Below are 72,089 nucleotides of genomic sequence, written 5' to 3'. Positions count from 1 at the left end.
AACAGTTAACTTGCTGCCCCATCCACCTCCTGCCTATTCTCTGTTGTCTGAATCCATGGACTAGCCTCCTCCCTCCTGCCATGCATGGTCTGATGTGCTGCCACTGCCCTCCATTTAGCATGATGTACCAGTCCACTCCTACTGCCCTCCATTGCCCAATACTATGGCCCATCATTGACCTCCTGCTTAGCCTCTGTGCTTAGCTTGCTGCCCCTATTCTCCTTTCCCCTGCCCTCCGATGTCTTTGTGCATGCCCCTGCTCCATCCTTTTTGCTCACCATGTTCCATGGACCTACCACTCCTATCTACTCTGAGTGTTCTGTTGACCTGCCACTCCCCTCCCACCTGCATAGCATTGTCAGATGACTGTAACCTGTCCCTGCCACCTCCACCCTGCATGTCCACATGCCATGCTCCTATCCCCTTCCTCCTGTCCTCCATGGTCCATTTTACTGCCACACCCTTCTGCCCTCCCTGGTCTGTTGTACTGCAACTGCTCCTCTTGCCTGCCCCGCACGGTCTGTTGTGAGGCCCCTTCCCCTGAACTCTCTTGTCTGTGCCCAGGTTCTGACCCTCCCTTCTATCCTCCATGGTACTTTGTGCATGCCCCTGCACCCTCCTTCTTGCCCATCATAGCCATTGTGCTGCCACTAACCCTCCTGCTTGCCATGCATGGTCTTCTGTGCTGCCATGGCCCCTCCCACCTTCCCTGCGTGGTCAGCTAGCTGCCCCTGACCCCCTCCCACCTTCCTTCCATGGTATGCCATCATAGTCTCACTGTTGCTCTCCATGGTGTGTCTTGTTTCAAGAGCCCATCCTGCCTGACCTCCATGGTCATCTAGCTGCTTCTGCCCTGCCCCCTTGCCCCTGCCCTCTGTTTCCATGTGCAGACCCCTATTCCCTCCCTCCTGGCTTTTCTGTTCCATTGTAATGCCCATGATCCGTCCCTCCTGCCCTTTATAGTCTGTTATGCTGCAGCTTTCTCTCCTGTTTGTCCAATATGGTCAGCTAGCTACCATTGCCTCTTTCCCCTCTGTTCTCTGTTGTCCATGTGCATGGTCCTGTCCCCTCCCTATTGCTTCTATGGATTGTTGTGCTGCACTCCCGTCCTGCATGCCCTGTGTGGTGTATTGTGCTGCTGCAAACCCTGATGCCTGCCCTCTAGGGTCAGTTTGGTGCACCTCTCCATGTCCCTCCTTTCCTCTGTTATCCGAGTCCATGTCCCTACCCCAATTCCTCCTGCCTACCATAATCCAATGTACCATACTTGCGAACATTTTGAACTTGGTAAGAGGGAGATTTTGAAAAAAAACTGGGGTATTGATTTTCCCCTTTGAGTTACATTGAAAAAAAGGAGATTTTAGACAGGAGACAGATCAAATAAAGCCCATTTGAGCTTAAAAACATTGGACGTTTCCTGGCTGAAACAGGTCCGTTGGCATGTATGGTTGTACTACCACTGCCTCTTCCTTCTGCCCACAATGGTCTATTATATTGCCACAGCCTCTTTTGCCAGTCCTGTATTGTTTGTTTGTTGCCCCTGCCCCCCTTTCCACTGCCCTCCATAGTCTGTTGTACTGCCACTGCCCTTCCTGCTTGCCAGTGTGCTCAAATTGTTGCCTCTGCACTCTCCTACCTGCCTTCAATTTTCAGAGTAGGTGACCTTGGCCTCTGCCTCACAACAGTATCCTAATGAACAACTAGATTGCTAACATTCTATATTTATTACAAAAAGTGGAACGCCTGACGTCATCTTGATGTAATCAAAACTGTAATACCTAGAGCATTTCCTTTAAAAATTACATATATGAGGGGGTCCTATTTGCATCAAAATTATGGTTAGTGCTCTAAAAAACTAAAATGATGACATATTTTCTGAGATTTCAAATAGTGACAAAGAACTTTTAAATTATTTGTAATCTTTATGTTTTTTTATTCAGTTGACCACTTGATTAAATGTTGCACCTAGGGGAGAGGATGTGGTGTTACTTCCAGAGAGGCAGACTTTGCAACTGGGGAACCAGGTTGGACTTTCTGCTTCAGCTCAACATTCTGTTATTCTGGTCAAATCACTTACTCTCCCCATGTGTACAACCAAAATGAATTTGATCTTGTGTGATGTAATCAATGCTCGTGTAAAGCACTCCAATACCTGACAAGTCTGCACTATATAAAACTGCAAATACACAAAAAATAAGGGGCAGATTTATGAGCTCCTTGCGCCACTTTTGCGTCACTTTTCCCATGTTAAAAGTGACGCAAAAGTGGCGCAAGGGGCTCATAAATCTGCCCCTAAGTGTTTTGCACACTTCTGTCATTGGGCTACATGTGGGCTACATCTGGGTGATATTTGTGCTGCATTTGGGCTCTTTTGTTTCTGGTGGCCATCTTGGGAGATTTATTTGTTATGAAGTTTCCTAAATTCCTCATTTACTGCAGTCTCCTCAGTAGGAAATGCTTTCAGTTTTTTACTTTGATTCCATCAAGAAGGTATTCAGATATGTCACACATTTGCCATAAATTTTGAATGTTAGCACTCTAGTTGTTCATTAGATCACTGTAGTAAAGCTACTGCTTACCACGGAAGTCTGCTGCTGGTATTAAAAGTGCATGTTTCAGTCTGCATATCAGAATTTTTTAATGAAATAGAAGAGGATTTGAGAAGTAAAAATGTGCCCTAATTTTTCTTTCTGCAGCACTAAGCATAATTTCTATGGCAAAATGAACCCCCTCATTTTGTTCCTTTGTAAATTAAATGTTTTAAGTGTTACCACTTTATTCCAATTAAAATGGCTTCAGGTGCGCCATACTTTTGTCATAAGTAAGACTGTTAGCGCTCTAGTTGTTCGTTAGAACACTCTGGGACATTCTGTCATTGGGCTATACTTGGGCTACATCTGGGTGATATTTGGACTTCATTTGTGCTCTTTTTTCTCTGGTGGCCATCTTGGGAGATTTATTTGTTATGAAGTTTCCTAATTTCCTCATTTACTGCAGTCTCCTCAGTAGAAAATACTTTCTGTTTTTTACTTTGGTTCCATCAAGAAGGCATTCAGATGTGTCACACATTTGCCATAAATTCTGAACGTTAGCACTCTAGTTGCTCATTAGATCACTGTAGTAAAGCTACTTCTTACCAGGGAAGTCTGCTGCTGGTATTCAAAGTGCATGTTTCAGTCTGCATGTCAGAATTTTTTAATGAAATAGAAGAGGATTTGAGAAGTCACTGAAAATGTGCCCTAATTTTTCTTTCTGCAGCACCAATCATACTTTCTATGGCAAAATGAACCCCCTCATTTTGTTCCTTTGTAAATTAAACGTTTAAAGTGTTACCACTTTATTCCAATTAAGATGGCTTCAGATGTGCAATACGTTTGTCATAAGTAGGACTGTTAGCGCTCTAGTTGTTCTTTAGATCACTCTGGGAAGCTAGAGTAGAACACAAAGGAATCAACTGACAGTCTCTGCCCTTGTTGGATGTACATGTTTTACTGAGAATGTCAGACTTCATTCTCACATGACTCAGAAAGATAATGTGAATTTACAGAAAATATGCTTTCCGTTTAGCTTATAAATCACCTTCCAAACCTCTGTGGGAAAAGCATGAGAAAAAAGTTTTCTCTCAAACATGATTCATGATATCACAGCAGAAGGCTTTTACACATGGTAAAATCACCTTAGAACACACCACAATTCCTAAAATGAGTAGAGTACCATCAACAAATGATTTATAATGTAACTAAAGTCTTAAAACCTTCTATTAACTGCAATGCTTTTTAATGAGGTGCTATCATGTATATTGGTCCCAAGATGGCTGCCAACACTTCTTGGATGAAGTACTGACAGCCAATCAGATCTCACGATGAGATGTGTGGTTAGGCTCCGCCCAGATATATCTATCTTTTTAACTCTAATTTTCTCAGGAACTACTGAACGGATTTACACCATTTAAGCAAAAGGCACGAGTCTGAACTGAGGACTACCTCTTTGCCAAATTTGGTGTAATTCCGTTCAGCAGTTCGGGCTGTAGTTGCGCCAACAGGTCCTATGGGAAAATGCATGGGGAAAATGCGTTTTGGGGCCACTGCTTTTTTCTCGGCCCCCGCATGACGAATCATCATGAAACTTTCAGGATAGGAGTGGACCGGAGATGGCCAAAAGTTTGGAAAATTTTGCCAAGATTCGTCAATCGGCGCCAACGTTATTCCAAATGGAATGCTGCGGATTTCCTATGGCTAATAGGTACTAACTATAACTACCTACTGGCGACTGCCAGTAGGTAATATATATATATATATATATATATATATATATATTCACTGCAAAAACCATAGGTTTCAGGCACGTTATAGTTAGGAATTGGCATTTAAAAAACCTTAGAAATTCACTGAAAAAACCATAGGTTTCAGGGGCGTTATAGTTAGCTGGACATTTCCCTCATGCAAAACCCTAGAAATTCCCCTGTTATAGTTAGTTCAGCTAACTATAACTCGCGCCTCCGCAATGCACTGCTGATGACGTCACATATTACATCACTCATGACATGGTCAGTGACATCACTCATGACATCACTGATGACATCTCAAATGACATCACTGATGACATCATCCATTGAGTATGTGTTTCTGAACAGTTTTAATATGTTTAATATATATAGGGAAAGGCCTATTGAAGAATAAGTGGGTGTACAAGTGTGTGAATGGATGATTTTCTAGGTGCGTAACTGACTCTATAAGTGAATCATTAAATGTATCTTACTGCAGACTAGTGACTAAACTGTGTGAATGTCTGTATGTGTCTGTGTGTTGGTGTATAAGTGGCTGCATGGTTTTGTGAATAGCTATATGAGTGTCTATATGGGTTATTGATTGGTTGTCTGAGTATCTGTATGGGTGCCTGAGTGTTTGTGTGGGTAGTGTGTGTGTGACTCTGTGACTAGATGTATGAGTGGGTGATTCAGTGGGTGCATGGTTTTAAGAGTGCATCTGTGATGGACTGAATGGTTGGGTGACTGTATGTAAGGGTGTGTTAGAGATTGAATGTATATCTCAGTTGTAAATGTGTCAGTAACTACATATGTGAAACGCAGTGTATATGTGTGTAAGAGTATATAACTATCTATATGTGAGAGTGTGTGATTTTGGGAGTGGCTGTATGCGCCATAGTGCAAGGATATCTGTGTCATGTGCTGTTTGTTTTTCTGCAGGAAGACACAGAATTTGTTAGTATTTTTATGAGTAAGTGAACTTGAGTGTGTTCAACTGTATAGGTGAGTAAATTGGAATGTGATTAATTATTTGCATGACTGACTAGATGTGTCAGTACCTCAATAGATGATTGGCGGTGTGTGAGTGTCTATATAGGTGTATAAATGCACAGAGTGACTGTAAGTATGAGTGACTGTACAGGTGAGTGAGTGGACATGTATGTAGACCTAAAAGTCAATGAGTGGGTGTGTAGTTATTGGTATTGGAGTATCTATGGTTGTCAAAATGGCCGTTTGAAATTATGAGTCGGTGTATCAAAGGTTATATTAGGGTGTGAGAAGGTGCACTAATTTGTCACATGGATGACGTGATCAGTGATGTCATCAGTGATGTCATTTGAGATGTCATCAGTGATGTCATCAGTGATGTCACTTACCATGTCATGAGTGATGTAATATGTGACGTCATCAGCAGTGCATTGCGGGGGCGCGAGTTATAGTTAGCTGAACTAACTATAACAGGGGAATTTCTAGGGTTTTGTACGAGGGAAATGTCCAGCTAACTATAACGCCCCTGAAACCTATGGTTTTTTCAGTGAATTACTAAGGTTTTTTAAATGCCAATTCCTATCTATAACGTGCCTGAAACCTTTGGTTTTTTCAGTGAATTTCAAAGGTTTTTTAAATGCCAATTCCTAACTATAACGTGCATGAAACCTATGGTTTTTTTCAGTGAATTTCAAAGGTTTTTTAAATGTTAATTCCTATCTATAACTTATCTCTGAAGATATCATGTTTAATGATTTTGATTGGATTTCTATATTTTTCAAATTCAGTGTGTCATTTCATTAATTAAATTTGTTTTAAATACTATTTTATCACCATTTTTAAATGTATTTTTTCAGTTAATTCTTTTAAAAATTAAAAAATACTATTTGAACTTAATGGGTTTTTAAAACATATTTTTTTATATTTTTTAAAATATTTTTTTAACTATATGTGCAAAACTTTATTTTATATATTTATTTTCCATGTTTTTTGATCTGCGCACCCTACGCGCACCGTTCTCGATCCCTACGCGATAGCAACGCACATAGTATGCTTCGGGTACGTGGTTAGTGCGCGATTCAATGCGACTGGTACGCGACTCCCAGCCTATACACGACACGTACGATGTACGTAACTCAACGTTTACGCGCTTCCGCGATGCGTCATCTGCGTCTATGACGCGGTGGGTGTGAGGATCCCGCGAAGTATTTAACATTTAAAAAAACATATTTATGTATGTCATGTGAATATTAATTGAAGACAAACTCTAAAGTAGTCTTAAAAGTAATATATTTTGACATCTAATCCTATATTTCTTTTTAATTCAATTTCGCGGATGCGCGCTGTGTGCGTGCTGCGTAAGCGCAGGGTGCGCGGATCCCATGTGACCTTCAAAAAAAGAGATTTGATTGGTTTATTACACTTCCTGTCCTAACTACTGAAAGACCTCACCCATTTCAATCATTCTTCTTTGAGCTTCTTTGGAGAACCACCTCTTTGGAGAGAAGAAGATTTTTTAGACTAAGTTTACACTTAGCTCTAAATTTTTTCAACCAAAAATGTTTTTTGTTTTTCAGAAAAACCAAAAAAATCACAAAATTGTTAGAAAAACCAAAAAAAAAATATAAAAGAAGAAAGAAAAAAAAAAGTTCTTGTAAGAACTAACTTTCCTGGTTTAAAAAAAGAGCTGAATTTCTTTGTTAGTGTGTGAAAGTTTAGATGAATGTATGTGTAATACGTAATTGACTGAATTAATGCATTAGTAGCGTATGGTGAATGTATAAGTGCAGAACTATAAGGAAGTGCTGCAGCATCACACAGTAACCTCTTTAACTGCATTGTGCTGTAGTAATTCCGAAGCACAGGGATGCAACATATGTACATAAATATGTTGCAAATCTATACTTCTGTCTGCACGGCTGCTTAAACTCTAAAGTAGTCTTAAAAGTAATATATTTTGACATCTAATCCTATATTTCTTTTTAATTGAATTTCGCGGATGCGCGCTGTGTGCGTGCTGCGTAAGCGCAGGGTGCGCGGATCCCATGTGACCTGCAAAAAAAGAGATTTGATTGGTTTATTACACTTCCTGTTCTAACTACTGAAAGACCTCACCCATTTCAATCATTCTTCTTTGAGCTTCTTTGGAGAACCACCTCTTTGGAGAGAAGAAGATTTTTTAGACTAAGTTTACACTTAGCTCTAAATTTTTTCAACCAAAAATGGCTTCAGGGCAGCAGGCATCACCTGCATCACCTCATACTTCTGAGGATGAATTTTTGCCGGAGTTACCACGCAAAGAACATTTCTCTTCAGTGGTGTGGAAATTTTTTACTTTTCCCGAGGGGCAGAATAAGACCAATGCCACCTTGGTCATATGCAAGATTTGCAAAAGAGTCCTATCGATAGGGGATCCTAACAAGAAATACTCTTGCGGCATGGCAAGTATGATGAAGCACATGAGGACCCTTCATCCAAACAATCTTGCACGAGAAGAGTGCCGACAGATGAGAAACACTCCTGCTCCTGCGCCATCCACCTCATCGCAGCCGAGCACATCAAGAGTGCATCCATCAGACCAAACGTTGAACATCCGTCCTCAATTTCAATTTTTAAAAGTGCTCTGCACTAAGTGCAATAAGACTTTGTGCTATCGCGAGCAGTCGATCGATGTAATCTGCCGCCGCCAAAGAAAGTCACATTTGCTAGTTTTTTTTTTTTGTTTTTTTTATTTTTCTCTGAAGTTCATTGTTTGGTTTCTCCTGTTTTGTTTTTTGTTTTTTGTTTTTCAGAAAAACCAAAAAAATCACAAAATTGTTAGAAAAACCAAAAAAAAAATATAAAAGAAGAAAGAAAAAAAAAAGTTCTTGTAAGAACTAACTTTCCTGGTTTAAAAAAAGAGCTGAATTTCTTTGTTAGTGTGTGAAAATTTAGATGAATGTATGTGTAATACGTAATTGACTGAATTAATGCATTAGTAGCGTATGGTGAATGTATAAGTGCAGAACTATAAGGAAGTGCTGCAGCATCACACAGTAACCTCTTTAACTGCATTGTGCTGTAGTAATTCCGAAGCACAGGGATGCAACATATGTACATAAATATGTTGCAAATCTATACTTCTGTCTGCACGGCTGCTTAAACTGCAGCCATGTGGTGACACAGGCACCCTTGCACCATAGTGCAAGGATATCTGTGTCATGTGCTGTTAGTTTTTCTACAGGAAGACACACCTTTTCTGCACAAAACAATGAGAAAATGCATTTTTCTCCTTCAATGTATGCTGAACATTTCAGCATGCATTGAAGATATAAAAATGTGGAGAAATTAAAACAATTCTCTTTGTTGTGCTTTCCTACACCAATTGTAGAATGGTGCACCATTCACACACATATCGAGATTTATGATTTCTGATAAATCTAGATATGTGTCTTGTTCTATGAGTATTACGTGCAATCATGCACAACAACACTTATAGAACACCCTTTCAACACAAAGTGGTCTAAATGATGAGGTTGTATTTACATGTAGTATAAAAAGTGCACAGAGTGCCTTTTCCTCTCTTTGTAAATATAAAAGCGTATCTTGCACAATAACTATGTTACAAAAAGTGAAATATTTCCGTTTTTAAGTGTTTCAACTTTGTAGCTTCTTGCAGGCCTCTTCATTCTGCATATTGAGACTTAGTTAAACTTACCTTCACAGTAATAGGAATAAAAAATGGTATTCATTTTTTGCTGTTTTTCATTCAAATATAAATTCTTAAAAATAGCTTATTTTAAAATTTGGATCTGTGAAATAAAAGAAAAAAAAATTATAACAACACAACATAATTTCCACAAAGTAATTTGTTTGCCTTTTTTGCTGTTCTCAGAATATATTGAATTTCACTCGAAATAGTGATTTCAATGGTACTCATCACTTAACAGCAGACAAAAAAAAAACCAATCAGAAACATTGTTAAAAAAAAACCAACATACTATTGTCAGCAAAATACCAGAAAATACACATCATACATATATGAAATGCTTACAGATTACAACATTTTATAACTTTAACTTACAAAAACTGTAAATGATGCCGCATTAAAATAATCACCGAATAAATGACCACCAAAAAGTCCATAATTCAAAAATATACCTTTCCTTGAGGCCAAATGGTATTTTTCTTCCTAAAACTGTGGCTTTAAAAATATTATGTAGGAATTTTGTAATTCCCTAGGCAAACGTTGTTTGAAAACCAACTGGGCATCATTACAAAGTGTCCAGCCTTTGTCACATTTTAGATAGGCAGTGTAATGTCCAGATGTGGTGGAAGGACCATCATGGAAAATTATTGCAATTGCTACAAAAGTCCTCACTGATATTGATAGTTGAGCTGCTACAAATTGTTTTATTAAAGTATCCAATTTTCTTCCGTCAGCTGTACAATGTTGCATCATTAAAATTATGTATTTTCCATATTTTGTTAAGAATAATGTGGATAACATTTCTGATTTACATTGGCTACACTCCATGTTTTGAATTGCACCTTTCACTAATTTATTGAAAGACACTGATTTACAGTCTGGTAATGTTAAATACAGAAATCTCTCAGTGTCTACATTGGTGCTACATGTATACATGCAATTTTCACAATAATGTTCCCATTTGTAAGAAAGGCCAAAAATATTTTCTATTTCTACACCTTCATTTTCAAAAATTGTAATCATATACATTAAAAATTCCTGAGCATCTTGTTGGATATTTTGTGTAAATTGTGTAGAACCAGAACACACATCCAAAAGATTACGAACATCTGAAACAGATTGTATTTTACTTCTATCTGTTGTCAATTTTTCATAAACAGAATGCAACAGAGAACAAAATATTTTTTCCCGATTCTGCATAATTTGTGTTTGCAAACCTTCCAGATATAAAACAACATTGACCACTACATTAGCATAGCAGTTGACACCAGAATTATTTTCAAACTGATGACCAACAATCTCTTCAACAGTGTCCAATTTCTTTTTACCTGCAATCGCAACATTATCTTGTTCTTTTCCCTTCTTGACATCTTCAGTACAGATATTCTCTAACCTTCTTTTTCGACCAACCACACTCTTTTCAAATACAGGATATTGACCTAAATTTGGAGCATCCACCCTTCTTAACCTATTATACTCTTTTACATGGTTTGCATCTGCAGTAACCTTTGTCTCATCAAAATCAATCAAAAACAAACCAGATAATGTTCTGACTCGCGACAAAGCAACATATGCCATACCCTCTTTAAATACAGTAGATCCAATGTTCATCAATGCACTATCTACACTTAATCCTTGAGATTTATGAATAGTCACTGCATATGCCAGAGAAAATGGAAATTGTTTCCTACGGACATATAAATCTTTAACAAGCAAATAACGAACTGAACAACGACCAATTTCTTTAACTTCAGCAATCTGATCAAATTTTATTTTTAGAAATTCAATTCCTTCTTTTTTCTGATAATTAGCAAATTCCACCACTTTACCCATTGCACCATTAACTAAACCTTTCTCTACGTCCAAATTACGCCTTAAAATTACCCGACAGTTTACACACACATACAGTGTCTTTTCCAAACCAGCATTTTTAGATATTTTTTTTTCTAAACAATCTAGTTTTGATCTCAACTTACCCATCAAAATAATAGCGATTCCTTCATGTAGTATTTTATCGATGGCTTCCATTTTAACAATTTCTTCATTTTCCAATTTTAATAATTGTCCGTTGAATATTGAACACTCACGCAGTGTCGGCATTAACCCCTTCCCTGCTCATGACGGAACCACTCCGTCATGAGCCACGGTCGCGCTGTGCTCATGACGGAGTGGTTCCGTCATGCTGCGGCCGTTGGCGGCCGCTCCGCCCACGCGGTGCCTTTTCCCCGCCTGTGCGGGCGTTTAACGTAAGTGGGCGGCGCCGTGACGGAACCACTCCGTCATGAGCACAGCTCGCCCGTGACTCATGACGGCGTGATTCCGTCATGAGCACAGCGGCGCCGCGCTCACCGAAAACCCCCCCCCCAGCGCCGTGGCGGAATTCACGTACACTTTTGCAGCAACTGCATTTTCATTTGGAAAGACATTGCAAAGTAATCGACTCTCCAAAGCTTCTTTCCCTTTTTTTTGAAAGAATTCCAATTCTTATATCTTGAAGAATACTTCCATATTCAGCATCATTTGCCTGTCGCATATTTGTTGTCAGTTCTTTGTATCAAAATTACTCCAAATGTTCACATTACCAACACTGCCAAGACACTTTCTGGTATCTTCTTGGGCAAGTGTTTTAAATACCGGTTGTCCTTTTACCGGTGTCAGTTGCAGTAGATCTCCAAAAACTATGACGTGTTTTCTTCCAAATAACACGTCATACTCTGTTTTAATAATTTGCTGCATTCTTAAATGCATAAAGGCAAGCATCAAGTTTGAAACCATGCTCACCTCATCAAAAATGAGAAGTTTCATTTTCTTCAGCACTCTTGAAACTTCACAACAAGCTTCTTCAGATAGCTTGTGGTATTCCAATTTGTTCTCATGCTCTACTGGCAGCATTAGTAAACGATGTAAAGTAATTCCTTTAATTTTATGTGCTGCCAACCCAGTTGGAGCAGTGACAACACAAGACAAATGCAACTTAGTTGTTTTTTGCAGATAACTTGTAATTACTTTAATTAAGAAACTCTTTCCTGTTCCAGCTTGACCACTCACATACATTCGGATAGGTTGAAATGATGTACATGAGCACACTCTCTTTTCATGAAGTAATCCATGGTCAATCTGCTCTTTCACTTGCTGATATATTTGTTTCTGTTCAACATTTAGTTGCTCTTCCAAGTTTCCTAACTGTATTGTATCTTCTTGTGCTTGATACATTGCTGTTTCCACCTCATTCATTGCAATCGCTGCTTCATTTTCAACAATTGGTTGTCCTAGTGGATCTTGACTCAGTGCAGCAGAACTTTGACTGTCTTGAGAACTGTCTCTAGCAATCTCAGCTGCAATTGTAGCTTCTTGATCAATTTAATCATTCAACATTTTCACATAATTTGCGAAAGCACTGCATTATATGCTATCTTTACAAGCATTAAATGAATCTTCATAGCTGGGAAAATCTCCAAGTAATTCCAGTTCAGAACGCCATGGTTTGAACATTTGCAAAAGGGCTAAATAGTAAAATTCCCTTTTGTCAGCAGTGTCGCAACTCAGTTTTCTGGGATTAATTAAATTTCCTTTCCTTTGTTTCACCAGACATCCTTCAGAACCAATCACTCCATATTTTCCATCGATGATGTTCTCTGTAATATTCCGTTTAAAAGTGTAGTTTTGCAGCACTTCATAGAGACATATGTTCTCAAGATGATGACTTCTCTTTGGATAGTATGTGTCCAACATATTGGTTTTCAAAATATCTGTACTTTCAGGGTCATTTTCTGCTAAATATTCAATTTCGTGAACAGATTTCAGTACCCGATTTCGCATTCCTGCAAGACCTAGATTCACCCAAATGATTCTTCAAACTGAAACTGTATAATTTCTTACTTAGAGTCTTCTTGTGAGAAATCTCTTCCCACATTTCTTTCAATTCAGTCTTTTCTGATTTAGTAATGTAAGATGTTACATATCGAGCAACAGCAATGGAATTGTCCGCAACATACTGAATATCCATGTTAGCGTTCCACATGGATAAAATAACTGGATTGTAGTCATTTATGTATTTTGATTCTTAGCTTCTTCTTAAGTTGTAGGTGTTTTTCGGAGACTTTCTTGTGATGGTATGTCGTACAGCTGACATAAAACTGTTCACTCTTCCTTTGGCTAATACAGGACGTGGAAATCCAAAACGACATTTGGTATAGAACTTATCCTTTGACTTGTACTTTCGTCGACAGTATTTTCCACACCTATGGGTTTGAAATCGTAAGACTTGTTGTTTTAAGTTTTTCTCTTCTCTGCTATTGGGAAGAGCACATGTAGCATAATCTTCAATGAAAGACAAAACAGTTTCATCTGAATCTGTTCCAAATTTGGGGGCGTCCTTGACCCATAACAACATATGTATGTGAGGAGCACCTCTTGCTTGATACTCCTTTCTCCAAAAGAAATCCACAACTTCTCCAAGAGGAGGATTCTTTTTATTGCAGATGAAAGCCATCATAGCTTCAAATCTATGATTGAAATATCTGCATACATTGACAGGATCCAAAGAGCACAATTCTCCAGGTGTCTTGTATTCAATATTTTTTATATTGGAATTTGCCTCTCGAAGAAATTCAAGTAAATCATCCCAAGCATACACAGCACAGCTTAGTGTAACAAACCATGTAGGAGTTCCCAAGTTCCGTAGCATGCATTTCAGTTCTCCATGTCGACGGTACCAATATTCATTAGTCCCACGCTGACATGCCATCAGATTAATCAACTGAGATTCAAAATGATCATCTCTCTGATTCACTTTATCCATAAAATCCTTTGCAGTTACATTTTGAAGATGCATTCCAGTTTTTAAAATGTGATTTACTGCATATGAAAGTCCAGACAAGTCACTTTCAAACAGAAGATGAAACATATAAGGGATACATTGTCAAAATCTTGGATCTTCTGCATATAATCTTGTTGTCCGATATTCAGATGCAGGAATCTGCAAGGGACGTTCATCATATCGTCCACCTTTTCCTGTTGGAAACAACTGCGGGAAACAACGAGCTTCCAAGCTCTCTTCCCATACACTCATGGGACTTCCTGTTGCTTTTTTCATTTGAAACAACTCAATTGTATTCCCCATCACCTCTTTGGAATGAAGTGGATGAACACTGTAATGTTCATAGATCTCTTCACATCTGGACATGTCCACTTTTTCAATTTGTCCACTTAAGGTTTCACTATCTTCTGCTAAATCTATTTCTTCTTCTCCAACAAACACATTTCTATAGTACTCATTATTTTTTAACAGATACAATGATGCCTTTTGCACTTTTCTAACATCCACTAACTCTTGCCAGATTTTCTTATTCTTACTAGGAACACCATTAACTAGAATGACTAGTGGCTCATTTTCTGCATGATCTACACCAATAGTTTCAACATTTTTCCTTAAATCTAATGGTAAATACACAACTCTTCCTTTCAATCCTCTTTGCAACTCTGATGGAGGTAATTTACTTGTTTTGGGCTCCATACGAACAATAGCCTGAAACGGGTGAGAATAGACTTATACTTATTTAAATCAATCAGCTCTGGAGGAATAGCAACCAACTCTAGATTATTATGAACAGCTCTAGCAGGCATTTTATTCTCATCTAATTTATTATAACAATATTTGCAAATACGCTGCTCGCATGCCAAATCAAAACAATCCTCTACCAACAAATAAGTTGCAAATTCCATCCACTTATCATTATCTTCTATTTCACTTGTTAAATACAGATTGACACCCCTAGTCTTATTTTTAGAGTGACTTCGCCGACAACAAATACAAGAAACATTTGGTCTTTCACCTGAAATTACCTTAAACTTTGTGATTTCATCCTCAGATTTCTGTAATTACAGGTTCTACATTGTCTTCAACATTTTGTTCTACTAATGTGTCAGTTTCTTCACTCTCTTGCTGAGGCCCAAAGTAACAAAACTCAATATCCCCACAGACCTGCTTCACATCTGAAACTGACCCACGTAAAAGAGCACTGTTCAACTCACTTAACTTTAGTGCTGGACTTTTTGCATAATACAACCTTCTCACTAACTTCCGCCTTTGAGTATGATGTACTGCCAGCATTCTGAAATGGTGAAAAACACTTTCACAAACTTTCCTAGAAAGACAAGCCAGAGAATGACCTTGCAAACCAGTATGTTTTCTCACTCTGCAAGGGTCTAGTCCTTGCAACAGCTTAATCTTTTATTTTACTTTTTTTTTAGTATAGACTCGTAAAAAACTACATAATTTTTCAATAGATTCCTGTCGTACACTACAAACACTACTGCAATCCCAAGTGTACACAGTTTTTTAGCACGTCTCTCTAAAACTTCATCAGTTATCACTTCTTCTGCATTTCTTTCAACCATTTTCTCTTTCTCCATTGGACAACCATCACTAACCTCATAACCTCTACCACTGGTGTCAACTGCATACAATAATTTTTCACTTAGTGAATAACTCTCTTCATTAAAAAAAGGCTCTGAACTAGAACTGTGTTTCCATTCTCCCAAAAAAAATCACAAATTCTTTTTTTATTAATAACTTTTTTCCTCCTACATTTTGCCTTCATTACATATATTGGTTTATCTAGTGATCGAATTCTGTTTAACAGTAATATAAACAGTTTCCTTTTTACTTCAAAAGCCTTTTCCACAATGCTTTCAATATGCTTGTTATTTTTATAAAATAAAGCTCTCTTTTTATATTTCTTCACATCTTTCAGCAAATTATGCACTACTCTCTTGTAAAATATTTTTTTGCGTAATTCCTTATACTGATTTTGTCTTCTTTTACCATACTTTATCTCCTTTGACTGAACATTTGCTTTTTTACTTTTCCTCTTATTTTGATTTTTTTTCTTATTTAAAAAAATTTCTGAAGTTGCAGCATTCTCTACATTCTGTTTGCTCCTACAAACATTTTTAATAAATTGCTTTGTGATCTTACCAGAATTTCTTTTCCTTTTAGCCACATTATCTTGTTCATTCAATACTTGTGGTTGATGTTTCTTCAAATAATCCTCCTGTCTCTCTTCTTTTCTTTTTCTGGCATAATTTCTCGATTTTAACGTTGAAATACAGTATCTGCAAAAAAGAATCACAAATAAATGTATATTAATAACTTTCAAATTTACAGTATTCCATTACTGTACAAACATATTTTATATAAAAACAGTCTAAGAAACTATAGCCCTGAACCACAAATGTGACGATGATTAAAACACTACATACATAGTGCATACTACTTTGAAGCAGTTCATGCCCTAAAGCCTACCTCACTAAAAGACTACATGCTAAGTGACTGAATGATTACAGTACTAAAAGGAGACACACTGGGTGAGTAACAGGGTGTTTGCTAGAAGTATATGAATACTAACTGGGGAATTGAAGGTGCGAAAGACAACTGTGTAGCTGATTAGAGAACTGAATGCATACTGGATAGGCATTTAAAGCAGTCCATGTGCTAAGGCCCGGCTCACTGCATGAGTACTTGGGTACTGACTGAATGATTAGACTACAGCAAGGAGACTGCCTGGACGAATTTATAAGTGGTAGGCTTTTCGCACAGGGAATGAATTAGTACTTGGTACTGAATGGGTCACTAGAAGAGTGCAAAGGGAGTGACAGGATGTTTGCTGGACTATATGGATACTGACTAGGGAATTGAAAGTGTAAAAGACAAGTCTATAGGTGATTAGAAGACTGCATGCATAGTGCATAGGGGTTTGAAGCAGTCCATGTGCTAAGGCCTGGCTCAGTGCATGCATACTTAGACAGTGACTGAATCATTAGAGTACTGTAAAGAGAGTGTCTTAGTGAATTTATAAGTGTTTGGGTTTTGGCACAGTGAATGGATTACTACATGGTGCTGAATGGGTCACTAGAAGACTGCAAAGGGACTGACAGGGTGTTTCCTAGAAGTGTATGGATACTGACTAGGGAATTAAAGGTGTGAAAAAAACTTGGTAGGTGGTAAGAGAACTACATGCATACTGCATAGACATTTGAAGCAGTCTATTTGGTAATGAATGGTTCACAACATAAGTACTTAGAAACTGACTAAATCATCAGACTACTTCTAGGACAGTGCCTGGGTAAAAAATTTAAATTTTCAGCTCTGGTGCAGTGAAGACAATACTACATGGTACTGCACTTTAATGTCAAATAATGACTCATTTTATCAATGCATAAGCAAACACTGGCTTCTAATGCTACTAAAACTTGACAACATGACAGGTTTTATAACAGTTATCTGTCAGCAAATACACGATGTTACCAAACGCTTCTCTCACAGTGGTTCCCAATGCACACAGACTCACAGTGTGATTCTAGACAAGCAGCACTATCCCTAGGAGTTTACCAAAACTCATTCACTACACTGGAAGTGGTAAGGGAACTGCACACAATCTACATATTTCACGACTACACTTTACTGTCAATACCTAACTCATTTAATGGAAGCATAAGCCATAACTGTCTTCTAATGCTACTAAAACTTCACAACATGACATGTTTTAAAACAGTTGTCTGTCAGATAATACACGATGATACCAAACGCTTCTCTCACAGTGGTTCCCAAATGTACACAGACTCACAGTGTGATTCTAGACAAGCACCACTATCCCTAGGAGTTTACCAAAACTCAATCACTACAGTGGAAGAGGTAAGGGAACTGCACACAATCTACATATTTCACGACTGCACTTTAGTGTCAATGCCTGACTCATTTAATCAACACATAAGCAAAGACTGGCTTCTAATGCTACTAAAAGTTGACAACATTACTGGTATGAAAAGAGTTATCTGTCAGCAAATACACTATGTTACCAAACGCTTCTCTCACAGTGGTTCCCAAATGCACACAGACGCACAGTGTGATTCTAGACAAGCACCACTATCCCTAGGAGTTTACCAAAACTCATTTACTACACTGGAAGTGGTAAGGGAACTGCACACAATCTACATATTTCACAACTACACTTTACTGTCAATACCTAACTCATTTAATGGAAGCATAAGCCATAACTGTCTTCTAATGCTGCTAAATCTGAGAACATGACATGTTTTAAAACAGTTATCTGTCAGCAAATACACGATGTTACCAAACGCTTCTCTCACAGTGGTTCCCAAATGTACACAGACTCACAGTGTGATTCTAGACAAGCACCACTATCCCTACGAGTTTACCAAAACTCATTCACTACAGTGGAAGAGGTAAGGCAACTGCACACAATCTACACATTTCACAACTGCACTTTAGTGTCAATGCCTGACTCTTTTAATCAACGCATAAGCAAAGACTGGCTTCTAATGCCACTAAAACTTGACAACATGACAGGTTTTAAAACAGTTATCTGCCAGCAAATACACAATGTTACCAAACGCTTCTCTCACAGTGGTTCCCAAATGCACACAGACTCACAGTGTGATTCTACACAAGCACCGCTATCCCTAGGAGTTTACCAAAACTCATTCACTACAGTGCAACTGGTAAGGGAACTACACACAATCTACATATTTCACGACTGCACTTTAGTGTCAATGCCTGACTCATTTAATCAACACATAAGCAATGACTGGCTTCTAATGCTACTAAAACTTGACAACATGACAGGATTTAAAATAGTTATCTGTCAGCAAATAAACAATTTTACCAAATGCTTCTCTCACATTGGTTCCCAAATGCACACAGACTCACAGTGTGATTCTATACAACAACCACTATCCCCAGGAGTTCACCAAACCTTATTTACTACTATGGCAGTGGTAAGAGAACTGCACACAATGTGCATATTTCAAAAGTGCACTTTTGTATCATCGCCTGACTCATTTAATCAACGCATAATCAAAGACTGCCTTCTAATGCTACTAAAACTTGACAACATGACAGCTTTTAAAATAGTTATCTGTCAGCAAATACAAGATATTACTAAATGCTTCTCTCACAGTGGTTCCCAAATGCACACAGGCTCTCTGTGTGATTCTAGACAAACAACACTATCCCTTGCACTATACCAAAACACTTTTCTTCATCTACAAGGAGTACTACATCTTACTGCAGAAACATAACTGATTTCACAAATTCATAAACAATGACTGGTTTCTAATTCTACCAAAATATAAACACTGCACAGTTAACTGTCTACAAACACATGAAAAAAACAAATGCTTATCACAAAATGGTTTCTACATGCACACACACTGTCAATAAGATTGTAGAAAAAAAAGTACTCCCTACACTTTAGCAGAAGAAATACATTAGTCTGATTAAAATAAAAATAGTCTACATACATCCCCTCACAATTAAATAACTCACCTTTCAAGATGTTTTGTAGATTAAGAAGTATATCAGTCACACACCAGATTTTCTTATACAGAATCTCTGCACTGTGCACCTGTCAGCAGAACCAAAGAATGGCAAAGTTTCCCTCTCATTTTCCACACATATACATGTAAACATCAAATCACATTCCTTCCCAAATAAATTCAAAAGCAAACACACATTTCTATTGGTTAAACATTTCAACCCTTTCCAAATGACATAAACTTCAAATCTTCACCCAATCTGCCTTCGGCCCGTTACCATAGAAACAGGTCATGGAACACTGTACTGAGCACACAGGTCACAAGTTCAGCACACACAATGTTGCTAATCAAAACAGCAAGTGTGCTTGACTTCTCAACATATCAGCTAATCATATATAATGTTCCTTACAATCAGTTTTTGTTAACCAATAAGAATCATGCATTTAAAAAACAGAAATATGCACCCTACCTTTCAGTGTAGAAGGTTGTTAAACAACCAATGATTTCTTGTCTTTTTTCAAAATTGCATCTTAGCCACCATTTTAGAAACATCTTATTTTCCAAACTGCCATTTCATTTACAGAGACCATCTGAGACCATCCAGACCTCCTTGCAAGATGCTTACAGTGTGGATTGTGGGACACAGCTACATTTTCTGGAGCCAAAGGTATGCAGAAAACAAAGGCATTCGCAAAGACCTAGGTTTGCCAAATATAGACAATAAATGGATTGGACAGAGATGGTTAAAGTGGCACCAATTGATGCCATTGGTGAAATCATTCATGCAAATCCAACACCCTGACCTCATAATAGTGCACTGTGGTGGCAATGACCTAGGCACTTTGACAGGGGTGGGTCTGGAAATGCTTATGAAGGACACCTTTGCAAAACTGATTTCCCTTTTCCCTAAAACTGCCATTGTGTATTCTAACATATGCCAAAGGCAGAAATGGAACTGGTCCGATCATTTTTGTCCACAGATTGAGAAAGCTAGGAAACATGTGAATAAATCTATTTCTACTTTTCTCCGAGACTACAGAATGGGGTCCATTTACAATAACAATCTGCGCTTTCATATGCAAGAGATGTATAGGAGAGATGGAGTACACTTTACTGATGAAGGAAACAGAGTCTTCCTCAACAACTTTAGACTCTGTATAGGTACTTACTTATAAGTACCAAAAACTCTCAATGAACACAACGGCTCTTTTTAGAGCCACTCAAGAACAAAACACTTAAGCTTAATCTTTATCTCCCAACAATTTAATTTTTTTTCCCTTGGATCCGCGAACCCACCGCGAGAGGATCCGTGCATCCAATGCGATAGGATGCGCGCACCATGCGCGCATTTCGCCGTTTTTTTTTTTTAAAAAAGGGGGGTCCTTCTAGGACCCCCTAAGCACATCTAGAGGGTCAGAGTATTTCCACTCTGCCCCCTTTATATGTTTTACACACTTATTCCCCTTGCTTCTTCAGCCTCGCTTCTACCGAGACAGAAAATGGCCGCCAACAGTTCCTGGTTTCGAATGTAGAGAAACACTCGACAGGCAATTAGCATTCAGCGTGCGATCAGGAGGGTGCGCGCTCGGTTCGAGGAGGGTGCGCGTATGGTGCGTGTACAGTCCGTGGATCCTCCGCGGCCATAGATATCACTAACTTTTTTACCCTAATTTTCTCAGGAACTACTGAACAGATTCACACCATTTATGCAAAAGGCACGAGTCCGAACTGAGGACTACCTCTTTGCCAAATTTGGTGTCATTCCGTTCAGCGGTTCGGGCTGTAGCTGAGACAACAGATCTTATGGGAAATTGCATGGGGAAAACGCGTTTTGGGACCCCCCCTTTTTTCTCGGCCCCCGCTTGACGAATCACCACAAAACTTTCAGGGTAGGAGCGGAGCGGAGCTGGCCCAAAGTTTGGAAAATTTTGCGAGGATTCATCAACCGGCGCCAATGTTTTTTCCAAATAGAATGTTGCGGATTTCCTATGGAAAATAGGTCCTAACAGAGAGAGGCAAGAGGGATGTAGACATTTGGGACAGAGGTGCAGAAAGAAGCAAGAGCAGTGCAGAAAGAACCAACAGAGGTGCAGAAAGAGGCAAGAGGGGCACAGAAAGAGGCAAGTGAAGTGCAGAACGAAGTAAAAGAGGTGCAGAAAGAGGCAAGAGAACTGCAGAAAAAGGCAAGAGAGGTGCAGAATGAGGCAGGAGAGGTGCACAAACAGGCAAAAGGGGTACAGAAAGAGGCAAGAGGGGTGCAGAAAGAAGCAGGAGAAGTGCGGAAAGAAGCAACAGAGGTGCTGAAAGAGGCAAGAGGGGTGTGGAAAGAGGCAAGAGAGTACAGAAAGAAGCAACAGGGGTGCAGAAAGAGTCAAGACAAGTGCAGAAGCAGGCAAGAAAGGAACAGAAAGGGTGAACAGGGGTACAGGGGTGCAGAAAGAGGCAAGAGGGATACAGAATTGTACAAGAGAGGTACAGAAAGAAGCAATAACAGTGCATAAAGAAGCATAAGAAGTGCAGAAAGAAGCAAGAGAAGTGGACAAAAAAGGAAGAGGGGCAGAAATAGGCAAAAGGGATGCAGAAATTTGCAAAAGAGGTGCAGTGCAGAAAGAACCAACAGAGGTTCAAAAAGAGGCTTATGACATATTGATCCATGCAGTACCATTTGCTTCTCTAGAATCTTAGGGTTCACCACTGGCGTGCTTACTGCAATGAGTGGAGAGGTACGTTGTGTGGGCACATATGCGCTGTGAAATGCCGGTCTGTCTTCAGGTCCCTCTGACTCATGACGTGAGCCTTGTAAACCATTGCAGGAGCCTGTCCTGGGGCACTGTCACATGCTAAGCATCTACATGCATTGTACCAAATAGCTCTGGAACAAGATGACATGACTTCACAAATGTTTAGAGTCAGGTACAAAACAAGCGGGAGAATTAGAAAAAAATATATATATATATAATGAGAATAAAACAGGAACATATAGAAAAGGTAAGGGGGTGTGAGGAGGCTGACAGTTGTAGTGTTTGAAAAAAGGCAAGTAAAGTAGAAAATAGAGAAGATGCACACATAGAAAATAGGAAAAGATGGACAGGAGGGGAAAAGAGACAGAGTGGTCAACTGTCACAAAAGGCAGGCAGGAAAGATTAAGATAGATAGAAAATGAGAAAAGACAGACAGAAACAAAGGTAACAACGGAAACACGCAGATAAAAAATGTAAATTACAACAAAGAGACAGTTACAGTGAGCTATGGCTAAAGCGGAGGCAGGCAGATAGAAAATAAGGCAAAAGGATAAATGAATATTCAGACGGACAGGTGCCATGCAGCAAAGAGATACAGGAAGGCAGATAAAAGGCAGAGAAAAGCTAGCTATGGAAAAAGTAAAAGCAAACAGAGAATGACAACAAGGGAGGCAGACAGTTAAAGAAGGGATACACAAAAGTAAATGAAGAGGGGAAAATTAAGAAAGGCAGGATAAGGGACAGATACAATTTTATTAAAAAAACAGGCAGTTAAAAAAGCCCAAAAAATTGGTTTAACCATGCAGACAGACGAATAAAAAAATTACGAAAGACAGACTGAAAAGCAAAACAACCATTAAGCAGTAGGACAGAGAATGGGCAAACGGCAAACAGAAGGAAAATGATAAAAAACAAATTTGGCAAAAGACAAATGGAATGACAAGCAGATGGGAACTCAGATAGAAAATGTCAAACACACATTTGGGCAGCCATGCACAGCTTGAACATAGGAGAGTCGGGCAGACCGAGAGACACTCATGTACCTATTCACCAACCTGTGCAGCCACTTACACATCAACTGACAGACTAATACAGAAATTCACACAGATTAGTCACTCTCCCATACATTCACCCAGACATGTATAATCACTTACTTATACAGTCAGTCACACACTGACTGAATCATTATATGTATATCACATTCTTAAACTTTTTAGAAACACTCACGGTCACCGGATGATGTCATCAGTGATATAATAAGTGATGTCATTTGAGATGTCATCAGTGATGTCATCAGAGATGTCACTGACCATGTCATGAGTGATGTAATATGTGACGTCATCAGCAGTGCATTGCGGGGCGTGAGTTATAGTTAGCTCAGCTAACTATGACGGCTGAATTTCTCTGGTTTTGTATGAGTGAAATGTCAGACTAACTATAACGTTCCTGAAACCTGTGGTGTTTCCAGTGAATATCTAAGGTTTTTCAATGCTAATTTCTAACTATAATGTCCCTGAGACTTGTGTTTTTTTCAGTAAATTGCATATATATGTATCTAATCTCTTCTCACTCTTACAAGGAAGGAATCAGCACTAACGTTGTAGTTTGAAAGTATTTAATCTGCAAAGGACGCGATCCACGTGTTTTGGCTCATCCGAACCTTGATAACGATACAAGACGTCATTGTAGCTTCCTTATTTAAATGTACAAATGCCTCCAGTTGCCAACATTGACAAAGGACTACATATTACTTTAATCCAAAAAGCTGGAAGCCATATTGGCCTGGTCACAATGTGAAAATTCAGGTATTGATACAATAAAGAAAAGAAAACAAGTGTTAATATGCACACAATGTCATATCACCATATCTTGCCCCGTGACCGCCATACCTGTATGTTCGTCAACGTGACTTATTCATAATAAACATACTTAGGATTGCAAACATCAACATAAACAATGGACTACACATTACTTTACAGTGAAAGGCTATTGGCCATATTGATCTGGGCATGTTGCATATTATAATGGTTCTTACATGAAAGAAAAAAAAAAGGGGTGTTAATATACAATCACTATCCCTGAAATAAAGTTCTAGCGATTATAGTTCCATTCCATTCACAGTCATTTGAGATGTCATGAGTGATGTCATGAGTGATGTAACTGACTATGTCATGAATGATGTAATGTCTGAGGTCATTAGCAGTACATTGCAGGGGCGTAAGTTATAGTTAGCTCAGTTAACTATAACTGCTGAATTTCGCTGGTTCTGTATGAGTGAAATCTGGGTCTAACTATAACGTCTTTGTAATCTTCGTTTTTTCAGCAAATTTCTAGTTTTTTTAACGTTAAGTAAGATGCCTATCACAATGGATGGTGGGGGTTAGAAGCAGGGCCTGGCCTGGCATTGTGCTGCCCCCACCTAAGCTTGCTGATCCTGCCTCCCCCCTCCTAGCCATCCATTGTCCAAGTCCATGTCCCTGCTCACTTTTTACAGCCCTGTGTGGCCATTGTTCTGCCACTGGTCTTCCTGCCTTTTCTGAACAGTTAACTTGCTGCCCCATCCAACTCCTCCCTATCCTCTGTTGTCTGAATCTATGCATTAGCCTCCTCCCTCCTGCCATTCAGGGTCTGACATGCTGCCACTGCCCTCCACTTAGTATGATGTCCCAGTCCACTCCTCATGCCCTCCATTGCCCAATTATATGCCCCATCATTGACCTCCTGCTTAGCCTCTGTGCTTAGCTTGCTGCCCTACTCTCCTTCTCCCTGCCCTCCAATGTCTGTGTGCATGCCCCTGCTCCATCCTTTTTGCCCACCATATTCCATGGACCTAGTCCGTCCTATCTACTCTGAGTTTTCTGTTGAGCTGCCACTCCCCTCCGACCTGCCTAGCATTGTCAGATGACTGTAACCTGTCCCTGCCACCTCCACCCTGCCTGTCCATGTTCCATGCCCCTATCCCCTTCCTCCTGTCCTCCAGTGTCCATTTTACTGTCACATCCTTCTGCCCTCCCTGGTCTGTTGTTCTGTTACTGCTCCTCCTGCCTGCCCTGCGTCGTCTGTTGTGAGGCCCCTTCCCCTGAACTCTCTTGTCTGTGCCCAGCTCCTATCCCTCCCTTCTATCCTCCATGGTCCTTTGTGCATGCCCCTGCCCCCTCCTTCTTGCCCATCATGGCCATTGTGCTGCCACTAACCCTCCTGCTTGCTATCTATGGTCTTCTGTGCTGCCACAACCTCGCTGCTCCTGCCCTGCACCCTTGCCCCCTACCCTCTGTTTTCCATGTGCAGACCCCTATTCCCTCCCTCCTGGCTTGTCTGTTCCATTGTAATGCCTCTGATACCTCCCTCCTGCCCTGTATGGTCCGTTATGCTGCAGCTTTCTCTCCTGTCTGTCCATTATGGTCAGATAGCTGCCATTGCCTCTTTACCTTCTGTTCTCTGTTGTCCAGGCACATGGTCCTGTCCCCTTCTTATTGCTTTCTATGGATTGTTGTGCTGCACTCCCATCCCGCATGCCATGTGTGGTGTATTGTGCTGCTGCAAACCCGGATGCCTGCCCTGTAAGGTCAGTTTGGTGCAACTCTCCTGTCCTCAGTTATCCGATTCCATGTCCCTATCCCAATTCCTCCTGCCTTCCATGATCCAATGAACCATACTTGCTAACATTTTGAACTTAGTAAGAGGGAGATTTTGAAAAAAAAACTGGGATACTGATTTTCCCCATTGACTTACATTGAAAAGAGGAGATTGTAGACAGGAGACATATCAAATAAAGCTCATTTGGGCTTAAAAACATAGGGTGTTTCCTGGCTGAATCGGGTCTGTTAGCTTGTAAGGTTGTACTACCACTGCCTCTTCCTTCTGCCCACAATGGTCTATTATATTGCCACAGCCTCTCTAGCCTGTCCTGTATTGTTGGCTTGTTGGCTTGTTGCCCCTGCCCCTGTTTCCACTGCCCTCCATAGTCCATTGTGCTGCCACTGCCCTTCCTGCCCGCCCAGTGTGGTCAAATTGTTGCCTCTGCACACTCCTACCTGCCTTCAATTTTATGAGTCCGTGCCCCTGGCCTATGCCCCTGGCCTATGCCTCTCAACAGTGATCAACTAGATTGCTAACATTCTATATTTATTTCAAAAGTGTGGCACGCCTGACGTAATCTTGATGTCATCAAAACTGTAATACCTAGAGCATTCCCTTTAGAAATTAGATAGATGAGAGGGTCTTATTTGCATCGAAATTATGGTTAATACTCTAAAAAACTCAAATGAGGACATATTTTCTGAGTTTTCAAATAGCAAGAAAGCACTTTTAAATTATTTGTTATCTTTATGTTTTTTTTTATCAAGTTAACCACTTGATTAAATTTTGCACTTAGGGGAGAGGATGTGGTGTTACCAGGGCCGGCTCTAGGGCGGTGCGATCGGTTCCACCGCACCGGACGCTGACTTGGGCTGGGGGCGCTATGTTTATTGTTTAAGAAGCACCAGATGCCACGTTCCTTGCCGCAGCAATTTTGAAGCATCAATAAAAATGGCACGATAACTGCAGTGAATAATGTTTTTCCTGTAGACTGGTAGATATCGTTTTGACTCATCATAGCTCAGAGGGTTAATATGCCTGCTGCAAAGAACATGTCCCTTTCATATTACAAACTAAATACACTATAAATAGGCAACGGGTTATAGCTTTTTCAGATAAATCCTTTTGTTACCTGTAGTTTAAAAGTTAAAATCTGAATATTAGAACAGTGAGCTATTAACTGTCCTCAAAGAGCTGCATGCAAACTGCAAGGAATATATTACAGCTACATGTTTTTTTGCCCAGTCTTTCCTTATCCTAATATTGCGAAAAGGGTTCATTTGGGTAGAAATCAATTCTAATTATTAAAGAAAACTATACTGCCTACCAGAATGGATGATATGTGACTCCTACACCTTGTAGGCCTCTCTCTTATGTAACATTTCCTATACACTGATTTACACATGTATGATTGTCTCTGTGCAATGTATGTGTAATGTAAAGGGCTCTGACACCCTGCAGTGGTATGAGTGGCACTATGAAATGAAATTAATTAAGAGACAGTGGCTATGGAGACTTGGGGGGCATTATCAAATGGTGGTAGTGAGGGAATTCGTGGCAAGGTGGTCATTGGGGGGGCGCCAACAAACATTGTCACACAGGGCACCACCAGTACTAAAGCCGGCCCTGGGTGTTTCTTCCAGAGCTGCAGACTGGGGAACCAGGTTGGAGTTTCTGCTTCAGCTCGACATTCTGTGATTCTGGTCAAATCACTTAATCTCCCCATGTCTACAACCAAAATGAATTTGTCCTTGTGTGATGTAACCAATGCTCATGTAAAGCACTCCAATACCTGACCAGTCTGCAATATATAAAACTGCAAAAACACAAGAAATAAAAAGTGTTTTGCACACTTCTGTCATTGGGCTACATGTGGGCTACATCTGGGTGATATGTGTGCTGCATTTGGGCTGTTTTGTCTCTGGTTGCCATCTTGGGATACCTATTTGTTATGAAGTTTCCTAATTTCCTCATTTACTGCATTCTCCCCAGTAGGAAATACTTTCTGTTTTTTACTTTCATTCCATCAAGAAGACATTCAGATGTGTCACACATTTGCCATAAAGTCAGAATGTTACCACTCTAGTTGCTCATTAGATCACTGTAGTAAAGCTACCGCTCACCAGGGAAGTCTGCTGCTGGTATTGAAAGAGCATGTTTCAGTGTGCATGTCAGAATTTTTTTATGAAATAGAAGAGGATTTGAGAAGTCACTCAAAATGTGCCCTAACTTTTCTTTATGCAGCACTAATCATCATTTCTATGTCAAAATGAACCCCCTCATTTTGTTCCTTTTTAAATTAAATGTTTTAAGAGTTACCACTTTGTTCCAATCAAGATGGCTTCAGGTGTGCAATACTTTTGTCATAAGTAAGACTGTTAGCGCTCTAGTTGTTCTTTAGAACAATCGAGAAGCTGCAGTAGAACACAAAGGAATCAATTCTATGTCAGGACCTGAGGCTCCGATTATGCTTCTTATTTCTATGCATTATTACATACAGCAGCCAATAAAAAAAAATATTTTTTATTCAGTAAAACACAGCACACTGTGTCACACAACCATAGAGACTGTCCCTATATAAGGTCCAACAGAGGCAAACACTTCCTCTTTCTTTGCTGCTTAGCAGCCAGTTAAGTGCCTCTCCTTTACTACCCGTTTTATTCCAGAAGTGTACGGGTTTTGTGGCATTGTTCATTACAAGTTATATTTGCCTTAACATTGATGCATCATCGCTTGCTGTTGCATGGATATTTGTATTTATCTTAAGTGCCGTAAATTGCTGATATTGAGATTCGCGCGCTACTCGCGCTGTAAGCCGACGTTTAGTTTTGTGCTTAATCCGGTTTTACCGCTTAAGGTCGTTCAGGGAGCGCTGTTAGCCTCCCAGGCTGGGCGTGCTGCACCCACGTCTCTCCTCAGGTGGAGTGGGAGCTCAGGGGCAAGGACTGCGTGACTGCGCGAGTCCTCTTTCTGCTACTACGGGCGGCCAGTACGTGCATGCGCAGCAGCCATTTTGAATGATTCTGATTCCGATCAATCAGAGAAATTGACGCGAACAGAGTGGGAAAACGCTCGTAATTTGAGAAGTATTAGCCTGTTGCAGCCCCCGCTGACGCCCGACGCGTGATTTTGCTGAGGGCAGTAGAATTTGGCATAGGCTCTGCCTAGAGAGGCATTGGCAAGCCCTCCCTCCACCACTTAATACACCTATTGTTAGCTTGGCTGCCTGGCTTGCCTGGGGTTGTTCCTCCCCTTTAAATTCCTCCTGTGTGTTTATAGATTTGGAGTGGCTTACAATGCTGTCACAATGGCGAATACTACTTGGAGGAGGACTACTTTGATTCCGAACCATCGGGTTCTATGGAACAGGACCTTGTGGAGGCCTTGGATGCTGGAGTACAGCAGTCCATGAACATAGCGCTCATAAGGGCCATTGTGCCTCTTAAACGGCATCTCAATAATTATGCACTGCAGCAGGGGTGGCTCCCAACCGCAAAAGCTCGCCCAAAAACCAAGGAACAGAAGGTTTCTAACCCCCATTCATACGACTTTGCTCGGCTTTCAAGACCCTTAGCGAATGATCACGCCTACTTAGCGCAGACAGAACAGGCGGAGTCTTCCCAGACAAAGAAAGGAGACTCCTCGCCTGACAGTGAGTCCGACCAGGAAGAAATCGCTAAACCAGCGAAAAAGACCAGGAAGGAACACCATGTGGAGCCTCCTCCACAACCTAAGCATCTCACCTTTGAGCCAACGGACATCGTCCACCCTAACTCTACGGCTTGGCTCCCCTCACAGGAGGTGGCAGACTACCTACAAACGCACCTCCGACGTTCCTTCGACAAGGACGTCAGGGCCTGACTTAGGTCAGAGTGCCAAAGACCAGATCTAGCTGCGTGCATGGCAGAGACACCCGAGGTGGTTCCTACCATGTTGACATACCTCATAAAGTACTCAAAAGACCCCAAGAAAGGCACAGACCATGCCTGGTAGTCATGCCAGGATAAGCTGCTCGATCTTTCGGGGCCTTTGGCCAAAATACTCGAGATGGGCCTCCAGGCCAAGGAATCTGCATCCCCGATAGACCCAGATGATCTCATAGGATGAGCGCAGCGAGCTGTATGCCAGTTGGGCAACGCCAACTGCGCCATGTCTAGTGAGAGGAGGAGGTCTATCCTCCTCAAGCTAGACCCAAAACTGGCAGAAATTTCTTCTTCAAAGCGGGACCGTGGCCCAGGGTCTCCTCTTCGGCCAACCATTCTTGAAAGAACTTACCAAGTTCGTGGCCACTTTCAGTGTCCTGGATAAGGCACAGGAATCTCTTCGGCACGCCTTCCGGCTGGTTTTCACCAGGGCTGGATGAAATCGAGGGCGGTCGTTCAGCCGAGGTCACCATCAAGGCACCCCACGTGGCCAGCAACATCACAGAGGAGGTTACCAGGACAACTCCTCCGGCAACCGTAATTTCTATCTCTCCAGAAGAGCGCGGAATCGGTTCCACAGAGGCAGGTTCAGTGGCAACCAGGGAAACCACCAAGATTCCGGTACAACAGGTGAGACTTATCCTCTGTTAGAAGTGATGTTGGGGGGCCGCATACAGTTTTTTCTTCGGGCTTGGCACGCGCTCTCATAAGATCCTTGGATCCTAAAGATGGTGCAGGGTTATAAGTTAGAAATGTACGAAACCCCTTTCTAGAATGACCCCCTTCTCCCATTCATTTTTCCCAACACGATCAGAATTTTATTTCGGAGTAGATACAATCCCTCTTGAAGAAAGGGGCAATAGTTGCGTCTCAGTTCCACCCTCTGGGTTTTATCAGCAATGTGTTCCTAGTCCAGAAAAAAGGGGGCAGGTACAGGTTGGTACTGAATCTCAAGGAGTTCAATGGATGGATTGTCTACCGCCACTTCAAAATGGAGGGCGTCCACTTATTACACGACCTTCTGCAGGAAGGCGACTGGAGGGTCCGGCTGGACCTTAAGGACACGTACTTGTCCATACCCACCTACACCCCTTACCGGCGTTTTCTTCAGTACCTCAGGCAAGGTGTTTACTATGAGTACACAGTCCTTCCCTTCAGACATGGTGCTTCACGAAACTTCTTCGGCCGGTGATGGAGTCACACAGGGTAAGATTGATCGTCTATCTGGACAACGTCATTATCATGGCGCGTTGTCCACAATTAGTGACGACACACCTGGAATGGTCCACCCACCTTCTACAAAGCCTGGGTTTTATCGTAAACCCTCAAAAGTCTGTTCTGGTGCCCACACAATCTATACAGTTTCTAGGTTTTCAGGTAGCCTCATGCAGCTGCCGACTTCTCCTGCCCACATCCAAGATCAGAACGATCAAGAAGGAATTGAGATTGATTGTGAGCAGGCAGATTGTGTCCTTGAGGTCCATAGCCCAGGTAGTGGGTTTGCTGGCCTCCTCTATCCAGGCCATCTTTCCTGGGCCCCCCTCACTACCAAGCAATCCAACGCTTGAAGATTCAACATCTCCGCAAAGGCCTTGGATATGCCGAACAGATCCCTCTTTCGGAGGAAGCGAGTTTGGAAATGTTGTGGTGGCTAGACCACATGGAGTCGTGGAATGGCAGAGCCATATTCGGTTCCAAACCCGAGGTAGTAATTGAGTCGGATGCCAGCCACTGGGGCTGGGGAGCCCGCTGCGGTCCGATCTCAACGGGGGGGGCGGTGGTCACCGGAGGAGCTCTCTCTTCAAATCAATTGCTTGGAACTGCTGGCAGGCTCATTCGCGATCCACAGCCTCTCCCCTCAGAGGACAGATTGTGGCATCCTCTTGAGGATGGACTGTGTCTCGGCGGGCCGATATGTGAACTAATTAGAGGGTACGAGGTCCCGCATCCTAGCAGAGATTGCCAAAGACTTTTTGCACTATTGCCTACAGCACAAACTGTCAGTAATGGCGGAATACCTGCCAGGCTGCAAGAACGAGGTAGCCGACTGGCATTCCCGTTATCTTCGGGACTAGAGCTACTGGCGATTGCACATGCGAATCTTCCATATGCTGAATCAAATCAAATCAAATCAAATCAAAACTTTCTTTATTCGGCCTTCCGAAGACAGGTCATAAAAGATACAAATAAAAATACAATGTTGAGACATCTCATAAAAGTTCCATCATTATAAAATTCAGCAAAAACAAAAGTGTTCACAGGAACTACTAAAGTGACAGTGCATGTAAAATGTCTGGGCAAGGAGCATCCATATAATTTTGACAAGCAATGAACAATAAAATCGAATACATAATAAATATAGGCTAAAAGAGAACACTCTGATCCCATCATCAACCCGACCTAGTTGTTTAAAAACCCCGTTAAGATCATCCTAAATTCGTTCTATGGCGCATAATGTACTGCAAAAAATTGGAAACAATATAGACCAGCCCCGCCCCCTCCAATGACTGTAAAAAAAGGAAAACTGGGCGGCAAGTGCAAAAACCCATACGTTTTAGTAAAGGGATAAGTAGTTTTTTTCGTTGATCCATATAATATTTACAGAAAAGGGTGGTATGGATTGTGGACTGGGTAGAAATCCCATCACAGGGACAGGGAGGTAATGTTTTGGCCCAATTGTTTCTCAACGGGAAAGTGACTAAACGGTGGAAAAAATTCAGCCTTAACCTAACCAAAAGAAACAGTTCATAGGCAGTAATACTGTAAGTTAGGTAAGGCTGTATCCCAAATACCGTCTGAACAGTCAAACTGTGTCTAACTGATTGCTTCATGACCTCTGAGGTAAGTCGCAAGTCTTCGAGGTGGTTAAGATAAAGTTTATAAAAGACCTTCCTCGGTATCTCCTGAATCAAGGTGGGATCATAGTAATATTTTACTAACCCTAGGTCACTTAAAAAACTTTTAACATAAACTAACCACCTAGATCTGGGTGCGTTTTCCAGAGCCTTACAGCCTTGGATAATTGTTTGTGTGAAGACTGTTTTTTCCGACGACCAAATTCGGTGCCACAATAAAAGTGGCTGGATTCTCGCCAGATCTGCCACATAGGGAAGACCCAATTCCAAGTGGCAAGAAAATTTTGCAGCAGTGCTTGGTAATGCAAGAAGGTACTTCAAAAAAGAGTTCTCTACCCCCTGGATGGGATCCACGGCTACGTGGCCTCATACACCCGCTCCATACAGAGCCACTGAAATACATTTGGCTTTGTAAATTTTAACCATTTCCAAGGGTGCTTTTTTTCCTAGTTTCCTAGAGAAATTTACAAGGGCGGTAGTAGTTCTCATAAATTGTAGTTTCCTCACATCGACTGCCGGTTTCCAGCTTAGTTTTTGGTCAATCATGACACCTAAATAAGGATATTTATCTGTGATCGCCAGTTTTTCGTTATTCAAGTAAATAGCCCTGGTTTAGTTTTTTTGGCCAACCCCCGCCTTCATAACACAAGTTTTTCCAATGATGACCTTGAGGTCCAGATTGGCCATAAAAGATTCATACCTACTTAAGGCCCTCTGTAGTTCATTTGGGGTGCGGGCCAATATCACCGCGTCGTCTGCGTGCAGAAGAGCCGGTATCAGACGGTTGCCTACCATAGGAAGGTCCTGGGCCCCCCTCAACATCCCCCGCTCCAATCCATTGGTGTAAAGGGTGAAGAGAAAGGGAGCCAGGACACAACCTTGCCTGACGCCCCTCTCCACTCCGAAGGACGCGGTGAGTTCTCCACTGGTCCCAAACCTCACCCTAGCAGACGCATCAGCGTATAGCTCCTTCACAAAGGTAACTACACTCCGCTCCACCCCCAACTCTGACAAGATAGACCACAGCTTAGAGTGGCTGACACAGTCAAATGCGGCTGATAGGTCGACGTAGACCATGTATAGAGCTCCAGCCTTAATATTTACATATTTGTCAATCAGAAGTGATAGATTTAAGGCTTGGTCAATGGTCCCCAGACCCTCACGGAACCCATATTGTAAATCGGATAAGATGTTACTATCCACTCCTGCAAACGGCCAAAAATTATCCGGCCCATCATTTTCCCCAGGGAGTCCAATAGGGAGATAGGGCGGTAGCAGGATACTGAGCTTCTGTCCCCTTTCTTAAAGATCGGGACCAGTATAGATTTTTTCCAGGATTCCGGGAGTCCCACGATGCACGATGCATTAAGGACCCTAGTCAAAAGAGAGATCCAAAGATCAGTATGAATTTTGAAAAAGTCTATTGGGACCCCGTCGGGGCCCGGGGCCTTCCCTTTCTTACTTGCAGTTAAAGCCCGAGTGACCTGATCTAGTGAGATGGTCAGGTCAATAGGGAATGGGGAAGACTGTTGATAATGAAAGTCGTTATCAATATTGTTTGTTGATGATGGCTCATTCACAAAAAATTTAGAAAAATGCTCTACCCAGTCTTTTTCATCAATAGCGACCTCTATTTTGGGAAAGCCACCGTTGTCAATCAAAAAAGGTGATTTTACCACTTTCCAGAATGCGGCACTGTTTTTATTAAAACAACTCTCGTGCAATTGGTCCCAAAGTTGTTGTTTTAAATCCAGTTTTCTTTCTTTTATAGCGGAGTTATATGCCCTCCTCAGTTTGGAGATCTCGACGGGGACCCTAACTGTCTTGCGTAAAGCAGATTTTAATTTAGAGTATGCTGCTGTACACCTGTGGTTGAACCAGCCCTGTCTATTCCTTGAAATATTATTCTTTTTTACCGTTAAGGCTTTATTTATGGCCTTAATCACAGTGCCAAAGTTGATAGTAACATCAACATCTGTAGTAGCCAAGTCTAGACATTTCAGGATGGTGGAGTATACATCGATTACCACGGTATTAACAGTTTCAATGGGATCTACTAGAGCCCACTTGAGAGAGTAGCCATTAAGTCTGTTTAATACTAAGTTATTTTGGTCCAACAAACTAGGGATATTAGGGTTGGGCCTATGAGAGAGATGAATAGTGATGCTCAGAGGATAATGATCACTCAATACAATCTGGTGTAAGTGGAAAGCACTGTCTCTTTTTATTGCTCCATTTGAGATCAAAATGAAATCAATGGTGGAGTGAAAACCTCTCCCATGAAAGGTAGGGGCCAATACCATGTTTGGATTGACCAAATTATTGGCGATTCCTAGATATAACTTGAACGTAATTTTATTTAGGGTACTACCTAAACTCGTGTGGCTAAAATGAAGAATAGGATTATCTGTCTCGTCGTTTAGGCCACATAAAAGTTGATTAGATACACAACAAGGAGTCTAATTGAAATCACCACCCCATATAATAGTTAACTCCCTAGTTGATTTCCTCATGGTAAATGATATTAAGGAGCAGATGGAAATAACTACTTCCACTGCTTCTGACTCGGGAAGATTATTATAATAATTTACCAACAGGAAAAAATCCTTCGAGTTTATACAAAAGCTAAGGAGCTGGAAATTAGGGTCAAGTTTTATGACCCTCATCTCGTCCATCTTAATCAAGTTTGATATATAGGTAGTTAAGCCTCCCTTGGCCCTACCAGACTTGGAGGGTTGGGCAGGTGAAAAATACGTTCTGTAGCCATCAAGATGGATCGCTGTTGTCAACCATGTCTCCTGAAAACACGGAATATTAAAATTTGAGATAAAATTAGTCCAGACATCATTCCCTAGTTTGGAGCGTTGTCCAGCTACGTTCCAAAATACGACATCTATTTTTGGCTTGGTAATCTCCCGGTTGTGGCCAGTTGCAGTGTTTAATGGAGGGTGCAAGAATTCCAGCACTTCATCCGTCGATTGAGGGACAGGGCTTTGTGCCAGTTGTTGTACGTTCTTATTATGATCTATAGTGGGATTTAGACAGGGGGACAGGAGATCGCTATTCACTGGTACCCTGATTCCACACTCTTGAGGGACCCAATTATTTTCCCCAATAGGGAGTCAATCTACGTCTTCCAATCCCCGAAGAAATGAGAAACGGTTGGAAATAGGAATATTAAAATTGAAGCCCCCAAGTTGGTGCCGAGGATATGCTCTGGGCTGTGTTGTGTTCCTAAATAGTGTCTGGGGATAGAAAAAGGTCAAGTCTTAAGTTCTAATCACACTCTGCTCTTGCCCTTGAAACCAATTTATTATGTGCCTTGTGGCCCTGCGATCTCTAAAGTTAACAATAATCAAATCCCCTTGAATTTCCTTCGGCCGGGATCCAACCCAGCCGAGTCTGCGTACGTTTAAGATTTCGCCATCAATATTAGGGGGTAAGGGTCTGTTCTGTCCCAACCAATGTACGACCTTATTCTTTAGGTCGTAGTATCCCTCTTTTTTCCCTGTTTCTAGTGTTGGGACTCCTGCCAAGACCACAACATATGGGACCGCCTCCGGGGGCAGATCTATATGTTGCCTGTTAGCGCCGTCAGACTTTCCCAGCACAGTGGCAACAATTTCGTTACGTTTTTGGAAATCAGGCCCATGGGTTTGGGGGCTGGCATTTGTCTGCCCACTTTCTGGCTCAGCGTCGTCCTTCTGTTGGGGTAACAAATTTTTTTAACTCAATAGGGGCAGTAGGGTTTTATCGGCCACTGATATGAACTGTCTATCTTCTATCGATAAGGGTGGTATTTCTTGAATGGAGCTATTTAAATGTGTCGGTCTATTAAACAATAGCTCTTTTAATTGATCGATGTTACTTGAGATCGACTTCTCCAGTGACCCAAGTTGGTTAGACATTCCCTTCATTCTTTCGACAAGTGGAACTAAAAGTGATCTAACAAGTATCTCCAGACGTCCCATTAACTCATTAATTTATGGGTCAAAATAATGAAGGTCCGGGTGAGTTTCAGGGCCCTGTGACTTAGGAACAACTGGGGAAACAAGAATCTCGGTATTTTTCACTGGTTTACTCTTGTTGTTACTAAGTGTGTTGTTTTTATTATGTTTTTTTCCTCCCTTCTTCCTTTTTTTTGGTGGAGGGCCTGCGGTGATAGTTCCCCTCCCCTTCTTTACCTGGGCAATTACAGCATTGTCACTAGGTGTCTGTGACTCTAATGGTATGAGGTCAGAGGAAGTATCAGAAGATAAATTAGGAACAAGCGCCGTTAAGTGAGTATGGGATTTTGGCAGGAGATTGCACTCTCGCATAGGTAAAGAAATTCTGACATCACTCGGAGAATTGTTCACCAGACAGGACAATGGTGGTGCGGGCACCGGGGAAGTGGTCAGCTGAATTGATCCGATCGAGGAGCGTTTAGTTTGTAAATGTTCAGCCGATAGACGCCGCTCCACCAGGGCAATCTCATTCTCAAGGACTGAAGCGGCCCTTGTAATAAAATTATCCAGTGTTCCTTGAACTGACCCTCCTAAAAGTGAGGTTCTACTTTTGGGGGTACGGGACAACATATTTATGTAGGAATGATGTGTGTTTGGGCTGCACTAGATGGCGTGAATATCGATACCAAACTCATGCAAATATTACAGTCACGGGAATGTTAGGTGTATAAAGAACCACAACAGTCACAGATGAATCTTACGTGTTTCGTCCCGGATAACAAACCAAAGAGTAGGGGCCTGGCCCTGCCTCCTCCTGCCCCGGACAGCCACAGACGGCCCGCCCTTTGCCCGGGCTTAGCCCGCGCGCGGTCCCGCGACGCGGGGAGTGGAGATGCTTTTATGGCGCCTCCAAACGCGGCTGACGGGATGACAGCTTCCTGTTTCGGTGGCAGAGGAGTCTGGGAGTTGTGGTCCCCCCTCCACACAGCGGCAGCAAGAGTAACAAACGCGGCAGCGGGAGGGAGACCTGGCCAGCAACGGGAGCGTCAGGATATTGAAGGCTCCACAAGGTAAGAACACAGGTCTTAGTCTTAGCCCCAAAAAAGTGCTAGTTAGAGCGCCTGCTCCACCGGGAGTGAAGATGCTTTTATGGCGCCTCCAGGCACGGCTGACAGGATGACAGCTTCCTGTTTCGGTGGCAGAGGAGTCTGGGAGTTGTGGTCCCCCCTCCACACAGCGGCCGCAAGAGTAACAAACGCGGCAGCGGGAGGGAGACCTGGCCAGCAACGGGAGCGTCGGGATATTGAAGGCTCCACAAGGTAAGAACACAGGTCTTAGTCTTAGCCCCAAGAAAGTGCTAAAGTGAAGAAACAATGGTCCCGGTGAGAATGTGCTCCAAACTCTCCACAACATAGGTCAATGGCGTTTCAATCCCATTCTCAAATATGGGATCATCAGAAGCACTGATAGGGAGTCCAAGAGTGAGATGGAATATCTTGAATTGGGTTAAAAAAACGAATCCTTCCTTTTATCACAACCACACGATTCGAAGTCGGACCATGCTGAATCACTTTTGGGGCCCTTGCCAACTGGATTTGTTTGCATCACTTCTGAACAAGCAACTCCCAGATTTTTACAGTTGGCATACGGAACCGGAGGCTCTGGCCTCAGATGCGTTCCTTCAAATCTAGTCTCCAGTCCTTTGTTATGCCTTCCCACCTTTTGTTATGATCCCCAGAGACCTGGCTCAAGCCAGACGTCAATGGGAGACGTAGTGTTAGTTACACCATTGTGGAGAGCACAGGCATGGTTCCGGATTGTTCTGGAAATCTCCTGTGCGATATCAATTCTTCTTCCACAGAGAATGAACCTGTTGCTGGACCCTCACAAGGCCCCTCACCCTTTGGTGGACGCAGGACAGCTGCCTCTGGTAGCGTGGCGAGTTTCGGGGACAGATGGCAAGTCCCAGGCCTTTCGACAGATGCTTCTGTCTTCATCAAACAGACCTGGTCCACTAATACCCACAAGCGGTATTCATCAGCATGGAACAGGTGGTGTAGCTGATGTGATCAACGGGACGTCAATCCCACTACAGCTAACGTCTCCATGGTCATGAATTTCCTAGCTGCTCTGGCTTCATATGGTTCTGCGTATAGGACAGTGAACAACTTCAGATCCGCAATCTCGGCTGGGCATGCTCAGTTAGATGGCAAACCAGTGGGAGAACATCCCTTGGTTTGTAAGTTGCTTAGGGGCATCCGGATGGTCAGACCCCCATGTCCGAAATATTTTTTTTTGTGGGGCGTCACAGTGATACTCAGGTTTCTAGAAACTTGGCCAGCTAACAAGTACCTGTCAAGTAAGCAACTTTCAGCTAAATTGGCTATGTTGTTATGTCTGGTCTCTTGCAAGAGATTTTCGGATATCAGGACTTTGGATCTCGCTGGTCGTCGTTTTTCCCCAGAAGGGGTCACTTTTACTATTTCCAGACATATCAAATGTAATTCGACCTCGGTGTCTTACCCGGCTTTTCCGGATAATCCAAAGTTATCTGTTGTGCAATGCAGAAAAGCGTACGAGGTGGGTACTGCTGAATTTCGCTCAGATATGCAGGGTCAACTGTTTATTGCACTTCAGAAGCCTTATCGCCCGGTGACTCTGGCAACCTTAGCGAGATAAGTGCGTTGGATCATGAATGAAGCAGGCATTAATGTCTCTAAGTTTGGCACGCATTCTGTTAGGGGCACGATGGTGTCTAAATCTTTTTCCCTAGGAGTAAGTCTAGCTGACATCATGAATACGGTTGATTGGTCCTCTGAGTCTACTTTTAAATCTTTTTATTACAAACCTGTTGTGGATATTGCATCAGTGGTGGTGGCTAAGCTTTAAACAAGCATAACCGGTCCTGACATAGAATTAAAAATTTGCGAACAGTCGTGACAAGAATTTTCAATTCTGTTAAGGACAAGGGAGTCGAGGATTATCCCACCCGGATTTTGTTACTGGTTTCATAAATGTGAATGTACGTTTATTGCAAAAACGCATTTTGGGACCACCTTTTTCACTGCCCCCGCTTGACAAATCACCCTGAAACTTTCAAGGCAGGAGCTGACCGGAGCACCCCACTAGTTTTGAAAATTTTGCTAAGATTCGTCAGATTTATTGGGAAAACAATAAACGCTTTTTGAATAGAAACGAGGTCCTAACTAAAACTATCTACTGGCGACTGCAGCATGCTAAAGCTCTGAGCTGAGCAAAAGTAGGAAACTTAGATGCAATCTTTTTCTATTTATCCTTTAAACTTGACCATAGGCAGACTCTCTTTCCATACCTCTCACACAATCTGTTTCCTATAAATCAGATATGAAAATCTACGGTGAAAGAAACTCAGTATGATGTTTCAGGAATTCTACCCACGTCTGTTAAATAGGGGAAACATGCTTTACCCTACAGATTTTACAATAACCAGCCTTTGCCATGAAGCCAGTACTCTGCATGTGATATTTCCACTTGTTACTTTAGCACGCAAGTCGTTTTATCAACTTACAGTAGGGGACGCTTTGTTGGACGGGTGCTGGACTTTTAAGTCTAACACATTCCCAACTGTTTCGTAGACTGGAGTTGGCATAGTAATATATAATATTCCAAAGTCCAGCACCCCATAAAGTTTGCGTGCTAAAGAAATGTGTGGTAATGTCACACAAGGGGTACTGACTGCATTGTAAAGGTGTGTGAGGTAAATGGTTGTGGGGTTCCATCATACAACTGTTGTGAGTCCAGGGAAAGACGAACCCTGGCATATATCAATGTTAGCTTTACAAATAAGTCCGCCTTTATATTTATTCACTTACCTGATGGTCACATGCAAGATATGATAAACAGAGGCCAATGGATATTTTCATTAGGAAACCCTTCCCTATAAAAGATTTGGATAGAGGATCAGGATGTTAAGGGTCCTGGGGGGCCAAGAACCCCTCCTGTTACCTCCTGTAGGACCCACACAGTGGGATTGCTGTGAGCTGGTCAGAGGCCCAACTCCCTTTTTCCACCAATCTGCAACTGTGACTGTGAGTTAAAAAACCATAGAAATTTACTTAAAACACCAAAGGTTATAGGGAGGTTATAGGTAGGAACTAGAATTTTTTTTTTAAACTCAGAAATTCATAGAAAACAAGGATTCAGGGATGGTATAGCCTGTGTGAGTAGCTTTATGGGGGAGTGTATGGCTGTGTGAGTGTCTGTGAAGATGAATGACTTGTCGTATGAATGGCTGTATGGGTGAGTGAATGGTTGTGTGTGTGGCTGTATAAGTAAAAAAGTGGGTGTGTGAGTGACTCTGCTCTATGGAGGAGTGAGTGGGTATGTGAGTACTGGTATGTATCTGTGAGTGGGTTCTGTGGATGATTCCACCAGTCATCTCTTCAGAGATGTCATTTGAGATGTCATTAGTGACATCATGAGTGATGTCACTGACCATGTTTTGAGTGATGTAATTTGTGAGGTCATAAGTAGTGAATTGCAAGGGCGTAAGTTATAGTTAGCTCAGGTAACTATAGCTGCTAAATTTCACTGGTTTTGTAGAAGTGAAATCTGAGCCTAAGTATAAGGTCCCTGAAACCTTTGTTTTTTTCTGTGAATAAAAAAAACATATATATCTATGTATGTATATATATTTTGTTTAAAAAGAGAACACAAAGAGAGCGAGGAAAAACGAGGTAACTTGTCCCCTTCCCCAAATAACTTTAGAAAAACAAAATGGAAAAGTTTTTGGTGATTTCGAGCAGACGTTGTGCGCTATCACCTTATAGGAAACTTAAGGAATGCACAACTGTTGTAGAAAAAACCCCTCACCCACCTACCTAGTAGGTGGCATGCTTCATCATTGGGGCCCAGCTGGATTGCCTAATACACTCCAGCTGTGCTACGACGCCTGAGTTACAGCGGAGCAGGATTGTTGAAGTTGAGCAGAGAGTGACATACTATGTGAGGTGTGGCTATAGGTTAAAAATGTCTCTGAGAGATACCCTTTTGAGAAAAAGTTTATTAGAAGGGTCCCAGGACAGATGTTAAAAGTTATGCGGGATAACTGGTTAGGAATCTTATTTTCCTTAGTATCCCTTGTAAATAAGGTCTACTAGTTTCAGCCTGCTAGTTGGTTCCAGAGGCTTTCATCAGGACCAAAAAAGAAATGGTGACTGGCCGTAAAAACATGATATAGGCCAGGTGAAGTGTAAATATCAGCACACACCCTAAAGTGTGCTGTGAGTGTAGTGGTGATTTACTCACAGTATCTCCGTTTGAGAATACCTGAAAATTAAAAGGTAAGTTAGTAAGAAAGAAAACATACAACAGTGATTAACATGCATCTCGATTGAATGCATGCACCTTTGTGCTAATAGCCGGTGGTCTAATGCCAGAAGCATAGTGGACATGCACGAACACTAGAAAGAACTTGCGTGGCTACAATGTGCCCCAATGTGTGGATATACACGTGGAATCCTTGAGTGGATGGGTGTATGGTGAGTCAATAGCGTAGTATCTTAGGGCACATGGTGCTCATAATCTCTATTGACTATCAGTAACGTGCGTGTGTTTGGTGCCATAAAATCTTGCATCCCACACACTCTATTGTATTTGTGAATGGTAACGCTTGTGATGGCTAGTACAAACTCTTAGCGACATACGCGTGCATATCATTCAAATTGGTTGAATTGTGGCGCGTTGCGTCTTAATTGCAAAGTATCGTGAAGATTAACACACGGACAACAACATGAAAGACAGACAACATGTAAGCTGGTAAAGCGATCTCACTTGGGTATCGAGGTGATTATGCCTCTGATGACCGATCGACGTGACAAATTCCCCTCATGACCCTAATGAAAATAGAGAGGGAATGGCGATGTGTGGATCTTAAGGTTAAGCTGAATGAGAATCCAAGGGGTCAGTTACTGTGTATACATAAGCCTCTCCTGCTCGTCTGGGCTTGTGTCAAGTGCCAGGGTAGCGAGTGGGTCAGCGTGATCGAATGAAGCCTAGTACTCACGTTTGCCAGGGAAATTAAGGTCCGAAGTACCTAGGACGCCGATCAGGTCCGCTTGGTGAGCCCCGTACTGTAGGTAGGAGGGGGCTAAGAAGGAAGCGGAAGAAAGGCGGAATGTCACGTGGGCGGCCTTGGAAGACTAGAACGGGGTGACTGTAACGGGTAATTGCTGCACATGCGTGTGCGTGCAATAAATGAAAAAGAAAATAGTCACAAGGAGAAACCAGTACGATTAGGTTATGGAACCGAGGTAGTTTTGAAGTACCGCTGCAGTGCAAATCGGTATAGGATGCATGTCATCCTGTGTATATAGAAGACTAATGCCATGTTGGGAAATAGACTGGGTGTTTCCTTGTGAGTAGTGTGCTCAAGAGTCTTAATAAAGTTTTTGGCTCAGATGGTATGAAAGGAGAACCTGGAATGATTTGGTTAAGGAACAGAGGAAGTTCTTTAGTACCGCTGCGATGTAAGTCGGTGTAAGATGTATGTCATACTGTGTATACAGAAGACTAGTAAAGTGTAGGAAAATGAACTTGGTGCCTCCCTGTGAGTAGTGTGCTCAAGAATCTTAATAAAGTTTATTAGGGGATGGCTCAAAATGGTATGGAAGAATGAGGATCAAGAAGGCAAAGTATTCTAACATATAGTGTATATTATAAGGTATAGTAAGGTAAAAATCCTTGTATGTGTATACTTTAAATATGAGGTAGTCGCTGTGCACAGATGATATGGGCACAGTAGTCCTAGAGCGGAAGGGCAGAAATGACGTCCACACAAGTTCATGTGAAAGGGAAATGGGGTTTCAGTAGCGACAAGCAAATGTCATTGAGGTTGAGCATATGTCTGGGATGGTAATAAAGTTGCACATATATTTCCAACTATTAGGGAACGTGTAGTTTAAACCGTGGTTGTCTATGTGACACCCATTGATATTTATGAACGATGTATGCTATTCCAGGGTACGTTGTTGTTTAGCCCTGAGATGTGGGTTGAGAGTCTGTAGACCCAACGCTGTTCCTTTTCGAACAAACGTTCTTGGATGTTAGTCTGATTAGACTCAAGTTGTTCAATTATAACCCAGGACATGTCATTGGTGGTATGTCCCTTAGTTAGAAAATGTTCTGTGAGTTTTGTCGTGCTGCGTTTGTAACGGATGTTGCTGCGATGTTCGCAGATTCTGATTTTGCCTTTTCTGCTGGTCATCCCGACATATTGTAATTTGCAAGGGCATGTGATAAGATAGATTACATTTGCCGAATTGCAATTTGTATGTTTCATGATGGTCCAGGTTTTGCCTTGTTCGAGATTTAAGGTTTTTGTTGGTTGAGTAAGATGGCAAATGCTGCAGTTGCCACATGGGTAATGACCTGTCACTTCTGGTAATCCCCATGCATTACGTACTGTGTTGGGGACGTTTGGGACCTTTTTTGGTCTGGTAGATACAAGACTGTCTTTAAGGTTGTGAGACCTTTTATAGGAGAATAAAGGTTTGTTCCATTGCAGTTTGCCTGAAGTTACCATTTTCCAATTACTTTGAATGAGTTTAGTTACTTTGTTCGAAATGGAGTTGTAGGTAGTTACGCATGTGAGCAGTATAGATGTCGGCGTATCAACTTTGGGTTCCAAAAGGCTGTCTCGGTTTTGGTTCCTGGCTCTTTTTTGCGCTCTTTGGATAATTTTGTTAGGGTATCCACGGTTTTGTAGTTTTGTTGTCAATTCTTCTGATTGTCTTTTAAACTCTTTTATTTCGCTGCAATTTCGGCGCAGTCTGAGGTACTGGACAAACGGTAAATTGTCCCTCAGTGGCCTTGGGTGAAAACTTTGAAAATGTAAAAGGGAATTTTTGGCCGTTGGTTTGAAGTGAGTTTTTGTCAAGAGTACCCCGTTTCGTGCTTCAATCTCCTGGTCCAAGAAAGTGATGTTGGCACTACTTGTTGTGTGAGTGAAACGTAAGTTAGGATCAAGTGTGTTTATCCATTTTAAGAAATCACTGAGTCTTTGACTGTCACTTGTCCAAATCAGGAATACATCATTTTCATGCGCAGCAATTACCCGTTACAGTCACCCCGTTCTAGTCTTCCAAGGCCGCCCACGTGACATTCCGCCTTTCTTCCGCTTCCTTCTTAGCCCCCTCCTACCTACAGTACGGGGCTCACCAAGCGGACCTGATTGGCGTACTAGGTACTTCGGACCTTAATTTCCCTGGCAAACGTGAGTACTAGGCTTCATTCGATCACGCTGACCCACTCGCTACCCTGGCACTTGACACAAGCCCAGACGAGCAGGAGAGGCTTATGTATACACAGTAACTGACCCCTTGGATTCTCATTCAGCTTAACCTTAAGATCCACACATCGCCATTCCCTCTCTATTTTCATTAGGGTCATGAGGGGAATTTGTCACGTCGATCGGTCATCAGAGGCATAATCACCTCGATACCCAAGTGAGATTGCTTTACCAGCTTACATGTTGTCTGTCTTTCATGTTGTTGTCCGTGTGTTAATCTTCACGATACTTTGCAATTAAGACGGAACGCGCCACAATTCAACCAATTTGAATGATATGCACGCGTATGTCGCTAAGAGTTTGTACTAGCCATCACAAGCGTTACCATTCACAAATACAATAGAGTGTGTGGGATGCAAGATTTTATTGCACCAAACACACGCACGTTACTGATAGTCAATAGAGATTATGAGCACCATGTGCCCTAAGATACTACGCTATTGACTCACCATACACCCATCCACTCAAGGATTCCACGTGTATATCCACACATTGGGGCACATTGTAGCCACGCAAGTTCTTTCTAGTGTTCGTGCATGTCCACTATGCTTCTGGCATTAGACCACCGGCTATTAGCACAAAGGTGCATGCATTCAATCGAGATGCATGTTAACCACTGTTGTATGTTTTCTTTCTTACTAACTTACCTTTTAATTTTCAGGTATTCTCAAACGGAGATATTGTGAGTAAATCGCCACTACACTCACAGCACACTTTAGGGTGTGTGCTGATATTTACACTTCACATGGCCTATATCATGTTTTTACGGCCAGTCACCATTTCTTTTTTGGTCCTGATGAAAGCCTCTGGAACCAACTAGCAGGCTGAAACTAGTAGACCTTATTTACAAGGGATACTAAGGAAAATAAGATTCCTAACCAGTTATCCTGCATAATTTTTAACATCTGTCCTGGGACCCTTCTAATAAACTTTTTCTCAAAAGGGTATCTCTCAGAGACATTTTTAACCTATAGCCACACCTCACATAGTATGTCACTCTCTGCTCAACTTCAACAATCCTGCTCCGCTGTAACTCAGGCGTCGTAGCACAGCTGGAGTGTATTAGGCAATCCAGCTGGGCCCCAATGATGAAGCATGCCACCTACTAGGTAGGTGGGTGAGGGTTTTTTTCTACAACAGTTGTGCATTCCTTAAGTTTCCTATAAGGTGATAGCGCACAACATCTGCTCAAAATCACCAAAAACTTGTCCATTTTGTTTTTATATATATATTTTGTTTCCCATATTTCGTTTAGCTCCCAGAGGGAACGTCAAGCACTCTGGAGTGAATATAAATTGAGTTTAAAAAATCATGACCAGCAAACTGACAGACTCGTTGCGGCCTCCTGGCTTTTGTCATATATATGAATATTTATTTATATCTTGCTTTGAAATTGTCTTCCGTATTTGGTTATTATACTGTACTTTGATGGTTTTATAACTGAACAAATTATTGTTGATATGAAGGATTGTAGTGTGCTGGAAATTTGCTTAAATCGCAGACTGCCAATAGACAGGCAGGTTAACAGTAGAGGGTGGAATTCCCATCTTCATAAGAAATATTTAGCCTTAAGGAACAATATATTAATCTTTCCAGGAATGCTTCTCCATTAATAGGAGTGGACAAAACACAAATACAGGAGCATTGGTTCAGAATGGGTTATTAGAGAAAGGATTCTTAAAGGCAAAAACACACAGTCATGTCTGGTTTAGGAGGACCTCAACTGACCCAGCAGTTTGGGCTGGACTGTTCCGATTAGAGCAGGGTCAACACATATTGTTGGGTCCAAACTGAGGTGGCATGGTGTGCTAAATATTGAGGGACTGGGATGTGGTCCTTAGAAATTACCAGAGACTGATTCAAGCATTCCATCCATTACTTTGTGTATACTTTAATGTGTAGCTCTAAGTGGGGCAGGTATGCCCAGATGAGGGTTCTGACCACACTGTGTCACTAGGATCAGGAGTGCGTGCACACAGGGGGGGGGCCTTACTAAGAAAGGCCCTCATTTTGCAAACTTCTATAGGTCTAATGTGCCATCCTTGTTCAGAAACCAGTGATTTGCATGTTGTGATATGACATCTGCACTACTAGTTCATATCAGAATTGCAAAATAATATATTTTATTAATATTAATTTGGCAGGTCACTATTGGCTACTCCTGTGATTGGCTATGAATTAGGCTATGGATGACTGCAAGGGCAGCAGGCGCCCATCTTTGTATTTGCATTCCCAAATGGATTTTTTTTTTTTAAAGCAGCTGTCCATTCATCTAGAATATTGTTAATAATACATATGGATTTTAAATACGATAAGCAGAGTATGTTGGTAGGCTTCCAAATTGTGTAGGATGCCTTGGGAATCATCCTCAGCCTAGGGGTAGCTGCCTCAGTACTACATCATAGGAATCAGAACCTGACTGGTTGGCCTGTAAAAGATTAATGCTCAAAATTTGATTGAAGGGCTTTGTGACCATGTTGTTTTGGCCAGGAAAGAAAGATCTGTTCTAAAGAAAACATTTTTTTTGTTGTTACCAGATTTGCTGAAAATTCTTACATTGATGACTGTGAGTAAAACAACACCTATAGTGTTGATAAAAAATATTCACTAAAAAGCAAATACAGTTTTTGCAGTAAGATGAAGGGCTTAGGTTTTTGACAGCCCTTTTGAGGTCATCAATAATAATCATACTAACCCTGCACCGGTTGCCCTTGTTAGTGATTTGTGGGGGGCAAGTGATTTATGGGTAGTAAGTGATTTGTAGTTGGAAAGGCACTTTATCCTTTTTAGGTCTCGTCTACGCAACGCGCATGCGCTGCATAGGCAAAAAGACCTAATGCAATCGCTTCGGCTTTTCAGCCGAAAATGTGCACGCATTCCATTGCCTTCAATGGTAACGCGTGCACATGTGGCGATTGCCTTGCGGGAGCGAGCTTGACACCATATGTTTGTAATTAACTTACAAACACATGGTGCCCCTGGCTCGCTCCCACAAGGGAAAGCTTTGTGTGCTGTTGCACCCACCCCTCTCACTTTTAGCGGGAGGTTGGCAACCGCAGCCTTGCTCGTGACTGGGTGCTCTGACGCATTGACGTATACAAAACAAGCATTTGCAATGCAATAGGTCTCACATTTACGCGAGTTTAAGCTATTGGCATTGTAAATGACGATGCCTTTTATTTATGTTTGAAAAACGAAAACACAAATAAAAGGCATTGTTATTTGCAATGTGAATAGCTCAAACTCGCGTAAATGCGAGACCTATTGCATTGTAAATGCTTGTTGTTCCTTTCACTGTAGCAGTGACCTGGTTTGTTTTTAAAAAAATAAGACCTTTGGCCTCACGCTGTTTGTTCATTTGCATCTCACTGATGCTGGGAACAAAGAGATTGCAATCTTTACTGCCGATCTTTACTGCCGTGCGGCCCGTGAGAGTGAAAGCAAACGAGTGCTTTCAGGCCTCCAAATGGTGCGCGCGCCCGGCCGGCGCACATGCACTGTATTTGGAGGCCTGAAAGCACTCGTTTGCACTTCCAGATCCCCCATTTACAAAAGCTCTCGCGAGAGCAGCGCTAAAGCGCTGCCTCAGGCGAGACCTAAAAAACAACTCCGTTGTATACAAGGTTCCTGATCGGAAGATATTGAGGTTGTCAATGCCCTCCTGTTGGGCTTTGGCGTAGATGCAAGCTTCGGTGTGTCCTTAGAATTATAAAACAACACAGTAAGTTATAGGCTGTGGCAGTCAATCGCGATAAATTGTGTTAAGTAACCTCACCGTAGAAGGGGGCTGGCAGATGCGAGTATGCGCCCCATCCTTTTAGTTAACAGGAGTGTAGCACGTGTTTATTTAAGTGAGTACCTTGTTTTCGAACATGCTCGCGCAGGCCGGATGTATGTTAAATTCTGTTACGCATCGGGTGTTTTTAAGGGTCTGCTGGCAGTAGGTAAACAAACATAGCATCTTCTGATTTTGAGGCACAGAGGAACGAACGCCTTTCATTGTCCCTTCATGCTGTGTACATAAGGCTACGGCTCTTTTTGATGGTTTTGCATTCAGTAGAAGCAAAAGGGGTCCGGACTGGACGAAAACAGAAATGTGATTAACTCGAATGCGCAGCTAACTTGCCCACCCCTCTGTTTTGTGCACTGTTGCTTAAGGCATTCCTCATAGTGCACTGTTTTTAACGTTCCCCAATTAGGGTGACACCGAGTCTGCATGTGCATCGCTAAAATCAGAGAAGCTTAACCTGTGGGCACTAACCTGCGATAGCCTTGAGTTACTCTGGGAAACTGAGATCTGAGGCCCGGGTTCTGTCTTTCTTTGCAGTCGGCCACATGTGTAATGTTGGAAAAGTACATCTTTACATTTATTCCTGTGCGTAGAGGCTTTGTTAGCGGCCCAATATTTATCGGGATGAAATTATTTTTTTGGAGACTGTCCCAATTCACATACTTCGATCATTCATTTTAATTTGAGTACGGTGGTCAGGGCTTATCAGGCACCCTGCAGCAGTTATTCATACAGTTGATTAAATTAGTGTTAGTCTTCAAATGAGCCTGAATCATTAGCTTCGCCGTCGTCCTCTCCTTCTTGCATGATACTATCTTTTAGCAGAGCCAAATTATGTTGCCCACCTTGACCATCTTGACTTGTACTAGCGAGAATGCTACATGGGCTCGTCAAACTAGCTGACTCCGGTGTATCCTGCTCGTATCTGCTGAGCCCCTCAGCAGGCTGTGCTGCCCCCGACGGCTCAATTAGATGACTCCCAACAACCTCGCCACTACTCACGCTGAACAAATTACCATCGCCATCATTGTCCGATATTTCCAAAACTGGATCCGAATGAGGGGCGTCAGTACTCATCCCGACAGTGTTAGTGATACAATTAGAAATCGCAGTAAGTAAAGTCTCAGTAACATTGTTGCCAGAAGAGCACTTGCCTGCCAGAAGCTCCGGCACCCTCCACATCTGCAGTAAGTGCGAGAGTGGCTTGCTAGTCGTAATGCCCGGTTTCTCCTTCGTGACGGTTCCTCCAAGTAAGCCTGTCTCTCCTCTTCCAGCAAAATTACGGCCAGTGCAAGTGCTCCGAGGTGTCACTTTCGGCGGTGCCATCCTTCCCCCATACTCGAGAACCGAAACAGCTGCCTCGGGCGAAAGACCTGACCAGTGGAACGCCGAGTGAGCAAACGAGCACCTCGGCGAAAGACGATAAACTGCCAGCAGCCGTTCTAGTGACCCCCGGCCAAATTTTAACAAAAGAAGCTGCCACATTCGTTCGGCTTTATCGTTGTTAGATCTCTTTCTCCCTCTCTCCTGGAAAAACGCTCAGGAAACTTCCAATGCGCCCATTATTGCAGAGGGTATAGGGAGACCATCAGGCTGCTGCTGCTCTCCGTGGCGGCTTCAATCCGCCATCTTGGTTCTCCTACACATGCCTGTTTTACAAAGAATAATAAATGTAGGAATATGCACTTTTTGAGAGCAAGATACATAGACACTTACAGAGGATATATGGAAGCTCAACTTTACCAAGCATGAAGTAGCTTTCTGTATAAAATTATGTAAAATGAAAGTTCTTTAAAAAATGAATAAACTCCCAATAATTATGATTGCTGTTCTGAATAGCAAAATCATTATTGGAGACATTGACATGATAACAAATATAGAACTAAAAATGTTGTGGAGTAAAATATCCACGTTGATACCGTCATTATTTCAAATTACCGTGTATTTGAAACATATCCTGTGCATACCCCTCTATTGACTCCTAAGTCTCCCTGATGTTTTTGTAGGGAGGGAACTGAGGTGAAGGTGCCAGTGTTGAGGAGACATCACAGTTTGAGGATGCAAGTTGCATGCCCTGCAAGACATCATTGAAATGGCTAAAGGCTGAAGGTTTGTTGGGACACTTTAACAGTGACAATATCTTATTGAAGGCACTATTTTACTTTCCATTCTATGTTGAAAACTGGTTATAGAACTATTGATTTGTTTTCCTAGAAACTGTTCTTTTTTGTGTCCTGTAATACAAGAGATTAATTAATTCCTTGCAGCCACATATGCATGTCCTTTATAGCCTCTATTTAAAGAAATGGCAATGATAGTTTGTGGAACTGAATGTTTAAAGGAGCTCCAAACATGGGGCACACTGTTATAAAGTATGTTTTAGTGTGTGATGTACTTACACTCCCATTTGGAGCACCAAGCCCTATTCCTCTTTAAGTCTACAAATAATGTAATTGCATTTTGGCTATGGAATATTTGATATGAATTAGCCATTTACATTTGTGTTTACCGTTTTTCCTTTAATCATGAAATGTTTCAAGCAATCAATGGCATTTCTTTAATATAGAGACTACTGTCTCAATTACTAATTGTCCAAGCTCCTAAAAAGTGGCAAGACATTGAAATCCCTGAAAAATTAACAACTACATGCAGCGATTAATCCTTCCTCCAACAACCACACTAATGATAAAAGAATAAATATATTTGCTACTGCAAATAATCTATTGAGATAAACCTAATGTGAAAAATAGAAGATAGACAGTAGTTTCAAAATGTGCCCTAGACCATTCACATCTATATACACAATACATGGTGAATCTCAAAACACTAACATACCCTTTATTTATGGACTGCTGCCTAGCAAAAAAACTAGTACATTCTACAAACTATTAAATCACAACAAAATAAAAACAAACACGTTTTTTAAACATAAGACTATAATGGACTTTGAACATGCATTGATAGAAACAATACTTAAGCTATAACCTCATGCAGCCACACAAGGCTGCTGTTACCACTTTAACCAAAACATTTGGAGGCATCTGTAACCAGAGTTATGGGGGCGCGGCGGCAGCCTATTGCACCCTATTGCGATTAGGTTGGTCGGACTGCCATTGCCATGATGCAGCGGCCAGGGAACCGCCATTCCCTGGCAGTGTTGCAGCGATCAGGATGCATCAATATGCTTGGTAGGACTGTCAGGGCCCCACCAATCATATTAGGAGTTTCCTCTACGCAATGGTTTTCAGGGCAATTCCTCCTCCATAAAAATCCTGGTGGAGAGGAAAGAAAGGGGCCTGTACAGGAACCCCTTGTGCTTCTGCTCGTTGGGGTGCATGCGAGGGGCGCTACATGTTTCCCCCTGTGTGCATGTTCCCCCGTTCCTGCATGGCATGGAGTTTTCAGTCCATGCCGAGCTGGAGCTGTTTTTGGCATTCCCATCGTCGTGCCGATTTTTCGAGGCACTGCCATGGGAACGCCCAAAAAACTATGAGACAGGGGGCAGCATCTAATCTGGCAGGAGGCCCGAACATGGCTTTGGCAGTGCGGCGGCAGGGCAGACCCTGCGCCGCACCTCCAAAGTCATAATCCATCCCCAAGAGTAGAGTATACAACACACAGCCAATTTGCCTTTGAAATTAAAAAGATAACTGCACTGCCCTGTAACCGGGGTACCTAACTGTAGAAATGAGATTTTCCCCAATCTCATTGGTGCAGGGTCACCCTTAGTCTACAGGTTCACAAATGAGGATCAACACTGGAGTGAAATCAAAGACAAGTTTATTACACTCAAGAGTGGGGCTCCGTCATACAGGCACGATAAAATGCCTAAGAGGGAACTGCCAAACATATAATGCAGTACAGCTTTTATACTACAGTCCAAGTCTTATGCAAACAAGAGCGCTTTTGCTGGACGTTCCCTTTGTTACTGATATGCAAAAGCTGTTAAGCCATAAACCTCTCACCCATATGCAAAGAATACATTTACAACCATATGACATTCATGTGGTTAAAGGGACACATTTCCAGACCTATTTCTATATAAATTGTCCCAAAATTGCGGCAACCATGTTCTGCCAGATGTTGTGTTTGTATCAAACACTCCAATTGCTAGCATCATCCATGATATACAAGAGGCTCAGATAGAAAATGGGTAAAGAATGAATGGAATGGCTTGGTGGGCAGAGTGAGGCAGCAGGCCGCACACCTAACAATTGGTCATGTTGACTACAAGGTGATTTTGATGGAGGATCTGGATGATCTGGATGAATGTGTTATTCCAGTACCATTCCCTTGGGGCTTTATCTTCTGGGGGTAAGTCGAAGTGGTGATGTTCTGGGGGCATGGGAGTAGGCAATAGTAGTGAATGCATAGGAATCCTGATATGCAAAACCCATGCTATCACAAATATACCAATAGTAGAAATCAATGCTATTATTAAACACATTATTGCTTTCTTGCGTCGAGACCAGCCAGTTACATTTGGCTGCAGTATGGGCTGGTGGTCCTACATTGTATGTTTTATTTAATCCCTTATTAGTTTGTCACTGAATATTTAAAAAATCTCTTCATAGATGTTCGATCGAAGTGTCTGCAGTCTTTGTTCCGAAATAATGTCACTAAAACAACAGGAGGGTGGAAAAAGTACACTGTTCAGGCAGATGGTGGAAATTTTACTTTTCTGTGGATGTTGAGGGCAACAGAAAAACAAAGTATGCGGAACAAGTTGTTCGGGGCAGTTATCGTGAGGAAGATGTAGATCTCATCCATGGTCCATTTAGCAGTCCAAGTGATGGTGTCTGCCATTAATTGTTTATATCATCCACCAATTCGTCTCCCACAGCTTTCAAGATAGTTTCATATATGGCTTGTCTCAGGGGTTGGAGATCAGGACCCCTGTGGTAACCGGTTGGCGAAAAATCTGGAAACTGGAGTGTGATCCACAGACAGCGAGCTGCTATAAAGCTTGTGTGTGGCCGCCGTGGCCAGAGAGAGCTAATCTCTGATATTAGTTCAAGTCCTGGGCAGAGGGTAGTGATGTGTATTTCGATATCCTGAGCGTCTTTTTGAACTGTGTACCCTTTGATTCTTTCTATTCAATGGTCACTTAATCGGATGATCATGGAATGTCTTTCACTATTTCTTCTCCTATTGCTTCCAATACCTGTATCAGGATCTGCCTCTTTAAGTGATATGACTTAGGCCCTGTATAATAGCCTTCTGGGGAAAGGTCAGAGAATTTCAACTGGTCGCCTAGACAAATTACAGCAACCTTACTCTTCCAAGGACATTGTGGCCACACAGTGAAGACAGTAATAAAGGCCTCTGTCCCAAGATTCAGCACAAGACTCTATACATATCCTCCTACGTGTTCGTTTTATCATGCAACCTCTAATCCTGTTCATCGACGTTCTGAAATGTCAGGCTCTTGATGTGGGAGGTAGTAACACTGGGTTTCAGGGTATTTTCATGGATTCAGGGTGCTCAGGTCACAAACCGCACCAAAACTTGTTCGGCCACTTCCGTAACACAGAGCCTCTTGCCAAGTAGGCCCTCTAACCAGACCAGACTCGCCGGATCCCTTCCTCACAGTGTCCCAATTCAGTTCTTATTTCCATGGTCTTAAGTTGTACCTGTGTCGTCCAGCCACTGTTTGGTCTGCAAAAAGTAGTTTGTTGGCCGTGGAAATATACGGTTCCTTTATCTTCTCGCTGAGGGCAATATGTATTATTTCCACGTCCTCAGACCTTTGTTCCTGGGCCAAGCCCGTCGGCACCTTTTCGCGTTGACCCAATTTTTTCTGTTGGTGACTCAGACTGCTGTTCGGGTTGCCAGTAAAACCTGTGTGGGCACCTTCCACTGGGGCTCCAGATTTTTCGACCGCTGAAAATTCTTCGTGAGAACCCAGTAACCAGGCTGCAGGAGGTGTCTTGGACCCTCCGAGTTATCTGGCAGTGATTCGTGTGCCTGTTGGTGAATAAGAGAGAGATTGTCTGTCAGTTCTTTCATATAACACAATAATATAGGGTGTTCAAGTTCTTTAATCTTTTTCGGGCGTGGGCACCCCACACATTCATTGGTCTACCAAACACTATCTCATATGGTATATGGCCACATCTGCTGTGGGCAACTGCACGAGTGGACATGAGTGCTAAGGGCAGGGCATCCGGCCACTTGAGGCCTGTTGATGCTTGCACTTTTGCTAGTTTAAGTTTCAGAGGTTCGTTATATCTCTCCACCAATCCCATGGATTGTGGCTGATTAGCAGCATGAAACTTCTGTTGTATGCCTAAACTGTGAGTTATTAGTTTGATCACTTGTCCAATGAAATGGGGCCCATTGTCACTCCTTAAAATTCTACAGATCCCGAACCGAGGAAAGTACTCCTTTAACAATATTTTTGCAGTGGTGAGCTCAGTATTGTCTTTTGTGGGATAGGCCTCTACCCATTTACTGAAAGCACACACGATAACCAAAACATACTTCAAATTGTGAAAATGTTCAAGCTCAATGAAGTCCATTTGTAGTACTTCAAATAGAGAGCTGGGTGGGGAGAACACTCCTTTTGGAGTTGTTTCCCCTTTTCCTGGATTGTGTTGTAGGCATATCATGCAATGTTTTACATGGTGTTCAGCTGTTTTCTTAATATGTGGGTGGTCCCATACTTGCTCTAACTGTGTTGCTGTACCTTTCGCATTGACATGGGCTGGGCCATGACTACGAATGGCAGTACATAGGAACTAGGCAGTTTCCACTTGTCTCCATCTGGGCCCTTTCTCCAGCATTTTTTGCTATCCAATATTCCTGTCTTTTCTCAGTGTTCTATCTCTTTTCTAGTGGCGATCTGTTGAATTTCCCTGACTTCCTCATGTACATTTGGGAGTTTTTCTGCTTGTGGATATAACACGTAGATTTTATCTTGCTGGCTGTACGCTGTGTCTTTTACTGTACTATCGGCAAAGGCATTGTCGTGGCCCACATCATCCACTATTTTCTGATGTGCACTACACTAAATGATGGCTACGCGCTTTGGTAGTGTCAGTGCTGTCAAAAATTTCTGAACTAACTCTCCATGCTGTATTTTTGAGCCATGTGATGTCAAAAAGCCCCTTTCCTTCCACAAACATCCGAAATTGTGTGCAACACCAAAGGTGTATTGACTGTCTGTGAAGATATTCACATTCAGTCCCTGGCTTAATTCACACGCTCTAAGTATTGCAATAACCTCTGCTGCCTGTGCAGATTTATAGGGAATATGGGCTGTCTCCACAATGGTTTTTAGTATAGTGATGGCGTAAGCTGCTGTGGTGGTGCCAACTGGTAATTTAAAACAATACCCATCCACATAGAGGTCACCATCAGAATAGGGTAGGGGTGTCTGTAAGATCTATTCTCTCTTTTGTTTGTTCCTCTGTTCAGTTGTGCATGTCACTGGGTTGTTTTGAAGGTAAGATTAGAAGGGTAGCTGGGTTTAAGGTTAAACAGTGTTTGAGTATGATATGTGGTGCTAACAAGGTAAGTTCATAACCTGTGAGACGAGCACTTGTGAGATGTTGGGTTTTGGTTTGATTCAGCAACACATCCACTGAATGGGGGACAAGGACCGTTAGTTTGTGGTCTAGTACAAGTCCCTCTGACTGTCTGATGGAGATGGCAGTTGCTGCCACCGCCCTCAAGCATCCAGGAAGAGCCCTGGCCACAGGACTTAATACTGCCGAAAGGTATGCATATGGGCGTAGTTTGTTTCCATGTGGTTGGGTTAGGACAGAGAGCGCACAACCTTTACACTCGTGGACATAGAGAAAGAATGGTTTTGTATAGTCAGGTGTGCCAAGGACAGGGGAGGAACAGAGTGCCACTCAAAGCTGTTGCTATGCGCTCCAAGCTATACTTAAGCTATAACCACATGCAGCCACACAAGGCTGTTGTTACCACTTTAACCAAAACATTTGGAGGTGTGTCCAAAAATGTGCACTAATGTCTTAAATTATGAGTCTGGCAGTCTGCGGACCACCAGAGTTACGGGGGCGCGGCAGCAGCGGTTTCCCGCCTACCCTTTTGCGATTAGGTTGGTTGGACCGCCATTGCCATGATGCAGTGGCCAGGGAACCGCCATTCCCTCTCAGTGTTGCAGCGATCAGGATGCATCAGTATGCTTGGTAGGACTGTCATGGTCCCGCCAAGCATATTAGGAGTTTCCTCCCCGCAATGGTTTTCATGACAATTTCTCCTCCATGAAAATCCTGGTGGAGAGGAAACAAAGGGTCTCGTAGCGGAACCCCTTGTGCTTCTGCTCTGTGGGGTGCATGCTAGGGGCACAACATGTGTCCCCTTGTGTGCATGCTCCCCCGTTCCTGAATGACATGGAGTTTGCCGCGGGAATGCCCCAAAAAAGCCTACGAGACAGGGCAGCATCTAACCGCAGTGGCAGTACCAACTGCTCAGCAGAGGGCAGGTACTCCGGAGTTGGATCTGTTTGGCCCTGTGACGGCAGATGAAGTACTGAGTGTGCTTGGGAAATTGAAGAGTGGCTCCCCTAAAGACCCTGTCCCGATGCGATTTTTAAAACAGGCTACGTCGACCATTGTGGCCCCAGTGACCGAGCTGATTAATCTGTCTCTGTCACAGGGAGTGGTGCCACCTGGATGGAAAGGAGCGGTCGTCAAGGCCCTCCTGAAGAAGCCGAGCCTTGACCCCACTGATCTGGCTAACTTTAGGCCGATTTCCCTGCTCCCGGGTGTGAGCAAGATTGCGGAAAGATTGGTTAACCATCAACTATCTAATTTCTTGGAGACCAATGGCCGGCTACGGGATTCCCAGACGGGATTCCGCCCTGGACAGGGTACCGACACCGCCCTGCTGGCCGTGGTGGAGGAAGCCAGGTGCATTCTGGATTCAGGAGGGTCAGTGGCAGTGATCCTCCTGGACCTGAGTGCAGCTTTTGAAACCGTAAACCACCAGGTATTACTCCAACAGTTGGAAGGGCTGGGCGTCACAGGGATGGCTTTGAGATGGCTTGCCTCCTTCTTAGGAGGACGGTCATTTGAAGTGTGGGAAGGAAATGAGAAGTCTCCCCCCTTTGCCCTCCAGTGTGGGGTCCCTCAGGGCTCGTCGCTGAGCCCTACCTTATTTAATGTATATATGGCCCCCCTGGAGGATGTGGTGTCTCCGTTCGGCTTTAACATCATTAGCTACTCGGATGACACACAGTTGGTGGTTGGGCTCTCTCAATTAGAGAAGCAACCTGCGGTACTTCATTCTTGCTTGGAGGAAGTGTTTAGGTGGATGTTGATTTCATCCCTTAAACTGAATGGCTCAAAGATGGAGCTCATGATCTTAGGCCAAACGTCTTTTGCTCTGTCTCCCAGTAGTTGGCCTGACTGCATGGGAGTCCCTCCTAGCCCGAAGAAGGAGATCAAGAGCCTGGGGGTGTGGCTGGAGCAGGATCTGACATTTAGAACACACGCCAAAAAGACCGCCGGTGTGTGTTTTGGTATGCTCAGGTCAGCCCGCAAGATTCTGTCACTCCTCCCTGACACCTCCCGTAAATTGCTTATACAGGGGCTCATCATCTCAAGGATGGATTACAGCAATGTACTCTTTTTGGGCGCGCCGGAATCTACATTTAAGAAGTTGCAGCAGGTGCAAAATGCCGCGGCCAGACTGCTGACAAACGTTCCCAGAAGGCAATCCGCCAAACCGGCACTAAAGGCGCTTCACTGGCTTCCAGTGCGGGAAAGAGTAACCTTCAAAGCACTTTGCATGGCACAGAAGAGTCTGCAGGGGAAGGGTCCTGCTATCTTAAGGAACATGATCCAACCCTATAAAGCAGCAAGGGCCCTCCGTTCGGATCATAAATTCCTCCTCCAGTCTCCTAGAGTAAGATGAGCCCGTACTGGAGGGAGAAGGTTCTCAGTGAACACGGCCTTCGCGTGGAACTCGCTTCCACTTGTTTTGCGGGCTGAGATTAGTACTCGGCGTTTCCGCAAATTATTAAAAACTCATCTTTTCCCAGACTAGTGTGTCACGTGTTAGCTTCGGTTGGTCTTTGGTTAGCGCTGGGATGCTCAAGGGTAACCATGCGCGATATAAAACTCCAAATAATAATCTGGCAGGAGCCCCGACCATGGCTGCGGCAGGGCAGATCCGGCGCTGCACCACCAAAGTCATAATCCAGACCCAGGAGTAGAGTATACAACATACAGCCAATTTGCCTTTGAAATTAAAAAGATAACTGCAGGTCCCTTTAACTGAGGTACCTAACCACTACAACTTGCTTATAGAAACCCAATCATAAAAACAAAATTAACAAAAATTAAGTAGTACAATGGACTATTTGGAAGACACCTGGGTTGGCAGACTGCACCGCTCCAGTCACAGATGCAAACCCAAATTCCAAATACAATGGTGGAATGTCTACAACAGCACCACAGCTCAATAAACTAAAACCATCAAAGCAGTAGAACGATGGGATGGCACAATGCCTTCCAATACCTACTAGGAAGAAGAGCCCAATCAACACTCAACAAATTCATAGAAGCCCCCTAAAAAAAGAAAACGCTGCAAACAACTAAGGATAGTGCAGTCAATAAAGCAAATCACACCTAAAATAAGTAACTATGCAGGTAAAATATACAAAATGCTAGAATGTAAAGTGAGAATTATTATTAATAACAACGGAGTACACTACTTAGGGCCCTATTACGATGTTGTCAGGAAGGCCATCCCAGAGCTGTTCAGAGTCGGATCTTTCAACCGACTCGTACAGGGATCCGTTTAACCAAACGGCGCAGTACAATGCCCAAAACCCTTTACATACCAACTGACTCAGTCACGATGAATCCGTCTTCATTTTCCCAATGAGAACTCTCTGGAACCGCAGAATTAAGTAATCCGGAGGCATTTCCAAGTCTGATTCCGAATGCCTAAGTACGATGTGCACTTCCTATGCGTCGAAACGGTACCAAAACCAACATGTCAGAGCAACCGGAAGAGGAGTATTTCAGCTCCGATTCGCACCACAACACGGTTCCTGCGAATGAGACGGTGCAGCCATGTATCCCATCACCCACGCCATCCCCATACTCTATGCCTATGAAGAATATTACCACCCCATCCGAAGCAATCATCGCAGACGGTAAGTCCGATACCTACCCCTATACAATAATGCAACTACCCCGCCAAAGATAATACAAGAAAGAGCAGGAGCGCAACTACAGTCAAATTGGAGTGGGGGAGAATACTTTCAGCAATGTAGAGGCCAACCTGGGGTTGGGGGGGTAAATACCTTAGCAATGTTGAGGCAAACCTGGGTTTGGGTTGTTAATACCCCCAGCAATGTAGAGGCAAACCTGGGGTTGGGGTGTTAATGCCCCCAGCAATGTTGGGCAAACCTGGGGTTGGGGGGTTAATATCCCCTGCAATGTTGATGCAAATCTAGGGTTGACATGTTAAAACCCCCAGCAATGTAGAGGCAAACCTGGGGTTGGGGGGTTAATACACCCAGCAATGTTGGAGAAACCTGGGGTTGGGGGGTAATACCCCCAGCAATGTTGATGCAAACATGGGCTTGGGGCGTAAATCCCCCCAGCAATGTTGATGCAAACCTAAGGTTGGGTATTAATACGCCCAGCAATGTTGAGGCAAACCTGGGGTTGAGGGTTTAATACCCCGAGCAATGTTGATGCAAACCTGGGCATGGGGGGTATATACCCCCAGCAATGTTGATGCAAACCTGGGCTTGGTGGGTAAATACCCCCAGTAATGTAGAGGCAAACCTGGGGTTGGGGGGTTAATAACCCTAGCAATGTAAAGGCAAACCTGGACTTGGAGGGTTAATACCCCCAGCAATCTTGAGGCAAACCTGGGCTTGGGGGATGAATACCCCCATAAATGTGTACCTGAACAATGTAACTGGTGCTCAAACAAAGTGATGCAGTAGCTACAGGTGGAGTACATGCTGCAGGAATTCTTCAAAAAACAAAAACAAAGGTAAATTGACAGGAAATGCATTCCCACCCTGTTTCAGCAAAAGTAACTGGCAACTTTAAGGAATTAGCATAGTAGAGATGCTGGTGCTCTAGGGACTGTTGAAAACAAATAAATCCTCATCATCTAGTAAATGGTCCCTAAAATTCATGTGAAATACTGAGGTGCTGAAATGCACAAACATGATAGACTAGCCACACACAGCAGCTCAAGGACTGTATGTGTGTGTATGGAAGCTCTCTCAGCCTGGACCGAAACACATAACTGGAGGCTGAAGTCCTTAGAGCCCTATGGGTGTTGACTTTGATCAGAAAATGTTCTGCATTATCTTTGATTGGCTACGTGAAATTGGGTATTGATTTATGGCCCGATGCACCAGGGTCACCTGTGTGCCAGGGTTTTGTGACCTCTATAAAACACACCAAGAGACTGAATTGCTTCACCAGTTCACACAAATGCCACCGCAATGTGGTGCAAATATGTTGTACGCTCACCAGCTGTGCTGTAAAGTGAGGTTGGGGGCAGCCTTTGGAGCATACTCATATTGGCGCACTGTCTTGCGTGCCTTGACAGAAGCAGTGCCATCTCCCCCAGCTGCCCATTACTCTCACGTCATGGCAGGTGCAGGAAGGTTGTGTTGTATGTTGAGGCCATGCAGGGAGACAAGTCTTATTTGGACAGTCTAACCTACACACCACCCTCTTGATCAGCAGCAGTGTGCCTTTGTGAAACATCCCATGTTGAATGTGCAGATTGTGTCCTGCAGAGTAGTAGGAGCACGCATGAGTCACAAGACAGAGATTCCACCAACAGTGTTGGAGGGTCTAGTGCAAAGACCATTGTGCACGATAAGCTGCCAGTACTGGTGAGGATGCCAGGGAGGGTTGCCTAATCTGTGGCTCTCAAACACAATCGACATAGCCCTCCTCAAGCCAGGGGATATGGGTACATCTTGTGAGGATGAGCGATATGTGCAGAATAAAGTTTGCTATGTCCACATTTGGCACTGAAAGACTATCTCCAATTCAAGAAAATGTCAAGGAGACCTTCCACAAAGACATTTTGCCATCACGCTCTATGGCAGTGTTTAATGGGCCAATTGTGAGCACCCATGGACCTACAAAAGGGCTACCCTTGCCAAACAAGATTAGAGATTGCAAAATATTGACAATGCATTGGAACTGAGTGTAATGTTACAGTGTCACATGTGTGTTTGCATACAGTGAAATGTGTTTTTATCAGCACAACCAGAGAGATCAACATAATGAGTCCATCTTCCTTGGTGTCCCCATACCCTGAAGATTCAAAGTCAGAATGCCAATAATAACCATACGTGTGTAGTCTACTATGGGGAGTAGTCTGACACCAGCTGGCACAAGAACACACATCATTGACTTCTCACTTGAGAGGGCTGTAGCCATTTAAGCAATGGAATGTCATCCAATGTTCCAGCATCATGACATTACAATATGAGCAATCACCACCTCCATCGAAAGGCAGTAAGCAAGGGCAAGAATGAACAATCAGTGACTACAACTACCTACAAAGGGTAACTCCACACAGCTACCCACACACAACTCAGACAAGGCAAGGCTAGGTGGAGACAAATTGTCCTATTAGGACAATAGGTTTTGCATATGCCAGTGTACTTAGAGCGGCCTTCACAAAAATCAGTCATGAACATTCAGTGGCAGAAAGCAAGCTGCAGCAAAGCAAACACATTCTACATATTTTATTTACCCTGGCTACTGTGTTTGCCAACTTACATACACATAATATACACATTTGTACTTTTCAACATTACCTCATGGCCTGCATGCTCTCCACATGTGCAGCTATGACCCCTCTCACATCCACCTCAAAGTGCATACTCATCTTTCAAAACTATTATACGCACACAAGCATGTCATAAGCACTCTCTGGTGCATCTAGACAGAAAAGTATGTCTGCCCCTTAAGCTCAAGCTTTGTACTCAAACTCTTCAAAACTGATTCAAACAATCTCACACTTGCTCTGTCCTTCTTACATTCACACCTACATTCACAGAACAACCCCCCTCCGGAACCCACACCCCCCAGCGCCACCCTCCACGCCTGGACCCTGGTCACCACCGAGTAAACCACCCGCACAATGAACTCCATCCACTCAGGATCCCCCACCGACCCATGCCCCCACTACATCTTCAACAAAGCCTTCAACATCATCGCACCCCAACTCCGAGACATCATCAACACCTCCCTCACCACCGCCACCTTCCCCGAGAGCTGGAAACACGCGGAACTCAACGCCCTCTTCAAGAAGCCGACAGCAGACCCCACAGACCTCAAGAACTTCCGACCCATCTCTCTCCTCCCATTCCCAGCAAAGGTAATTGAGAAAACCGTCAACACACAACTCACCACCTTCCTCGAAGCCAACGAATCACTCGACCCCTCGCAGTTCGGCTTCAGGGCCAACCACAGCACCGAGACCGCCCTCATCGCAGCCACGGACGACATCAGATCCCTGACCGACAAGGGATCAACCGCGGCCCTCATACTCCTAGACCTCTCCGCAGCCTTCGACACGGTATGCCACCGCACTCTGATACAGGGCCTCAGCAACACCGGCATCCAAGGCAAGGCCTTGGACTGGATCATCTCGTTCCTCTCCGGAAGAACTCAGAGAGTCCGCCTCCCCCCCTTCAGATCAGCGGCTACCGAGGTCATCTGCGGCGTCCCACAAGGATCCTCCCTCAGCCCCACCCTCTTCAATATCTACATGACCCCCCTGGCAAACATCGCACGCAAACACGGACTCAGCCTCATCTCCTACGCAGACAACACACAACTCATTCTCTCTCTCACCAACAACCCATCCTCCGCCAGAACCAGACTGCATGATGGAATGAAGGAAGTCGCTGACTGGATGTCGGACAGCCGGCTTAAACTCAACACCGACATGACGGAGGTCCTCATCCTAGGCCCGACTCCAACCTCATGGGACGACTCCTGGTGGCCCCCCGCCCTAGGCAGCACTCCCCAACCCACCGACCACGCCCGCAACCTCGGCTTCATCCTGGACTCCTCCCTCTCCATGACCAGACAAGTCAACGCAGTCACCTCGTCATGCTTCAACACCCTACGCATGCTCCGCAAGATCTTCCGCTGGATCCCCACCGACATCAGGAAAACCGTCACCCACACCCTCGTCACCAGCCGCCTGAACTACGGCAACACCCTCTACGCAGGCACCATGATCAAAATACAGAAGAAACTCCAACGTATCCAGAACGCAGCCGCACGCCTCATCCTGGACGTCCCGCGCCACCACCACATCTCCGGCCATCTGAAAAAGCTTCACTGGCTCCCAGTAAGCAAAAGAATCCCATTCAGACTCCTCACCCACGCACACAAAGCCCTTCACAACCAAGGCCCCAAGCTCATCAACCACCACGTCTCCTTCTATGTACCTACTCGCAACCTACGATCGACCGGACAAGCCCTGGCAGCCGTCCCCCGCATCCGCAGAGCCACCGCCGGAGGCAAGTCATTCTCCTACCTTGCAGCAAAGACCTGGAACTCTCTTCCCAGCCATCTTCGCTCTACACAGGACCATCTCTCCTTCAGAAGGCAGCTCAAGACCTGGCTGTTCGAGCATTAGCCCCCCCCCCCCAGCGCCTTGAGACCCTTCCGGGTGAGTAGCACGCTTTACAAATGCCAATGATTGATTGATTGATTGACTCATCATCACTATGTACACAACACATCTCACATATATAACATATACAAAATGTACTATACTCAACATGTCACACGGTCCACTCTCACCACCAGTTGCACCCTCAGTAATGTCTTGGACTGCACTCATATCACAACGTGTAGCATCACAGCCCACTCTGACATGCTCACTTAATACATCTCCACATCTTACAACAAGACACTTACATTGATCATTGAATATGTCCTTAGTCAGTTGCATATCTACATGCACCCAACATACTCTGCTTAAGTTCTTCAGATTTTTATTTATAAAAAAAATGCATCCACAGATTCAAACACAACATACATCAACTGTAGAACACCTTATATGTCACAGTTCAGTACCCTAATTTCACAACTTCTGTATACCCTTGACATACACTTATCCACTCTGGTAAAAATGAAACATTTACCCTTGACTCACTGTGGCCCTGTCACATCCACATTTGACTTCCAAGCTCCATACCACCATTGACATGTACACATTAACAACTATCTTCACTCATTGAAACTGCCCTGTTACAGTCAACTATCAGCGTAGGGACAAAGACTACAGCTCTCACCTCCTGCCAGCATCCAACTTTGTATAACTTGTTATACCCCATCACATCTACCTATTCATACCATACCTTGCACAGGATTTAACCAGTCTTACAAGCTAGCATACTCCGATTCACACCCTTGTATGTTTAACCACTCACATTGTGTGAATGTGGATACCTCACGTCTCCTATACAAGATCCGCCTATGAACTTAATTCATACCTTCCACTCTCTGACAATCACAAAATTTGTCCTCCCACCATGACTTATGAATCTCCACTCCATCTCAAAATTTTAAAGACTAGTCATTCTCACCTTTACCCTTGTTAAGCAAGCTCAGCACATGTAATATGAACCTTGGATGACACATCTGCAGATAGGCTTCACATTCAAAAAAACACATTCTTCCCTGTGTGGCAACAAAGAGCATGGATGTGACACTGGTTCCTGTAGCATCTGCACAGTAGATGGACACACATCACTTCTGTGCACTCTCTGTCCACTTGTCTTACCACATGTAGCACTGGGTAATCCAACAGACATAACAGCATTCCTAGTTCAGCTCTGTGTGACCTGGAAAAGCATCAATCATAGCTTAAAAGGACCCCATTGTTGGTCATCCAAAAATGACAAAATACACACAATTCATAACTGCGACTGGTGTGTGGTTGTAAATATGAAATCTAAGCTTGGACAGACAAAAAAACACATACAAACAAAAGCAGGATGGCATGACTGACATTTAAATTAGAAAGCAATGTACTACAACGCACACCTTGCCTAACATGAATCCATGCAGAAAGTGGAGTCCTTTGAGGCAACAAGGTCTGAATACTGTGAGAACACTGCTTACCTTACACTCAACATCGTCTCAGAAAATGTATCAGATGAGTGCACAGACATGAGGAGGATTTTCCTTCAGTGGCATGCCACCTGTGGCAAGGCTGTTATTGTCACTCATCTACCAGATCTAAAGAAGACACATACCTGGGTCCATCACTATCAAGTCACATACATGTATTGAATCATTACTCTGTGTACATGGCTGTGTCCAAAGTCACAACCATGTAGTCAAAATCCATATGTACCTGAGTGAATGACTGAGACAGTTTTTCTGTATATCACAAACATATGCAGCATGCTCCTTCTAAACTGTTGGACTTTGAAACACTTGCACTATGTGGACATATGAAAGCATGACCTATGTGCAATTGTGATGTTAACAAGCATTTGCAATACAAATAGGTCTCGCATTTGTGAGTTAGAGTTATTGACATTGTAAATAGCAATGTTTTTTACCTACAAATTTTTCATTTTTGGAGTGAATGTATGTAGTGTGCAAAATCCCTTGGAAAGGTCCTGCACTTCGTAATAAATATATTGAAAAAGACACAAAGTGTGGATTGTGTCAACAATCGCTTGGCACATACCTCATGGGTGAAGTGTCGCCACACATGCTCACCGTAATGCTTTACTAATGTGAAACTCATTAATAAAAGTAGTGCTTACAGACTAACCAATGCGAACGGGATCGGAGCATGTGAATCCGAATCCCGGCTTCTCTTTCATTTTCTAGACTATTTGACTCACTCTCCTGCGTCTTGGTTATCCCCCAAACACTGGGAGACAATGACGTTTGCCAAGGGGGCTGGTGGCAGGGGGGCTTCGGGGGTACATGAACATTTATTCATTGCCCGGTGCTATTAGTTAAAAGTGTGCAGATTTCATTAATATATTAAGAGTACTTTACTTGCATCTATGAGAAAATCGACATTAACTAAACAAAATGCCAGAATGCGTGTCAGTTTTCACAGTGTTTTAGACAGTACTGGTTGCTTAGTTTCATTGCGTTAATTTTTGTATTTACTCTTTTACACAGCATCCAAAGTAGGTTACCTAACCCCCAAAGCCCCGAGTTGTTAAATGACCCATAGAAGGGAGTGTTTTACAGTTGAGCAAATGTGTCCAAATGTAATTTTGGTAGTGCCATGGAATAGTCAGCCAATGAGGTACTCGATGAGCAGGAATTTAACTACACATTCAAAACGTATGGTATTGTGGCTGTTGTTTGTTTGTACGCAACCACCTCTCTGAATGTGTTTATTAACACAGAGCTTCATCTACCGGACAGTACTCACAGTGGGGCACTAAAGCACAGAACAAAATGTATTAATTTATCCTGAGTTTGAAGGCACCCAGAAGCATTAGGTGCCTGCCGGGAGAGGCTAGGGATCCCAGCACTTCTACAGACTCTGCCGTGCTCCTCTGCACCAGCAGGGCAAAGCTCTGAATCTGCTGCTTCTGCCAAGAATAGGTGAGGGGGATGAGGTTGGGGCATGCAGGAGTTGCAGGCAGATTTCCAGGTTATTGAAAGTGATGATTCTGACGTGAGGCAATGGAGACAACTTTGTCTGTTTGTCTGCACCAGTCTATTTCTCTACCATCTATCGGGCTCACTATCATGTATACATTAATCTCTCTTTGTTAGAGGTGCGCGAGCCAATATATTAATTAACAGGTAGAGCCAGCCAGAGACAAGCCAAGCATATACGAGCCAGTGGGCGAGCCGTGAAAATGATCGGCATGTTAATCATACAGTAAACATGATGTAAATGTGCGATAATGTCTCTTCAGAAGTCAATGAAGTGCATTTCTTTAGCGCGTCGCCTCAGTACACAAGCACTGAATCGAGAGGAAGTTATTAAAAGTGCTTGTTTTAAGCATGAGTTAAAACACTGCCGCTCCTCGCGACCAACAACAATGCCATTTGTGAACTAAGAGGTGTCAGTTGCCATGCATACCCCGAATGTTGCCTAGAGTCTTATTATAGTTAGAGTAACATTAAAATCTAGTTTATCAAACACAAGATGTTTTTGTACAGCACGCATCTTGAACTCGCATATTTCAAGGTGGCAATATTAAAGATGAAAACGGAAGTGCCGGCAGGCAGGCAGGAAAACACGAATGGGAGTGGGGGGGGCAGGGGAGGGTGAAAAGTCACTGACTGAGGGAGGGCGTGGTGGGGTGGGGAGACAGGGAAGAAAATAGTGTTATGAGTAAAGGGGCCAATAGCCGTGGAAGGATACAAATGATGAATGAGGAGGGACTAACAAGCCTCAAACCATCAGAAGGCAGCATTTAAGACAAAAGCCAATGGGCAGAGAGTGGGCAGAGCTTCCACAAAGCATCCACGCTACAGTATATACTGCATGTCTCGCAAAGTGATGGCAGCGCATTCACGCTGCAATGCTAGGCGAGACCTAAAAGAAAATAGCATCAGGAGTAAAGGGCCAATAGCCGTGGAAGGATACAAATGATGAATGAGGAGGGACTAGCAAGCCTCAAATCAATTGGAAGGCAGCATTTAAGACAAAAGTCAATGGGCAGAGAGTGGGCGAAGCTTCCACGAAGCTTCCACACTACAGTATATACTGCATGCCTCGCAAAGCGATGCTAGCGCATTTGTGCTGCAACGCTTGGCGACACCTAAAAAGTAAAGGTTTGTGACTTCAAGTCACACACATAGCCAAAACAGATGTGGACAATAACACCCAGTAAATGTAATCACCAAAATCTTGAATACATACTGTGAAAGTGCTCCTACTCCATGGACCATATACAATCCATGCCATACTAACATCATTGTAATCTTACACTAATAATTGTACATGATATACAGTTGACTTAACAAAACTATTTGAAGAATTCAGAAATCTGCAAATGCAAATTCAAACCTGTTTTATACTGCATGAGAACTGAAGATAATAAATAAAAAAAGGCCAATGGCCAGTCCAAAAGTCTTTGACACATGGGCCAGAGGAGTCATGCCCATCAAGTCCTGACTGCACAATTTCTTCTAAGGGTCACCTCCCCTGGGAGGCGCATTTAGGGGCCATGACAGGCACCAAAGGGACAAAACTAGGGAGGACTGGGTTGGGTTTTGGGAGGGATGGGATCAGGAAGGGTGGGTGGGTCCACTGCAGTGGTTGGGTGAAATTGAGGGGTGTGTGGGTACACTGCATTGGTTGGTTCAGATTAAGGGGTGTGTGGGTCCACTGCAGTGGTTTAATCAGATTGAGGGGGTGGAGGGTCCACTGCAGTGGTAGTGTCAGACTAAGGGGGGTACTGCTGTAGTGTGAAGGCTCGATGGAGAGTGGGATGGGCTTGGTTTTACCATTTTGGGGATGGTATAACCCTTAATCGAAGGTATAGAAAAAAGGAGGAACCCAGACTGTTTGGGGGGGGGTTATTGTGCAAGAGGTACAGGGCGGGGCTGGGGAAGAATGGGTCAGTGGAGGGGTTTGGGACTTGGGAGACCAGGAGGATTTGCAGGTAGGGGGGTTTTGGGCTTGTCTTTTTAGAGAGGGTGGCAGGTTTAGATGCATGGGCTCGGGGGTGAGTTGCCTCTTCTTCTTGGGAGGGTGTTTGGATGGGTCGGTAGGGAAGAGGCCAAGGTCACATAAGAAGAGTTTTAGGGCAGAGGGGGAAACAGGTGAGGAAAGGGTAGAGGTTGTGGAGGCAGAGGGTTCTGAGGTCTGCGGAGTGTCTGTGGATGCATGTGTGTCATCTGCTGGTGTGTCTAGGGTGGTGAGTGTGCTGTCTGTCTCCTGAGTGTGCATGTGTGTGGGTTGACCCTTGTGTCAGCGTTTTTGTGTACTGGTTGTGTCTGTTGAGGTGTGTGCTTGTGTGTGTTTGAGTGTGCTTGGCTCAGGGAGGGTAGTTGGGACAGTGGATGGGAAAGAGGTAGGAGGGGGAGTGACTGCTGCAGATGGGACACTGCTGCTACCAGTGTGGAGGCCAGAGTCTGATTGGCTCTGTGTAGGGCAGACATATCCAAGTGAATGCCCTCTAGGAATTACACCATTTGTGTCAAATGAGTGGTATGCGCCTGGAGGACATTCAGCACTGATGTCTGCCCCAGAGTGATCTGGCTCAGGATGTCGATGGCCTTCACACTGAGGGCAGCAGGGAAGACAGGGGCAGGGGATGAGGCACCTGGCATGAAGGAGACGGGTCCCCTGTCATGGGACCGGCAATGGGTACTGGACCTGGGAGCAGCTGGAAGGGTGGATATGGTAGTGGTGGTGGTGGTGGACTCCGATGGATCATCCCCTGTCTCCTCCACTATAAGGGAGTCATCACTGGAGCTTGATTGGTCTTCTGATGCTCTAGATGTTGTTCCAGACCTGCCCTCAGTGTGGCTACCCCCATCCTCCGTGCCAATGGATACCTCCACGTCTGTCTCCGCACTGGACCAAGACTGGCGAACTGCTCCCCATACATTTGTGGCACTGCCTCCAACGCTAGCTGGTGCTGATGCTGTGATCAAAAATGAAGAATAATCACATAAGTCATCTGTTTGAACTTGCCACATAGGTCACATCACAGATCCTCACAGTTCAAACAACTGCATTATTTTGATAAGTGCTATCATCTTTTGATACATTTACATACATGGCACTTGTCAGTCTGCAAGTTAACCGTTGCTCACTCGCACATGATGTTATCTGCAACATTGCGTGTATCAACATCAAATGCCACAACCACAATGTCAACTACTTCACTATGTAGCAGGTGATGTATTGTCTTTTGCACCTGACGGTCTAGTGTCCTGACATACCTGTCTCATCTCCTGCAAGGGAGTTCAGAGCTCACAAAGGGAATGGGAATGAGATTCACACAATTGAACTGAGACATGGTATCCATTCTGCAATCCTTAGTCATCAAACTGGTAACCATTGGATCTAATGCCACAGGTCAAATGACATCCTTGTCCAACTTTAAGCTTGCGAACTCATTGCATGAGTCATGTCGCACAGATAACAGTTAAAGTGCTCATTTGTCATGTAACTCAGGTTCACTACTGTCGGATCACCCATCCGACTCTAATTGAGGATTCACCAAGGTAGTAATCATAGCTTGGGTGAGAGGCACGTGGTCCACTGTTGTGTCATCTATGCACAGTGTCATGAAGATAAGTCAGAATGTTGTGGACAGTGTAAAGAGCTCACCATTTGCAGATGTGAAGAATAGGTAACACACTTCCAAGTCCGATGACTGCATCTTCACAATGCTTCTGGTGGCACACTATGCCACTGACCCGTCTGGGTGCATTGTCTGTTCAGACAATCAGTACTGAACCTCCATTTTTCTAGAATCCTGTCTAGACTGCTGTGGTCCCCATTTGTATGGCCTAAGTCTGAATGTCCCTCATTACCATCAGAAATATTGCACACTTCCTACAGCTCAGATTACTCTTCTTTGCCATCTCATCATATACATGGTTTATAAAGCCCCAAGTATGTATAGTGAATAGCATTTACACATATGGCAACTGTAATGAATGTGTATATAATATCCTACCTCACATTTGCAGCCATGTTTCAACCCATGACCACCTGCGTTTGTCAGTGAATGGCATGCGTTGTCACTGTTACAGAGTCAGACACCTGGACTCACTCTTTTGAATGGAGAGAATGGAATCTTCCACAAAATCATGTGACAGGTCAGTGTGACAGATGACCAGAGTTAGCATACCTATAATTGCCCCATGGGATTCATTTTATAACACTGAGCACCACAGCTGGAACATAACATTTTCACAATGAGCAAGCAAAACTCACCCGAGCCTCAACATTGATGTCACCTGCTTCTGGGATGTATAGCATGGCCTCTTCACACTTGTATGCTCCAATAACAACATGTTTCACAGATTTATGGAAACCACACTGAGAACACGTTATAAATTATTCAATGTGCTTGCACATGTTGGGCATTTGCATAACTCCAGAAGGTTGCATCCATGCACAAGTTGTTGTGATTTGTGGTGATCACATGAGCATGGCACTACTGTCACTTCCCTGAACATAACTGACTCACATCTCCCTGACGAAAGGGGCATAACCAGGCATCGAATTATCCTTGTGTATATGCATCTTAAAAAACTGATCAGTGGATTTGTCTGACTTACAACCTGTGAAAGGGGTAGCAGGATAAGGTACTGTAACATGCATGTTTAATGAAGGTGTGCGACAGGGCACATACTCACCCCCTCCTTGCTGCTGTCTGGCTTTCAACTGCCCACCCATGTCAGGGAAGACCACCGCTAGAATGCAGAGCATGTGGGGGCTCAGCAGTTGGCACCTGCCCCTCTTGCCTGGATATAAAAGGCCCAGCTGGACTTCTGCAATTTTCTTTGTCCAGCCACGAAGGTCCTGTCACCTCTTGTGGCAATGACGGATGCGCCAAAGCTCCAACCCCACGTAGCACACATTCCGGGCGATGGTCCTCCACAGCTTGGCCTTTTCTAGGGGTTAACTTGTAAGTATGACATGGTGACAGAACCTTAGTTCACATGCAACATGTTTCTGAGTGAGAC

Source organism: Triturus cristatus, chromosome 2_2 (genome assembly GCF_964204655.1).
Source record: "Triturus cristatus chromosome 2_2, aTriCri1.1, whole genome shotgun sequence".
NCBI lineage: Eukaryota > Metazoa > Chordata > Amphibia > Caudata > Salamandridae > Triturus > Triturus cristatus.
The sequence above is the reverse complement of the archived record's forward strand: the minus strand, read 5'-3'. Positions refer to the sequence as shown.